At 37.1% G+C, this 72,089-nt stretch overlaps 4 protein-coding genes, 1 long non-coding RNA gene and 1 other non-coding gene across 6 annotated transcripts; 3 read left to right on the top strand and 3 right to left on the bottom strand.

Annotated features, from left to right (window-relative positions):
- The first annotated feature begins 9,447 nt into the window (after positions 1-9,447).
- Positions 9,448-9,554, top strand: LOC125581103. Its single transcript, XR_007318814.1, has one exon. It is a non-coding gene; the product is annotated as a small nucleolar RNA R71 (small nucleolar RNA).
- An 8,202-nt stretch (positions 9,555-17,756) lies between these two features.
- On the top strand, positions 17,757-22,394 carry LOC106418773 (small RNA degrading nuclease 1-like). The gene is made up of 13 exons (XM_048743777.1): positions 17,757-17,941; positions 17,986-18,085; positions 20,185-20,364; positions 20,459-20,536; positions 20,627-20,695; positions 20,794-20,937; positions 21,039-21,155; positions 21,237-21,306; positions 21,487-21,587; positions 21,709-21,840; positions 21,933-22,055; positions 22,127-22,228; positions 22,308-22,394. Exons 1-13 carry the CDS (start codon positions 17,757-17,759, stop codon positions 22,392-22,394), a joined length of 1,488 nt encoding a protein of 495 aa, XP_048599734.1.
- Positions 22,395-48,674: 26,280 nt separating this feature from the next.
- Positions 48,675-50,131, bottom strand: LOC106408793. Its single transcript, XM_013849494.1, has 4 exons — positions 49,706-50,131; positions 49,433-49,625; positions 48,894-49,351; positions 48,675-48,800 (listed from the first exon to the last, which is right to left on the bottom strand). The coding sequence occupies exons 1-4, from the start codon at positions 50,129-50,131 to the stop codon at positions 48,675-48,677; spliced, it is 1,203 nt and encodes a 400-aa protein (XP_013704948.1).
- LOC125580802 lies at positions 49,439-52,973 on the bottom strand. The gene is made up of 2 exons (XM_048745972.1): positions 49,706-52,973; positions 49,439-49,625 (listed from the first exon to the last, which is right to left on the bottom strand). Exon 1 carries the CDS (start codon positions 51,711-51,713, stop codon positions 50,661-50,663), a length of 1,053 nt encoding a protein of 350 aa, XP_048601929.1. The 5' UTR covers positions 51,714-52,973; the 3' UTR covers positions 49,439-49,625; positions 49,706-50,660.
- A 352-nt stretch (positions 52,974-53,325) lies between these two features.
- LOC106418748 lies at positions 53,326-55,527 on the top strand. Its single transcript, XR_001283732.3, has 3 exons — positions 53,326-54,831; positions 54,930-54,980; positions 55,090-55,527. It is a non-coding gene; the product is annotated as an uncharacterized LOC106418748 (long non-coding RNA).
- A 4,087-nt stretch (positions 55,528-59,614) lies between these two features.
- LOC111206171 lies at positions 59,615-65,529 on the bottom strand. The gene is made up of 2 exons (XM_048745971.1): positions 65,050-65,529; positions 59,615-64,562 (listed from the first exon to the last, which is right to left on the bottom strand). The coding sequence occupies exon 2, from the start codon at positions 64,555-64,557 to the stop codon at positions 63,553-63,555; it is 1,005 nt and encodes a 334-aa protein (XP_048601928.1). The 5' UTR covers positions 64,558-64,562; positions 65,050-65,529; the 3' UTR covers positions 59,615-63,552.
- Between the last annotated feature and the right edge of the window lie 6,560 nt (positions 65,530-72,089).

Raw genomic sequence — 72,089 nt, 5'->3', positions numbered from 1 at the left:
GAGAACAGATGCATTTGGTGTTATATCAGTAAATTCGAGGCGAAAGCTGCAATATTATGATCCTTTCATTCTTGCTTCCCAGGCCGATCAGGTAATTAAATGTTAATTATTCAGAATGATTCATCATCATGTGTATTAATTTATAATTTTTCTAAATGTTACAGGTTTGTTATATCAAGTACCCCCGGGTAAGGAACAGAGATGATCCATGGGTTACTGTTACAAGACTCAACCCGAGAGGCCGAGTTCAGGGAAGTTCTGAGCTGGAAGACCCACTACAACCAAGCACATCCGGCAACTGTAGTGCAGCAGAAGATTTAGCTGGAGTTGGCCTTGTAGTCGATTTAACCGACTTTGGAGAGGAAGCCGTCGTTCACGTAGAGGATGAACCAGTAATTGGAGAGTTTCACCAAGATCCAGATTCAGATTCATCTGGTGATGATGACTCGGAAACAGACTACCATTGAACTTATTTTTTTTTTTTTTTTAAGAAATACCGAGGAAATTCCGAGGAACACTTGATATAACCTCTTTCCTTGGATAATAGTTATTTGGTTTATCTAGCAAGGCAAAGCTGAATACGAATTAAAAGCTACACAAAACACAACCAAATAAAACAAAGAAACCATGTAAAAGAAATACGAACTCATAATTAAGAAACCTAAAAAAAAACTCAGTTCAAAATTAACAGAAAATAAGACCATAAAACGTTAGAATAGAAAAGAAAATAAAATAGCCGGTGATAGCTCCTACTCCTCGTCTCCTGCTCCAGATGTTCCTGCATCGTTGGGTCTCTTGGACCTATTTCTTACCCTGTGTGTACCACTCGAACCCGAACCAGAGCTGGATGGAGAGTTGTCCCGATGAACTACATCATCCTTTTGGCAACGACACGGCCTGATACGTGAAATGGCAGCCCAGATCTTGTGTAGCATGTCGTTGTTTGTCTTTATGCTCTGATCTCTCCAATGTTGTTGCTGGCGCGAAGTGGCGTTCGGTGGAAGCTCTTGCAGCTTGTACTGGCTGGAGTCTGATGGGAGTAGCTGATGGGGTTGTGAATCATCTGGAATGGCTTGTGCAGCCTCATCTTGTCCTTCTTCATCAACCACGCCCTTGCCTTTGGTCTGATATTTTGGCGTGAAGAAGGATGGCTTGTCTACTAGTGCGGTAGCAGGGGGTAGAAACTCAACTGCAGCCTCTGAAAGTAGAGCAGTCAGGCCGATCTGAGGCAGGTGGCAGTAGAGTGTTTTCTTCGCTCGGTCCTGGAATACGTAGACGTAAGGACCATCCCGATCGATCCTCGAGTGGGGACCAGCTATGAACTCCTTACTTACTAGAGAAATGACATCCAGGTAGTTCCAAGCAATGTTGTTCGATCTGTCCAGTGCTACCTGGTGGTTCTCACAGTCTACACCCACATGTCTAAGGATCCGAGTAATCACTGCACCAAATCCACATGCATTGCTCTTGGATTTGGTTACTTTCCCCTTGTATCCTGCTAAGTTTGCGGCCAGCACCGCTGATGTCTCGAGTTTTAACCCGATTATCTAACTGCAAGTGCACAGTAAAGTACGCAGTAGTAATACGGGATCGAATCCACAGGGACCGATGATCACACGTAGAGTTGCAGACAAGTTAATAGCTACAGCGAATCAAGATATATTTTTGATGGTTTTTATTTAATTTTCTCTAGTGTCACAAAGCATAAACAAGCATGTAAAAAGATGATTTAAACGATTTGAAAGCTATTTTAAAACAAACGTTGGGCATTGGGAATTCTCAGGGATTTCTTTTTAATCAAGATACAATTAATGGAAGACACAGGGATATATTAAGAACCGTCTAGAACTCAAACACGATATTAGAATTAACCTACTTCCGTAGCGCTAATTCTCTATGTTATAGAAATCTCCACACTAACTTCCGCTGAGTTTCAATTTCTAAACAAGCATTAAGAACAGGTTCAATATGTTCACAAAGCGCAATAACATCAACTTCCGAGGGTTAAGGACACTTTGCTCATCTAAAGTATTTTCGGAAGTTCAAACAATCACTTTCGGTGCATCAAACAATCTGAAATCATGAACTAAGTGATCAATTCAGTTCAAGCAGTAAGAAATCCATTAGATGAAGAACCAAAACGTAATCCCTTAGTCTACACACGTTTTATGGATCAAAACATCAAGAAATCCCCTATGAGAACCCCTAAACCCAACTAGATGACTACTCACACATAACTAAGCAAGAACAAAACGATTTTGATGAAGAAAACATGATAAGATTGTATTAAAACAGAGTAAAGGTTCAGAAGATCTTCTCCAAATGGTTTTGAGATGAACTCCTTTACAAATCTTCACAAATCACACCAAAACAAGTACAAAACACTCAAATCTTCTCTCTAGAACTTGTAAATCTCCTCCTTGGTCGCCCCTGGTCTTTTTAGAGTCTCAAAGGTCCAGTTCTTTCGTGAATTATTGAGGGGAGTGGGTAAAAAGGAGTGAAAAGCTCGTTTGTGCGTGTGGAGCCCGTAGCGCCTGAGATCGGTCGATCCACATGGCCCGGATCGGTCGATCTCGTGTATGAAAGCCTAGGATCGGTCGATCCACATATCCCGGATCGGTCGATCTAGTGCTCTGTGCGATCAATACTTCATTCGGTCCATTGTTCGGTCCATCTTGCTTCTGAATAAATCCCGAATGCGTTCTTTTCTTTCAAGCTATCTAGTAACCTGCATATTACACTTAAGAACACCAAAACGCATCAAATAGACCAAAACATTAATTAAAACCGACCATTTAATTGCTCCAAAACGAGTTTAAAACCGTTAAAAACACGGAATATCAACTCCCCCAGACTTGAATCTTTGCTTGTCCTCAAGTAAAGAGGATTAAAATTTGGGAGCTCACTAACCCTCAGTAGACCTTACCTTGTGATTTCGCTAACCACTTAAATCAGAGACTGTCAAGGCTTTCATTCCAAATCCCCACCAAGACCGCGCAAACCTTTCCATATTTCAGACCTGCAAGTCTCAGTTTCAAGTAATCAACTCTTTACATTCATTAAAAAGGGCGTGACCTTTCCACCAAAGATATCTCCATCAGGTATAACGGGCTTGGTGTTTGGGAGGCTGTTTTAGTGTTTAATTAGGTGAGGCTCAAGTGTTTGTGGGTATCAGCGATAACAAAAAAAATGCAAAACATTATGCAAAATCGCTGGAGAGACCGAGTATATTGATAACCATGTTTTCGAACTGCTCAAGTCTCAAATGATCAAAACCAACAAATCTCAAACTCTAACCCCAAATTTAAACAAAGCATCATCTCTAGTACATAAAATAAAAATAAAATGTCTAAATCAAATATACTGAATGAGATATAAACATGAATTTTTTTTTTTTTTTTTTTTTTTTTTTTTTGGACCGATTACTTGCAAATGTTTTGTGGTAATCGATCGAATCATATCTTTTTTTTTTTTTTTTTTTTTTTTTTTTTTTTTTTAGGAAAACTTATACAAACCGGAATCGAATATATACACTGCGATGCAATCACACACTTACAACACCCAATTTTTCTATTTACACCTCTAGACACACAGGTCCGTGTCTAACCACCTAAATGTTCCGATCCTACCTAAGCAGTCGGATGAACCATGTCTACCCTAATCTCTCCATTGTTTTTGCACATGTATGCACATATGATCAGTGTGTAAGAATGCATGGAGATGAAATAAAAGGGTAAGGTGTAGGTGAGGTACCAAACTATTGATGAGTCTGGCCATTCAGGATTATTAAAGAGTGGTAGAATGTGGTAAAGAAAATCCTGAATGTGTATATGGTGTACCGTTTCCTGATGTTGATTCCTGGTCAAAAGAAATTAAATTCATTAATGGTCAAAAATAGTTGAGTCGACTACAATTCACCGAGACTTGATAAAAGATTTAAGGAGAGGTTGTTTGGTCAAGTGGTTCCTCGGTTTGTCTGCGCTAACAGTCCTGAAAAATGGTCAATATGAAATGTAATGCACAACACACAAGGAAGTAGTCTAATAATCATCACAGGGTCTGAGAAAAATACGTAGAGAGTTTTTAAAACACAAAGAAAATAAAAGAAATAAAAGCAATATGGTACATAAGTAGCATCCTCCCCCAGACTTACTTCACACCGTCTCGGTGTGAAAATAATTCCAAGAGAGATTACCGATCAGGCGTTGCGGTCAGTACGCCTCTTGGAGCGCCTCTCCAAGGCTCCATCATCATCAGAGTCCTCCGCTGCCTCAGGTCCAGCAGCGGTGCCGTGGGCGCCTTAGATCGACCGATCCATAGGCGTTGGATCGACCGATCTCTGCCTGATCGTGATACATGCCTGAAAATCATCTAAAAAACACATCCAAAAATCAATTCACACAAAAAAAAACATAATCACAAAAGAGAAAGAAAATCAAACCATGTGGGTTGCCTCCCACTCAGCGCTTGTTTAAAGTCGCGAGCCTGACTATTTTGTTGTCCTTAGGCGAGATCAGGTTCCGATAAAGGAATGTTGGTTCCTTCTTCGGGTTTTGCATCTGTGAAGTAAGGTTTTAGCCTCTGCCCATTGACGGTGAATTTCCTCCCATTGTCTTCCAAGACAACAGCTCCATAAGGTCTAACCTCTGTGATGGTGAAAGGTCCGGACCAACGAGACTTAAGCTTTCCAGGAAATAGCTTGAGTCTAGAGTTGAACAGAAGGACTTTGTCTCCAGCAGCGAAGTCTCTCGGGATTATCTTTCTGTCATGCCATGCCTTAGTTCTTTCCTTGTAGATTTTGGTGTTCTCATAGGCGTTCAACCGAATCTCGTCCAGCTCGTTCAACTGAACCATCCTCCTTTCTGCTGCGGTTTTAATGTCGAAGTTCATCAACTTCGTTGCCCAAAAACCACTGTACTCCAATTCCACAGGTAGGTGACAAGACTTTCCATAGACCAGATTAAAAGGAGTGGTGCCCAAGGGAGTCTTGTAGGCGGTTCTATACGCCCATAAGGCGTCATCAAGCTTCACAGCCCAGTCTTTCCTTGTTTTGCCTACAGCCTTCTCCAAAATCCCCTTGATTTCTCGGTTCGATATTTCAACCTGCCCACTTGTCTGAGGATGATAAGGTGTAGCTACCTTATGCTTTACTCCATGTTTCTTCAGCAGTTTATCGAACGTCTTGTTGATGAAGTGAGAGCCTCCATCACTAATAACCACTCTCGGGATCCCGAATCTTGGAAAAATGACTGTCTTGAACATTTTCTTGACAACACTAGAGTCATTTGTCTTGCTGGCTACTGCTTCCACCCACTTGGAGACATAATCAACCGCAACCAAGATGTACTCATTTCCATAAGAAGATGGGAAAGGGCCCATAAAATCAATTCCCCATACATCAAAAACTTCAACTTCAAGGATGAAATTTTGGGGCATCTCATTTCTCTTACTGATGTTACCCTTCCGCTGACATGCATCACACTTTGAGACAAACTCATGGGCGTCTCTGAAAAGTGTAGGCCACCAGTAACCAGCCTGCAGGACCTTAGAAACCGTCTTGAATGTTGCAAAATGGCCTGCGTATTCTGAGCTGTGGCAGTGGAAAAGAATCCCTTGCATCTCATTCTCCAGAACACATCTCCTGAATAAACCATCTGAGCATCTCTTGTAGAGGAAGGGATCATCCCAGTAATAGTGGTTCACATCTCTCATGAACTTCTTCCTCTCATATCCCTTCAGGTTCGGTGGTTCAATTCCAGCACATAGGTAGTTTGCAAAGTCTGCAAACCATGGGAGATCATCCTGAATTTGTCTCATGGCACAGCAATCAGCCTGATCCAAATACTCATCCTCCAGCAAGGTGATCACATAGACATTCTCCTCGGGTAATGTATCATCCAGTGGTGTTTCAGCTTCCACTCTCATTCGGGAAAGATGATCTGCCACTCCATTTTCTGCTCCTCTCTTGTCTCTGATCTCAATATCAAACTCCTGTAGGAGTAAGATCCACCTTAAGAGTCTCGGTTTAGCATCTTTTTTCGTCATCAGGTACTTCAAGGCTGCATGATCTGTGTGCACAATTACTTTCGAGCCCACCAAATAGGACCTGAACTTCTCGAAAGCATAAACTACTGCCAGCAACTCCTTCTCAGTGGTAGCATACTTGATTTGAGCATCATCAAGCGTTCGGCTGGCATAATAGATCACATGGAGTTTCTTGTCTTTTCTCTGCCCCAAAACAGCTCCAATCGCGTAATCACTTGCGTCACACATTATTTCAAATGGCAAGTCCCAATCTGGTGGCTGCACAATGGGAGCACTGACTAGAGACTTCTTGAGAATCTGAAACGCAGCGAGGCAGTCAGCATCAAAAACAAACTTCGCTTCTTTGCACAGCAGACGGGTGAGTGGCCTCGCTATCATAGAGAAGTCTTTGATAAACCTCCTGTAGAAACCGGCATGTCCCAGAAAACTCCGAATATCCCTCACTGTCCTGGGAGGCTGTAGGCTGGTCATAACTTCAATCTTTGCTTTGTCAACCTCGATACCCTGCTCTGATATCCTGTGACCCAAAACAATGCCATCTTTCACCATGAAATGACACTTCTCCCAATTTAACACCAAGTTCTTCTCCTCACATCTTTCCAGCACCTTGCACAGATTAGCAAGGCAGTCGCTAAATGAAGAACCGTAGACTGAGAAATCGTCCATAAAAACCTCCATAATGTCCTCAATAAGATCAGTAAAGATCGACATCATGCATCTCTGGAAAGTTGCAGGAGCATTGCACAATCCGAAGGGCATTCTCCTGTAGGCAAAAGTACCGTATGGGCAGGTGAATGTTGTCTTCTCTTGGTCGTCTGGATGAATGGGTATCTGAAAGAACCCGGAGTAGCCATCGAGAAAACAGTAGTAGGGGTGGTTGGCTAGTCTTTCCAGCATCTGGTCAATGAAAGGAAGTGGGAAGTGGTCCTTCCTTGTGGCTGAGTTTAGCTTCCTGTAGTCAATGCACATCCTATGCCCTGTGACTGTTCTGGTAGGAATCAGCTCATCCTTCTCATTTGTGATGACAGTGATGCCACCCTTCTTAGGAACCACATGAACCGGGCTCACCCAAGTGCTGTCTGAAATTGGGTAGATCACCCCTGCACTCAACAGCTTTAGAATCTCCTTTTTCACAACTTCCATCAGTTTGGGATTCAGTCTTCGCTGGTGCTCTATGGACGTCTTTGACTCATCCTCCAAGTGAATCTTGTGCATGCAAAGATCTGGAGAAATACCTGTAATATCATCCAAAGAGTACCCCAATGCTTTTCTATACTTTCGCAATTTTGAAAGAAGCAAAGCGGTCTCCACATTATTCAGGTTAGCACAAATAATAACAGGATATGTGGAATTCGGTCCCAAGAATGCATACCTCAGCCCAGCTGGGAGGGCTTTAAGTTCCACCTTTGGAGCATTCTCCTCACTCCAATCTGGTTGGGAGGATGACGGTTTGACGGTTTTATCGGTGCCTGAGTCTTCAAGGCTGACATAGGCGACATGCTTCTCAATCGGTGAGGCTGAATCCAAAATCTCAGAAAATCCAACCACTTCTTGGTTCATGAACCCGAACTCACTCTCCTTTTGGGTCAATGCGACTTGTAGAGGATCATCAGTGTGCAACTCTTCATCCATTTCCTCCACCAGTTCAGTCAATGTATCAACCCAGAAAGTCTGTCCATCAATAGTCGGATTTTTCAGCACCTTCTCCACATTGTATCTCATCGCCATGTCTCCTAGACGTAAGTCTATATGCCCATTCTGTACATCAATCATGGCTCCAGCAGTAGCTAAAAACGGTCTGCCCAAAATGAGAGGATCTTTAGGTTCCTCTTCCAGCTCCAGAACTACAAAATCGGTAAGCACGTATCCCTTTCCAACACCAACAGGGATGTTCTCTAGTACACCGACTGGTCTTCGCACTGATCGGTCAGCAAGGACCAAGGAGATCCTTGTAGGTTTGTAGTTCGTCATGCCTAGCCTCTCAGAGACAGAGAAAGGCATTAGGCTCACTCCTGAACCCAGATCGCAGAGACTCTTCTCAAAAGTAAGTGATCCAATGCGGCATGGTAGAACAAATGCTCCGGGATCTTCACGCTTTTTAGGCATGACATTTTGTAGAACTGCGCTACACTCCTCATTGAGCATCAACACACCCCGCTCTAGGCTCATCTTATCGGTAAGAATCTCCTTCATGTACCTTTTAAGAGAAGGTACCATCTTCACCGCTTCAACAAATGGCAATCTCACATGTAACTCCCCAACAAGGTTCTTTAGCTTCTCGTACTCACGTTCTTTGATCTTCTGCCTTGGTCTGGATGGGTATGGAGCCTTAGGAACATAAGCAGGAGGCGCCACATACACCTCTTCAGGTTCAGAGGAATTTGGCTTCGTCGACACGGGATCGGTCGATCCAGATGGACCGGATCGGTCGATCTCCTTTCCCTTGGATCGGTCGATCTGTTCTTGAGATCGGTCGATCTCTTTCTCTTTCGATTCCTCAATCGTTTTTCCACTCCTAAGTGTTATAGCATTCACAAACTCCTTGGGATTCGTCTCTGACTTCCCTGGTAGAAATCCAGGTGCTGTTCTGCTGCTGGAGGCGGTTTGAGCAACTTGCTTTTCCAAAACTTTCAAATGGGTGTTCAAAGCTTCGAACTTCCCATTAAGCTCTCCATACATGTTATCCACCTTGGTGTTTATCTCTGCAGTGCTATTCTTCTGACCTTCTAGCACCATTTGCAGCATCTTCTTAATTTCGTTATCCTGAGAAGGCTGTGACGAAGAGGCATTTCCTTGATTCTGATAGTTGTTGTACTGCTGCCTTTGCTGAAATCCTGAGTTGCCCGAGTTGTTCCCCTGATATTGATTTCTGTTCTGAAATCCTTGGTTGAACACACTCTGGTTCTGATTCTGGTTCTGCCTGTTTCCTGCCTGAGGGTAGGACTGATGTTGTGGATTCTCCACATTGTTGCTTCGGTAAGACAGATTATTTTGCTGATTTTGATTCCATCCAAGGTTCTGATTGTAGCTCCTGTTGTAGTTTCCTTGACCACCAATGTAGTTCACATCAGCTTGCATATCATCTGAATCATCACCAACAGTTTCTTGTGAGGAACGATAGCCTTGCTCCTCCACAAATTTCACAGATTTCTGATCTCTCTTGAGAAGCATCTCAATCTTGGCATTCAGCTCATCTATCTTCTTGGATTCATACCAACACCCTTCTGGCTGGTGTCAAACCTTGACTTGCGGTTTGCTTTGCTGGATGACAGGTTGTTCAGCAAGGTGTAAGCTTCTTCAACAGTCTTGGTCATGAAATCACCATTACTTGCTGTGTCCATGGCATCTTGACTCTCTTCATGAACTCCATTATAGAAAATGTTCAGCAAACTCACATCAGTGTAGCCATGGTGAGGGCAGTCCTGTGTGTACTCCTTGAAACGCTCCCAAGCCTCATGAAAGCTTTCTGAATCAAGCTGCTGAAAGCTTCCAATTCTGCTTCTCAGATATGTGGACCTTGACTTGGTGAAGAAATGCTGTAGAAAAGCAGCTCTTGTCTCTTCCCATGTAGTAAGAGATCCTGGAGGGATGGACTTTAACCATCTGATAGCTTTATCAGCTAAGGAAAACGGGAACAACCTGCATTTCAAAGCGCCTTGAGGAACTCCATTATGTCTGCTGGTGTCACAGACTCGCTCAAAATGCTCCAAGTGATACATCGGGTCCTCAGACGGGTTTCCATGAAACGGATTTTTCTCCACCAAATTAATGAGACCAGTCTTGATCTCAAAGTCTCTTCTCTCAATGGGAGGTGGGCGAATCCCAGAACGATCGGCATAGAATGCATCTGGTGTATCATAATGTGCAAGCGTCATCCTAGGCATGCCATAGTCTCCAGCCTGTTGTCTTGCAGCTACACCAGCCTGCTGATTATCACCAGCATTGTTGCCTTCTCGTTCATTTACAGGAATTGGATTTTGCGGGTTGTCCTGAAATTGGTCTTCTTGGTGTTCAGCCATTTCAACCTCTTCAGCGGACTCAAGTCTTTTCTTTTTCACTTGTCTCTCTAGGCGGCCGAGCTCTAACTCCAAAGGTATTAAATTCGATGATCCTTTGCTTCTAGTATGAAATCCGCTCATTCACCTGAAAACACAAACAGAAAGAGAAAGACAGAAACATTAGACAAAATAAAGAAAATGCTATAGTCTTAAACTGATCATTAACTCTAGGGTGACCAAATGGTCCCCGGCAACGGCGCCAAAAACTTGATGTCTCGAGTTTTAACCCGATTATCTAACTGCAAGTGCACAGTAAAGTACGCAGTAGTAATACGGGATCGAATCCACAGGGACCGATGATCACACGTAGAGTTGCAGACAAGTTAATAGCTACAGCGAATCAAGATATATTTTTGATGGTTTTTATTTAATTTTCTCTAGTGTCACAAAGCATAAACAAGCATGTAAAAAGATGATTTAAACGATTTGAAAACTATTTTAAAACAAACGTTGGGCATTGGGAATTCTCAGGGATTTCTTTTTAATCAAGATACAATTAATGGAAGACACAGGGATATATTAAGAACCGTCTAGAACTCAAACACGATATTAGAATTAACCTACTTCCGTAGCGCTAATTCTCTATGTTATAGAAATCTCCACACTAACTTCCGCTGAGTTTCAATTTCTAAACAAGCATTAAGAACAGGTTCAATATGTTCACAAAGCGCAATAACATCAACTTCCGAGGGTTAAGGACACTTTGCTCATCTAAAGTATTTTCGGAAGTTCAAACAATCACTTTCGGTGCATCAAACAATCTGAAATCATGAACTAAGTGATCAATTCAGTTCAAGCAGTAAGAAATCCATTAGATGAAGAACCAAAACGTAATCCCTTAGTCTACACACGTTTTATGGATCAAAACATCAAGAAATCCCCTATGAGAACCCCTAAACCCAACTAGATGACTACTCACACATAACTAAGCAAGAACAAAACGATTTTGATGAAGAAAACATGATAAGATTGTATTAAAACAGAGTAAAGGTTCAGAAGATCTTCTCCAAATGGTTTTGAGATGAACTCCTTTACAAATCTTCACAAATCACACCAAAACAAGTACAAAACACTCAAATCTTCTCTCTAGAACTTGTAAATCTCCTCCTTGGTCGCCCCTGGTCTTTTCTGAGTCTCAAAGGTCCAGTTCTTTCGTGAATTATTGAGGGGAGTGGGTAAAAAGGAGTGAAAAGCTCGTGTGTGCGTGTGGAGCCCGTAGCGCCTGAGATCGGTCGATCCACATGGCCCGGATCGGTCGATCTCGTGTATGAAAGCCTAGGATCGGTCGATCCACATATCCCGGATCGGTCGATCTAGTGCTCTGTGCGATCAATACTTCATTCGGTCCATTGTTCGGTCCATCTTGCTTCTGAATAAATCTCGAATGCGTTCTTTTCTTTCAAGCTATCTAGTAACCTGCATATTACACTTAAGAACACCAAAACGCATCAAATAGACCAAAACATTAATTAAAACCGACCATTTAATTGCTCCAAAACGAGTTTAAAACCGTTAAAAACACGGAATATCAACCGCTCCCATGTTGAAGGCAGTAGCAGGTGGGAATGTAGAGTTTCCAAATGCCGGTAGCAAATGCCTCACACCTTGGTACAGGAGGCACAACTCCCATTGCGTGACTGATGCGGCTGTGGTTGTCCCGTATAGCAATGAGCCAATGAGGCGTGTCGCATATCTCAGTACTGGGCTCCGGATAAGTGACTCCTTTGCCTGAGAAGATCTATAAACCCATGTGCCAATCGTTTCCCAGAAGTTCAACAGCTCTGAAGTCCAATAAAGACCATATGTCCTCTCCCCCGCACTCAATCCAAATAGACCGCAGAGGTCTGTGAAAGATACCTCATAGTATACTTTCTGCACTACGAATGCCAGAAAACCTTCCTGATGGCTATCATCGGGACGGGTGACGTATGCGGATGCTATGAACTGGCGTACCAACTCCGGATAAGTGGGTTCCTTGAGGTTGCATAGTTGGCCTAGACCCATGTTCTGGAACAGTCCTTCAATGTCTGCTTTGATTCCCAATATTGTCATCGTCTCAGGACATGCTAGTTGTGTAGCCGGAACGGCTACCTTCTTCATGTTGTTGTAGTGGGTGGTATCAGACTTATCCCACTTCTTTGGCCTTTGCTTCTCCAGCTGTGACGAACCCGCTTCTTGTGTGTTTTTCTTTGCTGATGTTTTCGTGCGCTTCATTCTCTACAAAATAGAATCATTGCTCTCAACATGGTTATAATCAATTAAGAAGGCAAAGCTGAACATGAAAATGAAAAGCAAAATCGAGTTGTGATAAAAAAAAACGAAATTGAAAAAAATTCTCTATCCCTAAATCATCTCAAATCATGTTCCAAACTCGTTGATCACAGACAATTGTGTTCTATTCCATGTTTAAACATCTGTTTCATGCATATTTGATCAAGGAATCAACACGGAAATAAGAAATTCACAAAACCCAAAAAATTGCTCAAGAACACGATTTCAGAATGTGGAGATTCGCGGAGTATACCTGTCTTAGGGTGAAGACGAGTGTAGGAATCAGGTAGAGCTCGAAAAATCAAGTGGAATAGAGCCCAAAATTGTTCAAATCGGATGATTATAGAGAGAGAAAGGGGGGGGGCGAATTATAGGGGAAATCGGAGGGGATGAGAGTTCTAAGGTTTAGATCCAAAAAAGGTCGAGTTTTGCCTTATAATTCTGTTTTCCGAACACGCATCGATCGATGCGTTTTGTTTCTATAACGCATCGATCGATCACATTCTTACGGCCCGGGCCATCTTGGTAATCGATCGATGCGTTTTTGTTCTATAACGCATCGATCGATGCGTTTTTAAAAAAACATACAAGATTTTCCGAGGAAATTCCGAGGAACAATTCAGATTGTCGATCGATCGATGGGATACTCTCATCGATCGATCACAATCTTACGGCCCGGTCCATCCTTGTAATCGATCGATGCGTTTGTGTTCTATAACGCATCGATCGATGCATTTTTAAAAAACATACAAGATTTTCCGACGAAATGCCGAGGAACAATTCAGATTGTCGATAGATCGATGGGTTACTCTCATCGATCGATCACAATCTTACGGCCCCGTAAATCCTAGTAATCGATCGATGCGTTTTTGTTCTATAACGCATCGATCGATGCATTTTTAAAAAAACATACAAGATTTTCCGATGAAATTCCGAGGAACAATTCAGATTGTCGATAGATCGATGGGTTAATCTCATCGATCGATCACAATCTTACGGCCCGGTCCATCCTAGTAATCGATCGATGCGTTTTTGTTCTATAACGCATCGATCGATGCATTTTTAAAAAAACATACAAGATTTTCCGAGGAAATTCCGAGGAACAATTCAGATTGTCGATAGATCGATGGGATACTCTCATCGATCGATCACAATCTTACGGCCCGGGCCATCTTAGTAATCGATCGATTTGTTTTTGTTCAAAAACGCATCGATCGATGCGTTTTTTTTAAAAAAATTACGTTTTGAAACCCCAAACACTAGTTCGTCGGAATTTCCTCGAAATATTCCGAGGAAATTTCGAGGAAGAAGAGGGTTTCCTCGGAGTTCCCTCGGAATAATCCGAGGAAATTCCGAGGAAATAGGGTTTTTAAACCGAAAACAACGTTTTGCCGTTTGAATAACACCTATATAACCCTTATTAAGTGTCTTACGTTCATTATGAAGTCAAAAATTTGTTCCTTACCGTATAATTAACACTTTTCCGATTGTATGAACGAAATCTCGCAACATAAGAGAAACACTTATACCTTTTAACGAACGGTAAAGGGAATACTTTCAATTAGTTTTGAAATTTGTTATTTCATGGTTTATGCTCATGTATACAAAGAATCCTCAATGGTATGCATTACAATTGTATAAGAAATGAAATACGGCAAAAAAAATTGATGTTTTGAAACCCCAAACACTAGTTCCTCGGTATTTCCTCGGAATATTCCGAAGAAATTCCGAAGGATATTTTACTATCCGTCGGAATTTTCTCGGAATATTTTCATTTTACCGGGCAAATATTTCGCGAAAATTGAAATTAGAATTCCGACGGAATTCCGACGGATAATGTCCGTCGGACCCTAGGTTTTATAACCACGAGCCTCTTCTTCTTCCCCATTTCTCTCTTCTTCCTCTGTGCCTCCTCTCCCTCCTCTCCGGCGAAAACCCCCTTCTCTCCGACGATATCTCCGGCGATCTCCCTCTTCTCTTACACAAATCATGTAAGGACCCTATCCCACTCTCTTAGGTTCTATTTGTTAGGTTTTTGTGTAGTTTTGATAGATTTTTGTTAGGGTGATTGGTTAGGATTGTGATTTGGTTGTATAATAGGTTTAGAATTGTGATTTGGTTGAATAATTTGTTTTGTTGAATTGATTTAGAATTTTTTTATAATTTTTTTATTTTTTGTATTTATAAAATCGATTTTTGTATATAAAATCGATTTTTGTATTTTACAAAACGATTTTTCTATATAAATTCGATTTTTTGGATTTTACAAAAAAAAAATTCTATATAAATTCAATTTTTTGGATTTTACAAAACATTTTAAATATCTATAAAACTTTTTTGTGATTAAATACTATTATTTGGGATTTAAAAATATTTTTCATATATATATATATATTATTAAAACTATTTTTTGTAATTATTAAACAATTTTTATTTATTAAAACTATTTTTGTTTATTAGAACTATTTTTATATATTTATTAAAAAAATTTAATATATATAAATCTTTTTCTGTGGTTAAATTATTTGGGATTTTTTTTAATAAAAAAAAATAATTTATATATTTCTGTATTTATTAAATATATTTTTTTTAATTTACAGGTCTCATGATGATCAGACCCGGCCTCGACAGCGTCGTGGTCGTGGTGGTACGGGGAGCCAGTCTCGGGATTCCAGCCATTTTCAGGATTCCCCTTCGCCCCACAGCTCCAACCATACATCTCCCTCTGCTGCACCCGCTCATGCTCCTCTCGCTCCCGCTGCTGCATCCGCTCCTGTTCCTCCGGGTCCTCCGGGAGTGATGAGGGTTGCGGAGTTGGTTCAACAGCCCGGTCGTGACCATCTTCCGTATCTCACTCCGTATCCACATGGACGGGGTCAAACATGGTAATTAAACATTTTTTTTCTTTAAATTTGGATTCATTATTAACCGTTTGTTCTTTTAATAAGGTTCAACCGATCCGGGAACGGGATCAGCGCATGGATCAACCGTATGATGTACTCGACCCTCGACAGTGGACATCCGACTTTCACTCACTTCCCAACCGACAAGCAGGTTCTGTGGTTTCGTCAGTTTGCGGTAAGTATTCTAATTTTTTACTTATATTTTTAATCTTTAATATAAATTTTCTACTAATTGTGTTTTTTTTTCAGCAAGAGTTCAACTGGAATTCCGATGAGACGCTCTTTATCTATCACCACTTCGTCCATAAAGTAATGGACAACTATGGGAAGCAGATCCACGAGTGGAAGAAGAAGTGGGAAATCAATAAGGTTCGATTTAATTTATTAAACAATTTTTTAATTTATTAAACTATTTTTTAATTTATTAAACTTTTTCTTTTTTTTTAATTAAAAGGTCCCAAAGTCGATGAACGATACGGTCTGGAAGGAGTTGTGTGCGCATTGGGATAAGGAGGAGACGAAAGAAACTTCTTCCACCAACTCCACCAACCGCAGGAGCGACCGTAAAGGGAAGGGCATCTACAAGCATAACTTGGGTGCTCAATCTATTGCCACTCTCGGAGATCGCATGGTAAGTTCAACCGCTTTTTCTTCAATTATTTGAGTTTCAGAATTTAAATTTATTGTGCATTTCTTCTAATTTCTAATGTTTCTTTAATTTTATGTTTTTTTTCAAGGCGGAAGAAAATGATGGCGAGCCGGTCGATGATCTCGCCCTAATGAGGAGGGCGTATACCAACAAGAAGACCGGCCAGATTGATGACGGTCTTGTGAGGGACGTGGTCGACCTGGTCCAAACTCAGGTGGTAGACGAAGTGTCTCAGCTTCAAACCGAGGATGACGCTTCGACGGCTTCGACCAACTTGTCCCGGTTTCGAATCAACGAAATCGTTGAATCCGTAAGTTCTTTTTTTTTTAAGTTCAATTCATTTATTTCTTGGTTTAAATTTCTAAATTTGGCTTTTTTCTATTCAGTCGGTTCCAAAGAAGAAGGGACGTTTGTTCGGTTTGGGTCGTCGCACCCGGTCGGTTCCTCCTTCTTCTGCACCACCGCCCTTTGTTGATCCAGAAGTACTTACGGCTCAGTTGAAGGACAAAGATGATCGAATATCTTTGTTGGAGACCCAGATGGCGGCTCAACAGGCGGGCTATGAGGCACAGAGGAGGCTGAACCAGCAAATGATGGAGATGATGCAGAGGATGTACCCGAACGAGGTGTTCCCGGACGTGCCAGACCCGTAGTTTTTTTTTCCCCAATCTCGGAATGTTTTATTTTTATTTGTGAAACTTTGAATATTAATTAGTATGATTTCAATTTTACTTTTAATTTCATATTTTCGAATTTAAATTTCAGAAATTTTATTTTTTCAAAAAAATTAATATTTTTTACATTTCGAGGAAATTAATTATATTTTTCACTACATCGATCGATGCGTTTTTGAACAAAAACGCATCGATCGATCCGTTTTTTTTTTTAAATATAGCGAGGGACATTTCCCTCGGAATTTTCCGAGGGACAACTCCCTCGGAAAATTCCGAGGAACGGATCCCTCGGAATATACCGAGGGAACAGTTCCTCGGAATAAACCGAGGAAAAAGTCCGTCGGTATACTCCTATCGATCGATGTATATATGTCCAAACACGCATCGATCGATGAACTTCCGAGGAATTATCCCGACGAAGTTCTACCTCGGTATATTCCGAGGACTTTTCCGACAAACAAGGGATCCTCGGAATTTCCTCGGAATTCCGTCGGAAAATTTCGAGGGATTTCAGAGGAAAAAAGAAATTCCGAGGAATTATTTCCGACGACGTATTTCGTCGGAATTGCGTCGGAATAACGATATTCCGACGAAATTCCGACGATTTTTTCCCTCAGAATCCTTGATGTTTTCTTGTAGTGTTAGCATCCCATACCTTACTGGGTGACTCCCCTGTTGCTCATCCCTCTTTTTTCCCGTTGCAGGTGAGCTTGCCGAGTAGTTGGATATCTGGACGGTTTGGTGTCTTGGGATAATTGTATTTTATTTCGGTTTTAATTAAATTTTTGATTTAATGTATTTGTTTTTTTTTTAAATTATAAACTTGTTTTATTTGGAAATTATTTGATTAAAAGGTTTGACATTTTATTCGGTTTTATAACTCAGTTTAATTTGGTATTTTAGTGGAAGTAACACGCGGTTCTCAAGAGATGAGGAGACGGATGTTACAAAGATGTTATTTGTTTATGCATTTTTTGTGATTTGGAAATATCTATAAAACTTGTAAATCCAACGATCAATATATGAAATATATATATTTTCGGTATTATGTTCTTGTGTTGACGCGACACATACGAGCTTGTCTGCTATTGCTTCAAACTGCAAGAAGCTGGAACGGTTAGCTCTTTGTGGGAGTGGTGCGATTGGAGATGTAGAGATGGCTTGCATTGCGGAGAAGTGTGTGGCGTTGAGGAAGTTTTGCATCAAGGGGTGTCCGATTATGGATGTTGGGATCAAGGCGCTTGCTTTGGGCTGTCTTGATCTGGTGAAACTGAAGGTGAAGAAGTGTATAGCTGTTACAGGGGTTGTTAGGAGTGGCTGCGTGAACGGAGGACTTTGGTGGTGAGTATGGATGGAGATGAGACCTAAGGCCCGCTCATGGTAAGTGAGAATGGTGGGAGAGGTCTTGAGACAGTAGTTGAGGAGGTGCTGACGCCGGTTGCTGATCGTGATGGCCTGATGGGGATGCAGAGGTTGCAGGTGGTGGTAGGTTAGCTATGTTGAAGACAAAGTTACTTGCAAGTAAGAACTTTGTGGCTTTCATACTAAGGAGATGGTTGCAAAGCGAGGCTACTAGTCCTACTTGATGACTACGTCTTTTTCAAAAACAAAAAAAAAACAAGATCTCGATTCTCTATTATTTCTTGTTTATTTGTATGATCTTAACAATTCAATATCAGTGTTTCATGTGATCATGTATGTTATTATTATCCCTTAGCATTACTAATCATTTCTTTCTTATTCATTTTAATCTCTTAATCTGCAGAATGAAATATATGATCAAATGTGTATGATAAGTTTGGAAGACATGCACAATTGTGAAGGAAGAGAGTTTAGCCAACTGAACCTGTTAATCGATTCAGTGTGGCTACTATATACATTTTGAGGTGTTTTCATGTGTATTTTGCCGTTTGCTAAACAAGTTGTTACAAATGTTTTGGATAATCAGACAAGAAACCGAGTTAAATACAGAATCTGTTTATCTCGTTTGTATGTGAAAACAAAACCCCACATCTGTATCGGTTTCTTTGTTTGATGTGATCTTCACGATCCATTCATTATCTGTTTTTCATGCTTAAGCTAGTTAATACTAAATAACCATCGTTTTAAAATTTTATCTTTGTAACTAATTGAACCCTAGCCGTCAAGAGAAAAAAGAAAGTTTGTTTTATAGTTTTAAGCTGATGGTCGGAGGCTTTTATAGCTCGGACATCAGCTTGTTTGTTTCGTTTTGCTTCTCTTTATTTGATTTGTTAATAAGCCGGATTTAATGATCCAATTCCACTTTACTTCCGGTCATTTGGTTTGTTTTATTGATAATTTATTTTAAATTTGGCAAGTTTTTGATTGCTCTTCTGTTTGTTTTTTCCGATAGATTTGGACTGACGGTTCAATTGAACCGCTTAGAAAATGTAATTGACAGATATACTATCGTTGATGGCGATATGTCTTATCGGATTCAGTCATTGATGGTTCTTCATTGATGATGATGAAGTTTTTGTTGCATGAAATTCTATGGAACGCTAATATATTTGACTCTGTTATTTATCAATAGAGTAATATAAAGAGTTGTATTGTTTTGGTGGCTCCTACTAAAGTATTAAAAAGAGAGCGGTAATCGTTCTCAATTCAATCTGAAGTGTGATGTTTTTGAATTAATGCAAAGATTATCTTGCTCGAGATTCAACTATTTCAAAAGCAAATATGAAATTTTTTATATGAAAAAATCTTTAGTAATTCATACACAAAATAAATGAGTGTTTACTTTGAATCTCTATTGTTGTATCCATTTTTTACATTTGTTTTGTTAGTTTTTATTGTTTAAAACTCTTTGACTAAAGCGCTTAATAATATACAATACAACGTTTTTATGGATATTTACATATGCAGATTAAGTGATTTTTAAGGTTTTTGCACTTGGATTAGGAAAATACAAACTTCTATACAATTTATCTTGATTAAATAAAAGTATCAGTAAATGAAATTAATTAAACCAATAAAAAAAAATCAGTATTTTGCAATTGGTCACAAAGTTTAAAGGATATTAAATTATATCTAGAATAATGAAAACATCAATTATTTTGAAATAAACTTTTTTCTTCTAAACACCACTTAAAGTGATACGGAAGGAAGGAGCAGTAATTGAAAAAGAAAGTTCAATTCTCATATCATGCATGATTTCAAAAATTGTGAAGTTGGAACGTTTTGTCTAATTCCAAGAACCAAAGAACTCTCAGAATAACACCATTTACGAAACATGTTGGAATGTTTTCGAGATTATATAGTTGTTGGAAGTTGGTACGTTTTTTTGTATGTTTAAAAATAAACATACAAAATGGGTTCATTTTCCCAAAAACATTCGCTGACGTTCTTTAAAAACCCAACTCTTGTTTTCATTTTTCACAATATAACTTAGGCCAAAATCACTACCTTACTTCACATAGTCGACGGCACTAATGGATCATAACCTAGCTACCGCCGAGAAGGATGTCCGTATACCCTTTTATCTTTTCATTTTAATACTTTTTAGGCTGAGTTACATTCTATGTATTTTACGTTACATCACGTTAACATTTTCGGACTAGGTGTTGGAAGAGTTGATGAAGCTAGCGCAGATTCGAGGTCTAGGAGGAGAACACGGAGGATGGAAAGAATTTTTAGCAGTCAATGACCATAAAGATATAACACCATATGACCTTTCCATGGTTTCCCGTGACGCGTTGGTCGCTTTTCTCACTACCTTTAAGAATAAAGAAGATCTGCAGGTTTTGATTTTAAATTCTTATAACGACCAAATGCTTGCTTATTTTTACTATGGTTTAGGCTTTTAACCCCGCACTACAATTTTTTTTTCTTTAGGCTATGCAAATTCGTGCTAATAGTCTTCTAGTTAAAAAGTTGAAGCAGGAGTCTCCTGAAAATGACACTCATGAGCAGGTGAGTGTTGGATATCAAACAAAGAAAACATGTTTTAACTAAATAACTTTGCTAGTAATGTGTTTGAAAGTTATCTTTTGGGCGGTACAGATGCTTATTCGTTTGACCATGAAGCATCAGGAGTTTTCTATAGACTATTGTTTTCGGTCATACTCCAATGTTTGTATCCTCTCCTGTTTCATTATCTCTTTTTTTTTAATCTTTAACGTATTGAATATTATTGTTTATACTGTTTTTATCAAAATTACTTTAAGCAGGATTGGTTTTTATCCGATATTGGAATGAAGTCGTCGATGGTCAAGAATTCAACCAACATGATAGCTGTTGACTGTGAGATGGTTCTTTGTGAAGATGGGACTGAAGGTCTGGTTAGAGTCGGCGTTGTAGACCGTCATTTAAAGGTATAATCTTATAGTTAAATTATTTGTGAGTTTCTTGCTTTTTCTTTAAAAAAATATTAACCTGTTTCTTGACTCGTTAGTTTAAATGTTCATTGCTTTAGGTGATTCTTGACCAATTTGTGAAACCGGACAAACGTATTGTTGACTATAGGACAGTCATTACAGGAGTTAATGCTCAAGATATCGAAAAAGCTACTCTCTCTGTGGTAGATATTCAGGTATACCGTGTTGTTTTTAGTATATATATGTGAACTTTTTAGGGAAAATCTTACAGAATGTTAATTATGCTAATTGCACAGAGAGAGCTGCAGCCCTATCTTTCTAATGGTGCTATTCTGGTAGGTCACAGTTTGAACAAAGATATGAAAGGTAAATAAAAACACAGTAGACTGATTTTTTTGTTGTTAACTTTCATGTCCATTTTTGATGGGTTAGATCATATAGTTAATCATACACCTCAATTATATATATATATATATATATATATATATTTTTTTTGCCAAATGCCCTTAACTATATTGTCGTTCAAATTTGGTATGATGATCACAGTGCTGAAGATCGATCATCCTAAAGTAATCGATACAGCACTTGTGTTCAAATTTTCAAATGCAAGAAACTCGAGGAAACCTTCACTCAATGATCTTCACAAGGTAATTCTATAATTGTTTTTAACAAAAAAAAAAATTCTATAACTGTTGCATTCTATTCTTGAATTTGTTACATAGAAATATATTTTCTTACTTTTTTTCTTTCTGAAATTCATTTTTATAGGCAATTTTTGGTAAAGAAGTCCGAAAGGAAGGCGTTCCTCATAATTGTGTACACGACGCTGAAGCGGCAATGAATATTGCACTTGCTTTTATTGAGGACCCATTTGACACAACAATTTCACCATCAAAAGAGGTTTTTATCAAATGATTAATTTACAAACAAAATATATGTTTATTTTAAAATTCCTACAGTTACAGATGGAATTAATTTTATTATTTCTATAGATGCTGGAGGCTGAGAAGTCAAGACTCTTTATTCACAGAATCCCTTCCCGTGTGCCATCTGAAAAACTGAACTTTGCTCTCGCTGGAGAGTTTCTTACCAAAAAGTTTAAACTTGATGTTAAGGTAGAAACCAAAAACATGAATATATGTATATTTTGAAAGGTTCCTTAACATCTTTTTTTTTTCTTTGGCAGCCAGCAAAAACATTGGGAGGTTATTACTGTGCAGTTGCTGTTTTCGTTAGTGCCGAAGAAGCTGAGCAAGCTTTTGAAAACGTTAATGGATACGAAGAGACGGTACTGTTTTTGTTAAGGGTCTACAACGTTGTTTGAAAAGCCTTGAAATGAATATGATGGAATATGTTTTTTTTTTCAGGATTCATTTGGGTTGCCACAAAAAATGTTTGACGTAAAGCTGAGGTCGAAAAGAAATGCTAGTTGTTATGTCCGTAAAATGGTTTAAGATGAATGATGACTATGGAGTATTGTATTTTATTATAATAATTTAAGAAGAAATCTATCTTCAATCCTTTATGTTTGGGTTTCTGCTCGTATTTTATCTACTTAAGAAGATTATTATTATTTTCTTTCAGTTACACCCAAAAAAAGATTATGCTTCTTGGTTACCTTTTTTTAATTTATTGCTAAGCATCTCCAACCGGAGTATTTAAGTAGTTATCTCACTTTTATAGTAAAGAAACAATTAGAAAAAACCGGGCATCGTGGTCTGGTGGTAAAGGAACCTCGGCTGAGGTGCCCGCCATCACGACTTCGAGTCCCGGCCACAGCGGATTTAACATCCCTTCCGTTGGGGCGATGGACCCCCTACGGGGATAGTTGGGAATGTGGCTGTCCAGATACCAGAGTTATCAAAAAAAAAAAAAAACAATTAGAAAAAAAAAGAGAGTAGCAAAGTTCTCAAACTGTTATAGGAACTCATTAGAACTTTTAATACCGCGTGTTCACTTTTTTTGTCCAGTTAACTAGGTGATTCGCCCGCGCTAATGCGCGGGTTTAGTAGATTTATACAATAATGAATAAAATACATGTTTTATATAAATAATATAGTGATTTTTAAGTAATTATAATTGTATTTAGGGTTGAATCAGAAATTGTGGACACAAATATAGTGTTTATATGTTCATATAGATCACCACGGGACATCCTCCTTGCTCGTCTGCCTCACCACTAGTGCAATGGTCAGCTGTCGCTGTGGTTTACGTAAGGTCCTCTCAAATCATAGTTCTATACTGTTTTTTATTTTATTTTTGAGCCAAAGGTAGCTTTCTGCTTCAACAATATTTGTAAAACATTACCCTTTTCCATTTTTTGGTATATATATTCACATTTTATCAAAATAGAAAAAGCTTTTTCCTATGTTTAAAAAAAACAAAAGCTTTTTCATATTGTTTATTTTGTAGCTACGTAGCTGTAAGTTTGTAAGCAGCTAAATATGAAGGAGCTCAGTATAAAATTGAGTATTATGATTTATGAATTATGTCACAGAATTAATATAAATTTGGATAGTTTTTAGCTCTGATTTTACTGCTGCAGACTTTTAACACTGGGAGTATTTGGTTGTTTCATTCTGAATCTTTGTTAGATGTATTTTCTTGTTACTTGACATAATAAATTTTTTTGCTCATTCTTACTTTCTAAACCAAAATAATTTTCAAATCAGGACATGGTCCACAACAGTAGCCTAAAAAACAAAACAGAACATTAATATGAAGTCAAATCATCAATGGAATCAAACTCTCAGAGTCTAAAATACAACTTCGACCATATGTTTTGCAAAAAAAAAAAAAACTGAAACTTAGTCAATGTTTTGAAAGATTTCCTTGTATACCACGTTCATAGTTTTTCTCTGAGGTGTTCCATGTTTGTCGGTGATAAGAATTTTCAGTCCTGATCTTGACTTCACTCTTGAAACTGCAACATACAATTGTCCATGAGTAAAAACTGGTTTTGGAAGATACAAACCAACCTTTTCTAATGTTTGGCCTTGACTCTTATTTATGGTCATTGCGAAAGCGACTGCAACGGGGAATTGTCTACGGCGCATCCTGAAAGGGAATCTCGTTTCTGGTGGAGATACAAACATCCTTGGTATTAAGACCCTTTCACCACCTTCTTTGTCATTCCTATGACCCGTTATAATTCTAGCCTCAATAACATGATCAGCCAACTGAGTAATTTGCAGCCTTGTACCATTACATAAACCACCTTGAGGATCAATGTTCCTAAGTAGCATAATTATTGCACCAACCTTTAACTTCAAACAGTGGTTTGGCAATCCAGAGATCTTGATGCTATTTAGAAACTCTTGAGAATAAACCATGGGATCTTTTGGGCCTTTGTCTGATATATCAATACCATCAGAACTGAGATAGATTTTTTCTTCACCTGCTAGCAATATAAATCAGCGTACATAAGACTACTTGCCTTGATTCCAGCAAGGAAAATTAAAATTTAAATAATTAAGATGGTACCTGATAACTGTGATAGCATATACTCGTTGGTACTGTCAACATCTTGATTTCGTGGACTCAATATTGCTCTTTCCTGGAAAAAATTGGGATCTCGTTTCTCTGCAAATGATGTTCCGTAAACTTCCTTCACTATGGTTTCTATAGGATTTTCGCACTCAGTTATTAGCAAATCTTCAGGAATATCAATCTCAACCTCTCCATCGTTTGGTTGATTGATATTTCCATCACCAATATCTAGAATCCACTTAGAAAAAGCTTCAAGTTCTTTAGCTTCACTATTGGTAATTCCTGCCATAAGTCTCATGTTTTTTGTAAGTCTTAGAACCTTGCAGCTTTTCCAGAGATGTCATGAATTCAAAGAAGCCAAAACAGTCTCTACTCTGCCACCATCTGTTACTACCGGTAGAATCTGTCTAAAGTCTCCTCCAAAAACAACAACTTTACCTCCAAAAGGCTCATCGCATCCCATTATGTCACGCAAGCTTCTATCCACAGTTTCAAAACATTATTTGCTCATCATGGGAGCTTCATCCCAAATTATGAGCTTAGCTTGCTGTACCAACTCTGCATGATCTGAACCCTTTTTCATGCTACATGTTGTAAAATCGTGAACATTAATTGGTATTCCAAATCTTGAATGCGCTGTCCGGCCACCTGGTAAAAGCAATGAAGCAATTCCACTGGATGCTACGTTCAATATTATTTCTCCTAAAGATCGAATTGCAGCACCTAGGATGTTCCAAAGAAAAGTTTTTCCAGTCCCTCCAAAGCCATAAACGAAAAAAAGACCACCTTTATCTCCATGTACTGCATCTAGTATCTCTTGGTACACAGCTTTTTGCTCATCTGTTATCTTGGCTAATAGCTCTCTGTGTTTTTCTCTTTGCTCATCATGGTTGTAGTTTAGCTCGTCACTGATCAAAGTGTTAACATCAGTATCATATGCATAAGCATCTGGACGTGGCATCCCATTAAAAACTTCCAGTGAGCTTCCGTTGATAAGCAGGAGTGATTCAATCTCCGCCAAAGCTAAGCTCTTAATTTGATCCTCTGATAAATTCAAATCTGAAAGAAAAAAAAATGGAGTTCAAACTCTAATCATAAAATGATGCAAGTAAATATTAAAAATAATTTTGTATTAAATATGATCTTACTGGGATTCTTCTTTTTTCTTCTCTGGCTGTATAATATATCCTCAGATAGTATTTCCCAAGTAGCATTCCATACGTTTACTGGAGTTGTGACACTCTTGGAAAGCAATATTATAGAAAACAGCCTTCGTATACCCTTTCCAGAACTCCAAAGACTTGCCTCTTTAATAGCTTCAATATATTCTTTATCATCGTCCAGCAAACCCAATGCATAACATGCATCTTTGTATGTTTCGTGGATGCTGTTCTTATCTCTTCAAAGCTTGTTGGACCTCTGACTTTATTTAGCAAAACCCGTAAATAATAAACTTCACCTAAATCTGGTGGCACATAAGTGATCCTTCCAATAGCAAAACCCCTCTTCCTTGGTTTCCACATTCTTGTTTTTAGATGCCAAACAAAGTAGGATGGGAAGTCTGAATAAGTGAGATTTTTTGCTTCTGGATATATTGCATTGGCCTCCATCCAGGCTACAAACTTGGACTTTCCAACAAAAATGCGGTTTAGTACTTCTTCGACAGGGTCATCTTCATTGTAAATAACCTGCTGCTGACCTGGGAGATGGAACAACAGTTTTTCTACTGATGTAGTTCTATAGTGAGTAGGGAAAGCAAGAGTTCTCCAAGAAGCTTCACATGCAGATATGTATCTGAAAAAAATCAGGCAAACTAAAATTCAGCTAATGACCATGAAGCATATCTGATGAACCTGATTAGTTCTTTGATTTAATTTTCAAAAATTTGGAAAGGAATGATCATTTTCAGGGGTACATATTATTACGTACGTTAAAAGCAAACTTATTTACCTAGCAATATTTATATCAGAGAGTCAGTCTAACCATTATCAAAATACTATAGAAATAATAACAGTCTTTCCAAATCATAAATTAAAATACCTGCAGCTGAAGTGTTTCTTTATTTCATCAACAGGATCATCGCTGTCATCTTCTCTTCCTACTGATGCATTCACATAGTCAGGTCCCTTAGTAATATACTTGAAAAGGTACTTGATAGAGCGTGTTTGGTTGCACCATTCAACGTTAATATGAGCACGATAACGAAGTGATAGATCCTTATTATATGGAACGACATATCTATTGTCACAGTCAAAACCTTTCTTGTGAACCGATCTTCCATCTTCCCTCCGTTTGTAAATAGGAAATCCAGCATCATCTACTTTAGTGACTGCACTAAAAGGCTTCAGAAAGAATTTAGAACACTTGCCATCAATCATACATACATTGGCTTTATTAGCAGGTCCGCATGGCCCATGTATCATAGAATCTCCAACAAATTTATTTTATAAATAGGGAAAATATGATGAAGTTCAAAGTACAGTACTTAAAACCATATCAAATGACAACTCATAATTGATGCTGATAAATATAAAAGCCAACGACAAAATAATGAAATTTCAAGAAAACCAGTAGAAAACAAAGCCAGTTCATTTCTTCTTAAGATGTTCCACTTTCACGTTCACTTTCTTTAGCTTTTTGTTGACGAATTTTGATCTGCAATAGACAGTGGACTCGAACTTTCTCCCTTTCTTTTGGATGATGGTGTTGTTGAAAATGTCTCATATGCTTCCATATCGTGATCAGAATACATTACCATAGGTGACTGCACAAATCATCAATTTGGTTCATTGTAATATTGCTAATAAATAAGTAAACATTGAACTATAATATTATACTAGGATAAGACCCGCGCCTTGCGCGGAATTAAGTTATTATTTTTATTATATTTTGGAGAATGAAACAATAGTTTGGCTTCATTTGGATTAGGGGTGTTCAATCCAGATATCAGATTGGTTTCGGTTTGGTTCGGTTTTTTTTCGGTATTTTGGTTAGTAAAATATAACTACTATTCTAAATCCATATTTACTTTGACTTTAATCTTTCACATACTTTTGAAAGATTTCAACTGGACAACTAAATTGATCAGCCAATCTTGTTGCTTTAAATCATTAGTATTTATATATATATATATTATTTAGTTTGAATATTTATTAAATAAAAAATCATATGCATTATATTTTATGATCATTTGTAACTTATTATAACAAAAAAAATAATCTATTGATCACAAAATTTTCAGAGCGAGAATCTTCAAATTTCTAATAATATATAGACGTTTTAAAAAATTCAAAATATAACATATAAGAAAAAATATAAATGTTTTTATTATATATTTAATGTGATTTTTTAATATCTTTTAATAATATAAAATTTAAAAAAAAGAACTAAGATACCAAAATTGCTATCAAATATTTATTATTCATAATAATTAATTTTCATATATACGTTAATCATATTAGGTAATTTCGTAGCTTCTAATTAAGGAAAGTGCAAAAACAAAATTTGGTAGATTATTTATCAATTCGAATATTCGATAGTTAGTTTAATAAAAAATATAATGTAAGTTAAGATGGACCAACCTATTTTTTTAAGAATAGTATATTTTATATAGTCATTTATTAAATGTGAATTTATAATCATACAATTCTATGATCATTCATATCGTTTTATAACTGAATATTTAAATCAACGATAACAAAATTTTCAATGTGAAATCTTTAATAAGTTTATAATTTATAAATGTTTTTGAAAATTCATTGAAAGTTTTAATATTAAAATATTTATGTAATCTTATGGTATATAGTTTAATCTATATATATATATATGTTTTATTATTAAATGATATTTTTTACTCATATGGTTTTAAATCATGTGTATCTTCTTATAATATTAAATAAAAGTTCACATTAATACAATTTTATGATCATTTGTAACTTATTATGACAAAAAAAATAATCTATTGATCACAAAATTTTAAGAGTGGAGATCTTCAAATTTCTAATAATTTTTAGACGTTTTGAAAAATTCAAAATATAACATATAAAAAAATATAAATTTTTTTTATTATATATTTAATGTGATTTTTAATATCTTTTAATAATATAAAATTTTAAAAAAGAACTAAGATACAAAAATTGTTATCAAATATTTATTATTCATGATAATTAATTTTCACATATATGTTAATCATATTAGGTAATTTCGTAGCTTTTATTTAAGGAAAGTGCAAAACATTTTTTGGTACATTATTTATCAATTCGATAGTTAGTTTAATAAAAAGTGTAATATAAGTTAAGATGGACCAACCTATTTTTCTAAGAATAGTATATTTTATATAGTTATTTATTAAATAAGAATTTATAATCATACGGTTCTATGATCATTCATATCATTTTATAACAAAATATTTAAATCATCGATAACAAAATTTTCAATCTGAAATCTTTAATAAGTTTATAATTTATAAATGTTCTTGAAAATTCATTGAAAGTTTTAATATTAAAATATTTATGTAATCTTATGGTATATAGTGTTTAATCTCTATATATATATATATTTATTTTATTATTAAATGATATTTTTTACTCATATGGTTTTAAAATCATGTGTATCTTCTTATAATAAAAATGTTAAACCATTGATCATTAATTTATAACATAATAATTTTAATAGTTTTAGTCATTTATTGTCGTTTTTAAAAATTCAAAATATAACATATACGAAAAATCTAAATTTTACTTTTATAGCTAATTTGATTGTTTAATTTATTTTAATAATATAAAATTAAACAAAAAATGATGGAGGAGATATAAATTGTTATCAAATCTTTATTATTAAAATCATTAATTGTCATATATATATTAGTCATTTATGGTAATTCCGTAGGTTTTATTTAAGGAAAGAAAATAGCATATCATATCATTATATCATATAGTTTGACCAACTTATGAATCTAACAACATATAAAAATCGAATGTGGACCTACTTATTTTTTAATTGAATGTAATTGACTATCTAATTGAGTGCCACCTATGCATTGGGGCCTATTTTAATTAATACAAAAATTGAAGTTACATCTTTTCAAATGTTTCTCAATTAATATATAGGAGATTACCTGCGGTATAGGTTGAGCCTCAAATTCTTCAATCATAGCTGCATCATCAACCACTAAATCAACAACATATGCTGAGTTACTGCCTTGTTTATTATCCGGTCCAATACTGATCTTGAATAAAAGTTTCCTCCCAATTAAATCTGTTAGAGCTTGAGGCATAAAAGATGCATCTTCCTGAAAAATATATAAATATATTATACATATAGTGAAATTATTTATTTTCCATTATATATTATAAGTAAAGGGGATACCTGAGCAGCTTCATTTACTAACTCCCAAGCATATCTCCCAGTCAGTTTCTCGGCCGTTTTGTTGAACAACAAAAATTTGGTTTCTCCTGCCGATTCATCGGAGACACGGAGGACCAAGTAGAAACTATAATATAAAGAGAAACTATAATATAAAATATATTTTATTAATTTCATAACATTTAATAGTAAATAAGCTAAATGAAAGATTGATGAAAAAAAGAAGTTAATACCAGTGAATAATATCGTAAACATCATTGCACTTTTCGCAGTTGTATCGAGGGTGATGCTGATCCTCATCATCAGAATCTTAAAAATTTCATAAATTAAGAAATATTTTTGGAGTAAATATGATATACATGGCCGTGAACTTCTGAACTTCTTCTGTTTCTGGATTGAGAAAGATTTGTGTTGCGTTGAATGCATTTGATATGGAGATATTACCTAGATATACATTTAAAAATCAATAGGATCTTTAAGAAGGTACTTTATAATATTTATTATAAAAAAAGAATGAGAAAACATATACAAGTTCCATAATAGCGTAACTTACCTTTGTAATCCTTGATGCAAGCAAACTTAATAACACATATAACAATCGTAGCATTGTTCTTTTCAGTGTATTCCATAACTTTTTTGGCAAAGTTGCTCCATAAAGTACATGTCAAATGAACATTCCTACATAATAATTGTGTTAGTGTTTTTTCTCCGTAGAGTACAACGCACGTAAAATTTGGACATAAACTTACATAGCATCACGTAGAACGATATCAAGTTTTGTATTATTCTGCCCCTTTGTTTTAATGTGCTCCAATGGTCCAACATTGACAATTTGACCAATCACATATGTAATATACAAATATTAAATAATTATATTATATTATGGATTTAAATAAAATATTATTTTCGATAATAATTAAAGTGACAAAACTTACCAACCAAGACGTTTTTATCGAGCTGTCCCGATAATATCTGGTCAAAGTTTGCAAAATATTTCTGAGGAATAGTTTCTGGAAAACCATCAGCAGGTTTAACCTTAGTTGTTCGGAAGAATCCTATCTTGTAAGGATAAGGATTGGTCCTAAATTCCCCAAGATAATCTTTCAACTGGAAAGCATTGATGATCACAGCTTGACCTTCTTTCAGAAATTTTTGGTGTGGCTTGCTCAGGTCTTCTTCAACTTGAGCATGAATCCTTGTTCCCTACAAACACATACACTATTATAATAAGAACTCAATTTACGGCCTGAAATTATCATTTAGTCAAACTTTATATTATAATTAAGTAACATGTAAAAATTAACATAATACTATATATGTTTGAATGGATGAAGAGCTAACCTCTTCATCGACCAAAACCATTTCAAGGGAAATTCCAGCAGCGTTTTTGTTTGCCTTCCAAAGTACAAGAATCTGCACTTTGATTTTTTGTTTTTCATTAGCTGAATCAATGTTATTCACAAGAACAAAAGAAGAGTTTGTCTTAGTGATGATCGACATTACAAAACGCTTTTTGTTTCGTGAGGAAGTTTAGAATAGATGCATTGCACTAACATGTCGTATACCATATATATATTAGAGTTTGAGTCAATTAATGTGGTTCATTTAATTAATTCAATAATAATTTCATTCCTTTTATTCAATATATAATATATTCTCAATAATGATTTCCTTCCTTTATTGTTTTCATGTTTAATGAGATATATATAGTGACTTCTTCGTCAAGGTAAATTTTATGAGTATTAAATGTAGAAGATATATATAGTGACTTCTTCGTCAAGGTAAATGTTATGAGTATTAAATATAGAAGATACTTACGTGACACATATAATGAAAGAGTTATTGAAGAGGTGCATTTATTAAGATGAGTATTAATATTGTTAGATAATTATGTAAATGTTATAAGTATCAAATTTGATCATAATATATAATTATTATTTTTATTGTTAAAAACGTGAGCTTACTTGGATTATCCCACAGATCTCCTCGTAAGAATAATAGGATATTCTTAAGTTTTAATATATATTAGAATATTTAACGCATATTAGGTTTAATCACTTTTGATTTCTATTCCAATTAAATTTTTATATTCCTTCTTAATACTTTTCTCATTATTCTAATATATTTCAAGATTATAGACTTAGTTATTTAACAGATCATTGGGAAAACACCATTATTAAACTACTGAATATATGCACGATAATAGAAAGCTCGGTAACAATAGTATGAAAAAAAACCTTTATTATTGATTTATATCATGACAATAACCGAATTAATCAAAAATAAAACAAAAAATTCCCATTAATAAAAAATCTTTCAAAAGCCACCGCTCTACCAATAGAAGAGTACACTATTGATAACACGTTTCAAAACTTAAACAACGACAATGAGCTTCCGTTCATACGCATGATTGATTCAATCTCCTCCAAGCTTAAACTCTTAATTTGATCTTCTGATAAAGTCAAATCTGAAAAAACAAAAAGATTGAATTCAAATTCCAATTATAATATATAATAATTATTTTATTGTTAAAAACGTCAACTTACTTGGATTATCCCTACTTTTTCTTTGGTAGCATAATATATCTTGTGATAGTATTTCCCAAGTAGCATTCCATACGTTTTGTGGACTTGTGATACTATGTGTCAGCAATAGGACACAAAACAGCTTACGTAGATCATGGCATGATGACCAAAAACTTGCTTCTTTAACAGCTTCAATATTTTCTTCATCATCTTCCTTCCACAGCTTACGTAGATCCTTTGCCTCGTTTTTTGTAATAACCGACATGATATTAAACTTTTAAGAAAAAAAAAACTTTAAAATGTAGTAAGCAATAAAATGTAAAAGATATATATAACAGCGTTGATCTTGTATTTGCGTGATAATATATGATTATCAATTATTGCATTACCTTAATTGTTACCATATTGATGCGTCGCATTAATTCACGATTAATGATTCTTCATATTTATCATGAGAATTAAATGTGAAGAATATATGTTACGTGATGTTGTTAATTCATTATTAATTGGTAATCATTAATGCGATATGTATGGTGAATTAAATAGGATCCTATGTGAATTAAATATAAACACGTTCTTTCTATATGTTTTCTTTTTTTCTGGTGTGTTATATGGTTACAGCATATTTAGAATTGTGTGCCACGCCTCTTATTTAATTCACACACGAAAATACATTTACTACTCATAATTAATGTTTATATCAATCAATGATTTAACAATTAAAGGAAGGAAATCAATATTGAAAATATATGCATTTTCAATCAAACACGTTTGAATGGTAGCTCATTATTGATAAACAACTTGTAATATATTTTTTAATGTGGTGCAACGAAGAAACCACAAATGACGAAAATAATGTATATGTAATCTACATCATTTATAATGTATTATGAGGAGATCTGTGCGTTTTTGACGTCATTAATAATTAACCTTGAACATAATAATTATAAAAATGCCTTTATTATTGATTGAGAACTGAATATTTAAAAGATACAATAAAAATTAAAATATAACTGAAAAAACAATAAAAACAATGAAGAATAAATTGATCTGAAAATTAAAATTTTGGTTTCCACGTTTTAGATTTTGGATCTCATACAAAATTATGTATGGACCCATGTAACTTGTTATTCTCCATCCATTCCAAGAACTTGGATTTATCTTGATGATCAAGGAGATTGACATAATTTTCTTTTCTCATATGAATACTATTATATTCCTACCACTTGGATCCCTGGAACATATTTCAAACCATAATAATAAGATTTTGAAGAAATAGCAGTAATAGACTATAAAAATATAAATATGTAAAAGTCACTTACATCAACACACAAGAATTATGCTGGTTCCTTATGTTTTGAAGATGTCTCATTATGCCATGTGCCTAACTCCTTTACAACATAAAATGATCATTCGGTTAAAAGATATTGATGAAGTGATGAAACGTGATATTATCACGCAAAAATAAGATGACCTGATATTGATGTGCCTAACTCCTTTACAACATAAAATTATCATTCGGTTAAAAGATATTGATAAAGTGATGAAACGTTATATTATACAAAAATAAGATGAGCTGATATTGATGAAGTGTTGTAACGTGAACTTTTTGTATATTGTAGTCAAATCATAATAAAATTATAATACCTTTTCATGAGTTGGCCATGTGTATTAAGATGACTTCATAGATCAGGGTGCAAGAATCACTTTGGCAATGATTATTGAGTCTTTGTTGAATAGATTTTTTATGCGTGAGACATGCTATGTTTTTTTGTGGGTGAGGCTTTATTATATAGATGTGAGCCACGATTGAAATTAGGGTTGGAAGTTTTGATTTGCCTAATGACATGCCACGTGGAATTATAAAGATGTCATGTCATCTTATTTTTGTGAGACTCTTTGTAAAGAAGACGCATAAGCAAATTTTTAAAAATCACTTGGTAAATATAGACTAGGGGATGATTATTTAAATATTTAAATAAATAAATGTAGGGCAATTCTCCTAATTAGGTAAAATGATCAAAATGTTTCATTTAATAGGTAAAATGATCCTAATATCCTAGATGTACAAAAAAAAAATTATAGTTTTAGATTATATGTTTTCAAATTCGAACTTTTTTATAAATTTTTTTGCTTTTTCGAAATTGTTTTTTCGAAATTTTTTTTACTATTTTTTCAAATTTTCTTTTTGTAATTCAAAAATACTTTTTGAGCTATTTTTAAAAATTTTATTTTCAAATTTTTAATATTTATTTTTTATTTAATAAAATTTTAAACCCCAATCCCAAATCTCCACCCCTTAACTCTAAACCCTAAGGTTTGGATTAGTTAATCCTAGGCGTATAAATGTATACCTCTTTAATGAAACATTTTGGTCATTTTGATCCTTAGAGTCTATATTTGTGACCAAAACTTTTTTAGTGCTATCTTATGGTATTTCTCATAAATGTAATTAGTATAACAAACTAAATTAAAATAATAATATAACTTTGCTTAGATACTTATTTTGAGACATTAACCAATAACTAGAGCTTTTTCCGTGCTACATGCAGATTATATATTTTAATTCTTAAATTTATCTTTCTTGATTTGTATGTGAATTTTTATTTTTTATAATTTTTACTTAAATTTTTTTTCATTCTAAATTAGAATAGTCTTTTTCATTTTATTTCAAATTATTATTTTACCATTGTTATGCTTTATTTATTATATATATGAAGAAATTTCTTTAAACCATATCAAGTTCGTTTATTTTCTTGTATAATAGGTTGCTATTATTTGAAACCAATAATGTGTAAGACGATTAATATGATAAATATGAAGAATTGATATTGGAGTTATTTTTTCACAGTATAGTTGTGTATTTTTGAATCATTTACTTGAAAATGACTAAAATATCATTATAAATAAATGCATGACAAAAAAATCTCAAGTTACGCAGTTAATAATTTTGTTCTAGGTTTACATTAACATTTTCCAATTGAATATTATATACTTATCTTAGGAAACAGAATTGAGACCATTTTTAATATGTGTAATAATATAATACTGAATTTCAATAAATCAAATTTAGTAATTTCTACTATATCAGGATTTAAAAGTCTGTTTCTAATATATAATAGTGTGATATCTTAATTATAAAACAAATATTTTTTGCATATTTAAAAAAAAATATTTAGACATTGTTTTTTAGTTTTCTCTTAATATATTTTTGTTTGGGCATTTCCATGCTTTCTGATTTGATGCATAAACTAATTGGCCAGCAACATTTTTGGATGAGTGTTATTCTTCCATGATCACACGCCTAAAAAGACTGTCAATGTGCAAGGTGAATGTTATGTTTTTATAATACTTTTCAGTTTCATTTTAATTGTCGTTTTTGATTTATACATATAGATTAAGCAAACTTTTAATTTTGTATATTTCTAAAATAAAAGCATCATTAGTTATACACCTAATTACATTTCAACCAATAAAAAATATACGGAAAAATATAAAGAATCATATAACATAAAAAGTTAATAAATTTTGTATTTAAATTCTAAAACAACATTTATCGTGAAACAAAAATTTTACTCTACAACAACAACTAAAATAAAATAAAAAGAGTAGTAATTTTTGAAAGGTGTAAGAGATTATATTAAAATTGTTTGATATGTAATTTTATACTCAATTAAAATATAGTTGCTTAAAACTTCATTTACCATAAAAGTTAAATTTTCTTACATTCGCAATAATTAAATTTTCTTACGTTCGCAATAATTACATATATATTTTAAAAGAGAGTCAAGTGTGTATATTTTTTTCACACCAACTACTAATCTAAAACTCTAATATACTACACCCTCTGTTTCAAATAATATATGTTTTACAATTTTGACACATATTAATAAAATATACTAAATTTTAGTTATAAAAATATATTTTTGTGATTTTATATTTTTTATAATTCTAAACCAGTAAGAATTCAAAAAATGCAATTAATATTTTGAAATTTAGAATTTATCATTTCTAGTTGATAAAATGTATTGAAAATACAAAAATGTATCTTTCGAAACAACTTTTCCGCTAAAACATACAATTTTATGAGTATAATAATTTAAAGTCTCATAATCCCAACGAAAACTTGAACTTTTAAATTTTGAATATTACAAAAACACGTGGACCAGTGACGTTTTCAAATTTACAAATTTCCTTCTGTAATACAAAAAATATTCTCCTTCGAGTGGAGATTATTAAAAGTAATAGTAAAAACATTTGTTTTGAACGTTTTTTTGTCAAGGAGATTGATTATGTGTATTTTTTTTTTTTTGATTGTGTATTGTTCAAACCTTTTTTATCTTTCTCGGATTTCGTTCTTTTTATTATTATTCTGTCTTTGATTCCTTTCCTCGATCCAAACTGCTACTACAGTTTCTTACGATGCAAAATCGAATTACTTCTGGAGATTGGTTTAGCATATAAGGAGGACATTCACAACTCCTTTAGTATCGGGAAAACATGTTTACTAAAACGCAGTGGAGAAATTTGATTTTAAAGAAAAGATAAAATATAACAACATTCAATCGACTTCATCGATAACATATCAACTATCTTTCACTTTTATTAAGCTTCAAACTTTCAAAAGATGCAGCAACGTTAGTAACACAAACTCTGTTGACAAACAATATGCTGTGTGCAATTGAGATACTAAGGAAATAACTAAAAAATAAAGCACTGTTACTACTTGTCCTCTCATACTTGTTTGGGGAAGCTGACCGTCGTGGGCTACGTCCATCGTTTTGGTTGATCTGAATAGAGGAGAAGAGACATAGACAAATCCGCAAGGACATGGTAAGAAGCTTAGATCTGCTGCATCCATCGCTTCAGGGCATATAAGACATGCATTCATCTCATCATCACCTTATTTCTTCTGATCATAATTCCTTTTTTTTTACTTAAATTGTGATGAATTGCCTTTTCTGGTGAAGCTTCTTGGTCGCACTTGCACTCGTCTGCTCTTCTCAATATTGCTGCAGAGAAGCAATGAATATTGTGATCTTTTGACATTAGCACAAGCTGTGCAGGCACGATTCCAAAATCGCCACCTGGATTTACAAAAGCTTTTGGTATATCAACTTCTAACAACACCAGTTAAGGAATGTGAAGACTTTAAGCTCCACAGACATAATCAGATTGTACAATGTACAAACACCGAAACACATACAATTTTACAAAATTACCTTCCTGGCACTCCATATCCCTCAAACAATTAGCAGCCTAACAAATAAATTAAAAGAGATTCATCAATCTGTAAACATATGCATATTACACAATGGCCATGATTCAACAGCCATGAAGTAAACTTACCAAAAATAGCATGAGCGTAACATCTGATCGTCTTACTCATTTCTTGCGCTTTTGGTTATTTTTCACTTCGAATGTCAAACGAAATCTCCGTGAGACATTGAGAGGCAACACAGAATTATGTGAAAAGCATCATTCATTTTTGGCCTAAAAATAAAGAAGAATCCAATGAAGAAATATAGCAATACGAATGCCAAAACAGATAGCAATAAACAACCATTATCATTGTACGAAATCAAACATATATTCTCTGGTGGGATCGACTTCCTCGGCAAAAAATAATACAGAAGATGACATCCCCTAATAACAGAAGGGGAACTTATATTATTGATATTAAGAACAAACATACATAACATGGCAGATATAGCAAAGATGGGAATGCAAACGTCTGAGAAAGGAGAGGTTCTTAGTATTACCGACAACACGGAGTTGTGACTGAAGGAAATGGTGAACTGGTGGTCAGTGAACCTGTGGATGTCTTTATTTTTCGTGGAGAAATGGTGAGGCTCTCGGAAAAGACTTGCTTCAAATGACATTCGTAGTGCCATACACGGTTCAGACCAATGAAGCCTAAAATAACAGATTTATATGGACATGTTGAGTAGGTTAGATTACAGAGAACGATGGTTATCAATTTGAGGAGTTTTAGATTATGAGGCCGTACCTTTTGTCGATCAGTAGAAGCTCAAGGCGAATGAGAAAATTTGGCGGTGCAAATAGCCAGAGAAGAAGTGTCAAAAGTAAAATCGTAGCATATACTAAAACCTCTTGGAACAGAGCATTACCTCGTCTCCCTCACCGCGAATAGCACAGTTTAAGATTTGTTTCACACCTTTGCTAGCTCCATCGTGAGGAATATGAGTTCTGGATTACTGAGATATGAAAATGACAAACAAAAGGCTTGAGCTGGCTTTCCTAGCTCCCAGAAGGCCTCTTGAGTCACTGTAAGCACCTGATGACACACATAGAAAGGAAATAAAATTTTGTTATTTCCACACGAAATCTTTACAGATAACCGGCTAACTTATGAGTTTGCAAATCAAGAAAGGATAATGCTTAGCTCTTGGAAATATCATTCCTACATTTGGGTCATCTAGTAGATAAGGAGCTTGACAGAGCGCAACCACCTGCAAAAATTGTTTGTTAATTTTATTATCTAGAGGAACTGAAGATCACATGTATGTCTTCATTGTAAGTCTCTTTTTCTAGAGTAAAGCCAATATGTATATGTAGAGGCACAAGATGATCAAAAGTGTATACCTTTTTGCCTTTTCTAGAGCTCACCACTTACGGCATACTGACACTTCTTCATGTTTTCATTCAGAGGTCGTATTTGATAGCCATTTATCTTCACACGTTACAGCAATCACATACCGCACTTCAACCTTATCGAAACAAAAGAAAAAAAATTGTGAGAATCCGTAAGACTGGATCAAATGAATCGACATAAAAAAAAAAAGACGACGGCTTTTCAAATGGGTTATCAACACCATTGAAGAAGAAAAGAAATTGATCATCGCCATAACTTTAGATTCAAACTACAGAGACTTGCCGGTGGAGACATGGGACTTTCGGTTGGATTTTGTTGACAGAGCTTTCGATTTTTTGCTGGAGGCTTTCGGGTTTGCTTGCTTGCAAGTAAGTTCAGACGAAGCGGTTGAGCAATCTTTATATGAGGATAAAGAGAGGGAGGTGGAACGAAACTACAAAGGAATTAATGAGAACCATTGATTGATCAAGAAGAGCTCACCGTAACGGACATCAGGGAGAACCAAGATGGTGAAGACGAAGTGGAACACAATCGATGCGTCAGATAGTATGATTCTTGGTTGCTGGGTTCGACATAGGATCAAGTTAATTTTTTACGACACTCTAAGCCCATTTCTCTCTTCCCTCTGTAACTTATATTATGACGTGGTCAAATAACTGTTTCTCATTGGTCAATTTTTTAATCCTACGTGGATGGTCTCTCTTTTGAGTATCAAGGCCTTTATGTTGCTCTGAGGATTGACCACTAATTAAAGATGTACAATCAAATTTCAATAGCTTAATTTAAACGATTCTTGCCATCACACAATTTGAAAATTACAATTGATTTGGATTTGGTTATAATTTCCAACTAGCTTAAGATCCGCGCAATTATTATTTATAAAAATATTTTTTTATTATTATTTATTTGTATTTATTTACGTATTATGTATATAATTAAATTAGAGTAAAGACATAAATCAAACAATACATCTTGTTTATTTACGATACTTTTTTGGTAAATAAATCAAAATAATCATTTTATTTATTTTATATAGTATATTACTAAATTTCAATGACATTGTCATAGATATATAGTATATTTTAATATAAATATTTATTATTGAGAATTCATACTCATATGATAAAAACAAAATTTTTCTAATGTGTGATTTTTTTGAATGCAAATGTCAAAATTAAAATATTAAGGTCTCAATACTTTTTTAATACAAATTATTATATTTAAGTATTTTTCTATGTTATATAGTTTAATTTTGAATATATTAATATATAATATGAATGTCTAGTAAATGAGACTTCATATTTATACGATTTATGGTCATTTGTATCTTGTTATTACCAAAAAATTAAACCATTCATCACAAAATTTTAGTGTGAGACATTTAACGTTTTTAGTAATCCATAGTCGTTTAAAAATTTCAAAATATAACATATAATTTTTTTTTTATTATATGGTTAATGTGGTTGTTTAATATCTTTTAATAATATAAAATTAAAGAAAAAAGAGCTAAGATAGAAAAATTATTATCAAATATTTATTATTCATAATCATTAATTATCATATATACATTAATCATATTAGGAAATGCTGTAGCTTTTATTTAAGGAAAGTGCGAGAATATTCTTTTGTACACTATTTATCAATTTAATAGTTAGTTTAATAAAAAATATAATTTAAGTTAAGATGGACCAACTTATTTCTCTAAAAATTCTGAATTTCATTCTCATGGTGACACGTGACTACAGAACAATGTAATCAGTATAACAAACTAACGTTGACACAAAAAAACAAAAAAAAAAACAAATAATTAGTATAATAAATACATAAATTTAGAACGAGAAGACAAAAAAACAGATGAGAGCGACGAAAAATTAGCTGAACTGAAAGGGATCACAATAGTATATTACCAAAATATCATCACATGGTGACATGTTTTTTTTTGTTTTTTTTGTAAATTGAGAGGAGTTTGGCTCAAAGCCTTGATCTTTTCTTAAACTCGAAATCAGTAGGCGCTAATAGTATTGATACATGGCATAAAGCATATGTTCCAACAAAAAGTGAATTAAAGGTACAATGAAACTGATTTCAACTATTAAATCACTGATCCGGCGCATCGTTAGTAATATTAAGTGCTAACATTTATAAATAGTAACCAAGTCATACATCATACATAAATTTAGAAGAGAAATTTGGGCTCATGACTATAGCAGGCCGAGAAAATAACATTATACCCATATGAAGGCGTGGGCTATGATATTCCGTATATTTTTTGTATACGGATAGATGGAGAAGATTATAGATGGAGAAGTTTGATCTTAGGCCACAAGATCAAAAACAATCAATGGACAAATTGTAATCCTAGTTTTGATAGGTGACCAATCAGGAGGTAATAAGAGGATTAACTTTTTTTTTTTTTACAGCAAACATTCATAGACTCATGTAAACTCTGTAAACCAATGTGGTAACTCTGCATCCATGTGTACGACGAAAGACGATTGTTTCCTAACACTGCGTGTCAAGCGATCCGCCTTTATGTTTTCCGTCCTAGATACATGAACGATATCTGAGTTGGGGAAGCTTCTTCGTAGAAGCTTAATATCTTCGAGGCAGCTTTCGTATGTTGGCCATTCCTCTGGTTCTGAAACCATCTTCATCAGCTGAAAACAATCCGTTGCAAACGTTACTCGAAACTGTCTTAAATTCTTCATGCATTCCATTGCCCAAAGAAGATTAACTAAGATCTTTTTTTTTAATCAAAGAGGATTAACTAAGACTAACTTGTAATTTTTGAATTAAAAGCAATCAATGGTCAAAAATTAATCAATCCAATTTATTTTAATAATTGTTTTAGAGATTATAATTTATTGTTTAACTAACTTTAATAATTGTTTAATAAGTGTATTCTAATTATTGATTATATTTATTTTGTATTTAAAATTTAGAGTTTAAAAGTATGAGTTTAGAGTATATGTAATATGATTTAGGGTATAGGGTTAGAGTATTAGATTTGAGATTTGAAATTAAAATTAAAAATTTTCAACTAATAAAAAATTAGAATTTTAAAAATTTTAGTTAGAGTTTAGGGGATGTGATTAATTTGAGGTACGATATATATAAGTAAGTGTATAGTTTAGAGTTTGAGGTTTAGATTTAATATTTGAAATTAAATTTTTAAAAGGTTAAAACTCGAATATATTTAAACTTAAGATTTAAGATTAAAATAAGAAAATATCTGAGTTTTAGGGTTGATTTTTAAGTTTAGGGTATAAGATTTAGGTTTTAGGATTTTAAGGTTTAGGGTTTAGGGAATGAGAGGGAAGATGAAAAAACGAAAATAAGAGGAAAAATGAAAAAATTAGACACCTTGTTTTTTCACTAAGTATCTGGCGGGAAAAATGAATTATTTTTTTGCGTCAATGTATGATAGCGCTTAATTTTGGATCTGCAATGGTAAGGTGCCTATACTTAAGAAATTAACGCGGCTAAATTTTTTTATTTTCCCGCGATAACAATTATAGCGTTTTAAATTGACAAACACTATAAAAAAAATAAATGTTGGTATATAATAGCAGAATTGTGAAAAACGCTATAATTTGATGCTAATACCCACATTTCCTGTAGTGGTACAAATAGTATATACTATATTTATTATAAATGTAAACGATGTGAATATGATATTTGCATTTCCCATATGATCCTCGGGTTATTGATATAGTAGACCTTGTATTGTTTTCTTTCTTTGACAATATGGAAGAGTTTGGTTTGCCAGAGCGCTTGTTTCAGATAGGGTATGAACCAACTGGGCAGAAGAGAATAAACAACTACCTCAATTTGCGTTGGATAGAGGTGGTAAAAGCAGCACTGTCAGATGCGCAACAGGAGCAGTTGGCGGAATCACAGTTTAGACAGCTAATGCTAATGGGGGCGCATACATTTTCTGTAATGTTTGCCCACCAGATGTTGTCCCGTGAGTTGGTTACACGGAAGCTATATGAGTTGTGGTGGTTATTTGCAGGGAAGCCAATACGTTATGGTATCTGGGACTTCGCTTTAGTTACAGGTCTCAATTGTGGGACACCTCCAACGACGTCTCTTCACTGTCAGCGTCTCGGAAAGGGGGAAAAAAAGGGAAAGGGAAGGCAAAGCAAGTAGGGGGTGATGGGTCTGTGTGGTAGTCCTTGTTTGGCCGTGAGGAGACGATAACCCCGAAATGGATAATCTGCAGATTGGGCCAAAAAGACAAATACAGAGATGAGGACACGAGAATGCGTTTAGCTCTCCTCCTCATTGTAGAAGGTATTCTCTACCCAACAAGTGGTTCAACACAGCTAAGACCCGAAGTTGTAGAGATGGTTGGCGATATGGGTTCGTTTATGGAATACCCCTAGGGAAGGGAGTCATTTCTATTAACTGTTGCAAGCGGAAAGATTAGGGCCGCGGGACAATTGGCGCAAGACACACTTGCGAAACAAGGGTTTGCGCATGCTATGGTTCTCGTCACAGTGTGCAGTTGTCCCCAAATTATTGCAGATCCACGTTTAGGGAAAGATCTTGTGAATGCCGAAGTTCCCATAGAAGACGTTGTTGATGGTGTGTGTAGTCGGTCAGTGAAAATAAATATAGTAACTGTCCAGAATCTAGAGCTTATTGGACAGGTAACTTGCGCCATGTAATGAACTATTTCCAGTTTTACTTGATATGGTGCAACAATCTGAACAGTTTTCCTTTTTTGTGTTGTACTGCAGGCATCAGTGCGTTCCATACTCTGCAAAGGGTCAGAGATCCCGCCGTTTGTAGATGAGGTTGATGATCTGCAAGTAAATCACATGGTATCGTTGATTCGCGATGGTTTCCCGTTTGAAAGCAATACATGGCGTGGAGGTGTGAAGGCTGCAGATGCAAAGCACTCCAAGGGTTTAGGCGGTTTGGGAGGTGGTACCTTAGACGGCATTTTTTCGTCTCCTGGGACTGCAGATGGAGACGGTGGTCAACCCTGTAAGACAGCGTCGCATGCAGGGATGGGTGGTCATGGGGGACAGTTGGATGTTCCAACACTCGTTCGGTTGGTGGCAAAGGAAATACATGCACGCGTTGCGCCCATGTTAGGAAACTTAAATTCCGAATTTTGCGGGGAAATTCAGTCCCTCAAGGACGTAGTTTTAGTGTCTCATAGTTCTAGGGAACGAGAATCGGAATTCACAGGAGATAAGGATGCTACACGGGGGGTTGGTGGGCGTAGTGGTCCACATGCACCAGTTAGAACTTCCGAAGGTAGTGTGTTATTTTTATAATTGTTAACACTGCTTTATACACGTGCATAAACCCAATTTTGCCATCGTTGTAATAGCTGCTGGGGCCGCAACCACTGGAATGGAAACAAATACCGGACATGAGATCCAACAGAGTGGATCCGGCCCGTCAGCAGCGATCGTTGACAATAGTCCGTTCCATGGTGAGGATCTTGGAGAAAACAATGGTCCCTCTATCTCGCTTAGTGATGCCCTTGATACTTCTGTTCCAGAGCAAACTGTAAGTTTAGGGTGTACTATATTGTCAATATGGTATGGAATAGTTTTAGCTGACCCAAATGTCACGTTTCAGCAAGCCAAGTCTGGTAACGGAGAAACAGAGGATGTTGTCGGAGAACAGAACAAACGTCACGAACCTGGTGGACCAGTAGATGGTACACCGTCTGAACTTCTAACCCTAGCAACTGTCATTGATGAGGCAGTAACTGATGTTCGTACCGACGCCATAACTGTAAGTTTGAATGGTTTAGAATGTATGTTCCATTATTGTGGTGTCACGTCTGGTTGTTGTTCCATAACATCTGTAGTAAGGTGGGATATCAAATTGGGCCCTCATACGATTCTATAATTTGAATGGAATAGTTGTCTGCCTAACATTGCCACCCCAAAAAAGTGTGATTTTAAGCTTTGTTTTCCAACTAAATGTGGTATATATATTTTCAGTCTAGTTCGTCTCCCACCGGCGCAGAAGCGGATATTGGGGGCCATATTTCAGCTAAACTTTCATCAACTATCGCCCCACCTCCTACGGTTTCCGAGCAACCTACACAGGTGGTTGGTTCTACTGACGATAAGATGAGTCTTACACATGGTGGTACAAAGGCATCAGATGTAAGTTTGACGGAAATTTATACGCCGTTGTTCAATTTGACCACATGCTTCCCTTCCCAATACGGGACTGAGTAGAATTATTCCACCTACAGGCCATGACTAATGTTGTGTATTCTGCAGGTGGCAATAAAAAAATGTCATTCGTTGTATTATTGACACGGCGGGTGAGAAAGGTATTCCAAGTGCTGGAGCAATGGGCGTGGGAACAGGTGCTTCGGAATCCGAAGACGTAAGTGTATCCATACTATAACTTTAGCTCCTACGCATGGAATAGTATATATTCAGTTAACGGTTCACATTTTTGCAGCCTTCTCCTCTACTACGTCCCCCAGTAGAACCCATAATAGGAAGCGAACACCCCATTCCCAACACCTCTATCGAAGCGTCGACTGATATGGAAACAATAGTATCATGTGAGCGCCGTACAGACCCACCTATCTTAGTACCAGTTGAGACGCGTGCTAGCAAAAGGCGTAGAAACCCATACATCAAGTTTAAACCGCCAGAACCTGTTTTGAAGAAACAGAAGGAAAAAAAAACGTGGTCCTCGTGATGGCGGGGAGAAGTCAGACTTGGCAACAATTCCGGATGCCCCACCCGCACTTACCACATTACCAACCAAACCAACAGGTGCTTTTGAGATCACAAAAAAATGGGTCCATTTGTTGGTGGGTTTTCCCCTGTGTGCGCGTGAAAGCATTCCGTCTCCTAGGGTTTAGCACCATAATGCATACGCAAAGGTAAACTACATTTCTCGACCGCGTACAATGCTACCCATACAAATAGTGATACTCTTTAATTTGTAGGGAGTACAATTTAGGCGAAGGTGTTGTTGTTGACAATAAGGTTTTCCAGTCATTCTTTGAATCTGCTCAGCCGCAACCTACAAAGGTAAGAGAAGATCATAATTAATTTTAATTCATGGATATTCCATGCTGATGGTATATTTTCCGCAGGCTGCTGACATGGTGGTAACATTTATTCGAAGCCGCCTCCGGGGATAGGGTATTACAGCTTATGATTTTCTGCCTGCATCTTTCTTGGAAGCCCTCCGTGGGGGGTACCACCAATTCTGTCGGGTTCAAGACGTCGGTAAATTCAGCCTCTCAAGTGATTTCGCCAATCCCGGGATGCCAAATATGAGATGGGATGCAACAGTCGAAGCATTATATTTACCATTTCAAGTGGACGGAAGGAACTGGATTGGGGTTTTCATTGATATACCCCATTGGTGCATCCATGTTGTTGACTGCAACCCAGTGTGTCTGAACGATGAAAAGTTGGAATCCCTACTACAGCCGATTGTGGTCCTCCTCCCATTACTAATTCGACGCAACGGAGGCAAAGCGTTGAACGATGCAGCAATGGAAAACCCTATGCCCATAACGCGTCTTGACATCCCTTTTTTGTGTGAACAAACAGGTAACACTGTTCCATGCTATTATTTAATCTATATAGAAAAGTTTGTCGGTTATTTAACATTGTTTGTGTTTTCCGAACGCCTGTGTTGACTACCGCAGGATTACCATGTGTTGCAACACTTGTACTTATGGAACTGTATGCCTCCCAGAACCTTGCGGATGCGGATAATATAACGGAAGATGATCTAGCAATTGCTGCAATGACGTATGCAGTAGAAACTTTCTCCACATTCAATCCTGACCATCTACAGGAATTCCAGGACGCCTAATCTCCCTATCTTTTAACTGTCTACCAATTTCGCTCTTCTACGTACTTTTTTTTAAGACACTGTTAAGTTTGTATGGCCCGCATTATTATGTCCTTGTTATCAGCCCTTATCGAAACCCATGACGCTTGTTACTTCCTTTACTACATGATGACTTATGTTGCTTCGGTTTCTATATATTGTTCTCGCTTTTTATGCAACGTGGGTGGGTTAGATAAACATGTTTCAGGTTATATAAGTCAATGTTGCATATGTCGTCCAACTAATTAGATGTTAACCATTGTAATGTGTATTTTGCAAATTGTAGTATACAATAGGCTTCTTCACATTGCTGCTTTGTTTCCCAATATACGGCTAACTTAATCAATTAGGTCGGTTTTCAAGTTTTCCATTCCTTAGTTCATATGGTATAGTATTTTCATGTCCTTCCAATTTTCTTAACCTGATGGTTTGATTTAGATAAACTTACATATTAGGTGGAATAAATTGACGCAGCAGAGGAACTAAGCAGCAGGGATTTTCATTTATAGTACACAACAGAGAATTTTTACAATCAGTGCACCTATATAAAGACACATAACAAGCCAGCCAAGTAAACGAAATAGCTAAAATAATAGTCAATACTGCTAAGTGTGCAGAATACAACAATATTTTCGCATCTGGAAAATACCAATGTCGACTCCGTACCATCACACCATGTTACTACAAGCTCGGAGTTAATTGCGTTTATAAGGACTCATTCCCCTATTATATAGATAGAGAATCCGACCAAGCTCGGCTTTCTTATTACCATGCCATACTATAATAGGTGTAGTATAGTTTATGTAACTACTATAAGACAACGGAACCGTGTGGTTACGGTTCTCTTATTACACAAAAGAGAAGGTTTACATTCGGCGCACCTATGTACAGACACATAACAAGCCAGCCAAGTAAAGGAAATAGCTAAAATAATAATCAATATTGCTAAGTGTGCAGAATACAACAGTATTTTGGCGTCTAGAAAATACAAATGTCGATTCCGTACCAGCACACCATGTTCCTACAAGGTCGGCGTTAATTGCGTTTATAAGGACTCATTCCCCTATTATATAGATAGAGAATCCGACCAACCTAGGCTTTCTTATTACCATGTCATACTATAATAGTTGTAGTATAGTATATGTAACTACTATAAGACAACGGAACCGTATGGTTACGGTTTTTGAAACACTCTCTTTGACTTTCCTACACTCGGGTGTATGGTTTTAATTTCTACTTCGTTCAACACAAGAGGCAGAATATACTTGTGAAAATCTCCTCCCCTTAACCTGGTTTGTGCTCCCCCTACTCAATGGTTGAATAACTCTTCTCCCAGTGGACAACTAAATATAAGGTACGCATGTTTCAGGTTATATAAATCAATCGAGATGTTGTATATGTCGTCCCACTAATTACATGTTAACCATGTGATGTTTGTTTGGCAAATTACAGTATACAATAGTCTTCTTGACATTGTCGCTTTCTTTATGAATATACACCTGACTTAATCAATTAGGTCGGTTTCTAAAGTTTTCTATACCTTAGTTCATATGGTATAGTATTTTCCTTTCCTTCCAATTATGTTAACCTGATGGTTTCGTTTAGATAAACTTTCTTATTGGGTGGAATAAATTGACGAAGCAGAGGAACTAAGAAGCGGGGATTTTCATTTATATTACACAAAAGAGAAGGTTTACATTCGGTGCACCTATGTACAGACACATAACAAGCCAGCCAACTAAAGGAAATAGCTAAAATAATATTGTCTGCTGCTAAGTGTGCAGAATACAATAATATTTTGGCGTTTGGAAAATACCAATGTCGACTCCGTACCACCACACCATGTTACTACATGGTTGGAAACTTTATTCCACCGGGTCACAAAAACATGCTCATAACCCATCCTTCTTTAACCCCGCTTTCTTCCTTACATACTTATTTTGGACGACGACATGAGGCCTTGTTGTGGCCTTCTCCCCTACAGCGAGTACATTTCCGGCATGCTTCTGACTGTAACGCTGCAAAGACACCAAGTGTTACTCGTGTTTGGTATCAATATACTATGTGTTCCCGATAGTATAGTATAAATAGTTATTAATGAACTTCAGTACCTTATCTTCTCCAGTTGACAATATTTTCTGTTTGCGTGGTCTGCTTGGTGGACGTTTAACAGCTGGCGGCGTAAGAGCACCAGCAAATGTGCCTCCAATTTCAGTTTCCTTGCATGTGCATGTACCGTCATGGACGTTTACCATGTTAAACTGTCCAGACTGTGCCTGAATTTGGAATTTGACTTCACTTATTCCGGTTACAGCAAACCCAGTCGAACTGTCGAAGTTGTCTTCCTCTATCCGCCTAACATTTGGCGTTAGAGTCCCCTTATGTTCCATAGATTTAGCGCGTCGTACGGCAAACCAACACATAAGTGTTGTTCGTATGTACTCACACATCGAGATTAGGGGGAACTCCCTCGCTTCAGTCAAGACAGCATTCCAAGATTCCGCTATGTTTGAATCCATTATATTGAACCTATCGCCTTGGAAATGTGCCCTTGTCCAATGCTCGAAGCCTGTTGGGGAATTTATATTATACTTCGTACTATACTAAAAACTGAATCGTATAGCTTAGTATAATATTCTAGAATTGTTACCTATGTCAACTAAATAGCCTGCACATCCAGGGCTTACACGTTGTATATCCAGGAACTTCTTATTGAACTCTGAAACAATGTACGCTCGTGATGCTGCACCCATTAATGAAGCCAGCCGTTTGGATTTGAATCTGGACTTTATGTTCCTCCATAGGTGGATAGTGCATGCGGCGTGCTGAGCATGTGGATAAACCTGCAGTTAACATACAGTTGAAATGGAATGTTAGACTATATTTCAGTAAAATAGTCTGGATTCAGAAAACATTCACCAACCTTTCCAATGGGATTGTAAATGCTTCCATGTCTGTCGGAGACAAAGACAAGATGATGAGCATCCTCGACAAATGTTTTCAGCTGAGATAGGAACCACTCCCAAGCGTCTTCGTTCTCACTGTCAACTATACCGAAGGCTAGCGGAAATATTTGGAAATTGCCATCTTGGCAACACGCGGAGAGCAAGCATCCTCCATACCTTCCTTTCAACCTGGTCCCATCTATGACTACAACTTTCCGCATGTACCGGTAACCTTTGATCGATGCCCCAAATGCAATGAAAGCATACTTAGACATCATGCTCCCATCACTATTTTCTTCCTTGTGTAGACAGCAGATTGATCCAGGATTAGTTGTTTGAAGGAGGCCTGAATAGGCAGGCATTAGTGCGTAACTTCCAGCCATTGACCCTAACGCCAATTCCATTCTGACTTCTCGGCCCCTCCAAGATTTCCAATAAGAGACATTGACATGGAAGTCGTCGAGTAGGATCTTTTGAATTGTTGACGGCATGGGTCCGCGCTTGATAGCAATGAAGCGATTGTATTAGCTCCCCTATCACTTGGGTGGTTGCCAATTTGTGGTAGTTCCTTCGTGCATCAAGGGTACAACAGTGAGTAAGCGTCGCTTGGCGTATCTGGAAATTGCATGTCCCATCAACCAGTGCCGCCTAGACTCTCCATGGACAGTTCGTTGCAACACAAACTAGAACCATGAAGTTTGGTGTTAACCTCTTAGTCTTGAAATGAAACTTTCAATTTATTGCATGAATTGCAATTTTTATCTTGCAATCGCTTTTAGACTTGAACACCTGCCCCACAAACAGATTGTCTCCTTGATATGAAACAGCCTCCAAGGCGGACTCTAGTCCTGCAATACAGCCAGTTGTGCGGCATGTTAATTATGTAATGTAACTATGACTATACTATAATATATAGTAGTATAGTTTATGCGATTAAGCACCATCATTCTCTACGCTCTCTATAACCGGAGGTGCATCGCGTCCAAATAGAACATTCTGGGACGTTTCGTCATCTAGAATCTGATGGAGTGCATCTTGGAACCTTGTCCAGTGGGTTAATCCACTCGAACCTTCACCTCCAACTGCTTGTGTTGCGGGTTCCGGTTGGTGGAAGGTTTCATCTGGTCCTTGTGTTGGCACCAATTCCATTTCCGCTTCCGAAGCCGTTCTGCTTGTTGGAAACAATCGACGTTTCACTGGTCTATTAGGTTCCCCTTCTCCTGTGGTATGTTCTATCCTTCTTAAGCTGTTACGGACACCAAAGTCATATGGCTCATATGCCGGCGCTACCTCTAGTGCCAATTCCTTTCCCTTTCCACGAGTTTCAGAGCTATTTTCTGGACTTCGAAGCCGAATGATAGGTTGGTTCTCTTGGATTTCTATACCATTGCGCCTGTATGGTATGGTATCCTGCTCTGTCACCCGAAAGCTTCCTCCGGCTGTATTCTTTTGTGGGGGACATGTCAAGGGGGTCTCCGAAAGCGCAAACTCTAGCCACTCCTCCTCAGTTGTCGCGTCTGTAGTTTCGGTATCACCATCATCTTTATCCAGTAAGGTTTGATCGGTCACATTTGAAAAATGTGGTTTGCCTTGTGCAGTAGTAACCCCATCGATACACTGGGAGATGGTTACAAAGAGGTTCACCTCTTCAATTTTTCGCCTCTTCTGAACAAAGACCTCCAGCTCATGGTCGTCTGAAATGAACTGTGGTGTTGATCCATCCCCATCGTCAATAAGCATCCATGTTGGATATTGATAGGAGAGTTTAAGTGTGACGTTGGCTGAGTCAATGGCTAGGCAATCCTTGACGAGGTGAACAAGTTCTTCATACCCGAGGCCTGATTTAACGGTTATGAATTTTGTTCCCTCTTCGGTTTGCGTATCGAACAGCCAGGGACCTTCACCCTCCCTAACCCAAGTGCCAGTCATTATCATCACTGTGTCCTGTTCAACCATCTGTACACATATGACGGAAAAGGTTCCCATTAGTCTTATAAATGTTTGGTTATGGTACACTCTGCAATATATGTCGTTCCTCAGAACACGTTTATGTTAGCCCTCCTATGTTACAAAATTTTAATTCTTCTTTTTTCGTACCATCTAGTTAGTATGTGCAACTCATGACTTTTATATTATTTTAGATCCACTAACTTCATCCTCTTACGCACGATCTTTAGGTATAACAAAGAGAAGAAAATACTTTCTTAGTTTTCAATTTTCCATATCTGTTCTACAATATAATATAGAAAAATACTTGTTGCAGACTAAACCGTGGCCATATTAGGGTCGGTCCTGGGTCAAGCCCAATGAAACATTTGCCTTAGGCCTCTAAAATTTTTATATGTAAATAGATCCCCAGTTTATGAAAAAAAAATTTTTAGGTCCCCAAATTTTTGAAGTCTTTACTAAATGGTTTTGGGCCTCAAAACTCTCGGGGCCGGCCCTGACCATATATAGACTAAATGGTTCCCAACTTTCAGTCCGTATGAATATTCTATTGCGATGTTGCCATAAAGAAGCTTTAATGCGGAGAAAGATACCTCGGAGTCTCCAGGTTGTGCTTTTACTTCGCTTCTGTCGTCTTCTTCAGACATTCTTCTGATTTGTCATTTCTATGTTAAGCTAAAACACAATAGATAGTATGTTTTTAATAGGATGCCATTAAATGAAAGAAACGTAATCACTGGGCGGGAATCTGAGTTTTTGAAATTATAATTGGTTTGTGTTACGTTAAAGATATGACAGCCTTAGTCTATGCTATAGGTTTAGTATAAAAGGAATATGGCACATGTCTTTATCTTTGTTCACGTTTTCTAACGCTTCACGCGCGTCCAGGGAGCGAAAGGGAAAAATGGTGGCGTAATTGTCCCATCTGTTGGCCTTTACTGTGTGATGGCTATATCCTTAATAAAAAAGCTTCATATGAATATTAAGCAAAATGCCTCAATTTAGAACAAGAAGACAAAGAAAACGTTAGTCAAAAAAAAAAAAAAGACAAAGAAAACAGATCATAACGACGGAATATACTAATTGAATGAAAGCGATCACAATAATATTCTACGAGGAACCTATAGGTGAATATAAGTGAACCTATAGGTTCATCAACTAATAGGATTTCATTATTTCAAATTCGATATCATTTAAAAAAAGAAATAAAATATTGTCAAATTATATTATATTTTTAAAATTAAAAGGTAAAAAGAAATAAAAAAATAGTAGTAATTAAAAGATATATATTTTTAATGTCGTCAGCAAAACACTAAACCCTAAAGCCTAAACCCTAAACCCGAAATCCTTGGATAAACTCTAAACTCTTGGATAAATCCTAAACTCTAAATCAAAATCACTAAACACTAAAACACTCAAAGGTTTAGGGTTTAAGATCTAGGGTTTAGAGTTTAGAGTTTAGTGTTTTTTATTTAGAGTTTATGATTTATCCAAGGGTTTAGGGTTTATCCAAGGGTTTAGGGTTGAGGATTTAGAATTTAGGGATTAGGATTTAGAGGTTTAGTGTTTTGCTGGCGATGTTAAAAATATATTTTTTTAATTCTTTTTTTTGTAACTACTATTTTTTTTTACTTTTTTTTAAAAACATATATAATCTAACTTGACAATATTTTGTTTCATTTTTTAAAAGATATCGAATTTGAAATAATGAAATCCTATTGATTGGTGAACCCAGAAGGTTCAAGAGTAACTATTCTACGAGATCATATCAACGGATGGTGAGCTGTTAACTTTACAAAATATATTATAGCAAAACAATAACTGACAAAAAAGCAAAACAATAATTAGTATAATGTCGTTTCAAATATTGCAATAATATGTTTGTCTACTATTGGACGTGAATAACGTGTTTCCCAAATTATCCAGCTGCTCCCAGCCTCCCACCCTATGCATCACTATGAATAAATTCGACCGTCTGAAAATAGTAATTATTAAAATAATTGTTTTAACTATTTATATTATTAATACGAATTTATGGTGGATGACTACCAAAACTTATTTGATTAGGTGTATACCCATTGTCACTGTGTATTTTTTATAAGACTAGGAGCAATGAGGTTGTTGAATGAAATATTCAACTGTTTAATCCTCACAATGAGGCTGTTGAATTCTAATAAAATCCAACGTGGATTAATACATGTTGAAAAGTTTCAACTAGTTGAATACCAAATGAGTGGGTCCTGTAGAGACAGGTGTTGAAATGTGAAAGGAGAAATTGATGAGGAAGTGAATTCATACGCTAAATGCATAGTGAGTGGGCCCCCAAAAAACAATTTGATTGGTTGTCAAAAACTTTAGAAATTTTATTTCTTTCAAATTATTGAAACTCAATTATTTTAAAGTAAACATTTTTAAAAAAAATTAAAATTTATATCAGTATTTACGATTTTTTATGATCTATAAATAGATATTAGTCTCATTTCATTTGGATACAAAAAAGTTTTTTTTATCAATTTTCATTATGATTTCTTTTATTTTTTTAAAAAATAGTTAAATATAACTAAAAATTATTAAAAATATTTCATTTTAACTATTTAAGTTAATTACAATATAAACTATAATTAATATATAGTTATTAATTTATAAAAGATAAAAATATGAATTAAAATAGTGGGGTAGGATGTTGACTTTTATTAAACAAAACTATTGTAGATGTAAAAAATGAGGTGGATGTTGAATGATTAGGTAGATGAAAAATAAGATGAAGTGTAGTGTTAAAAAAAGAAAATTAGGGTGTTGAATTTAGTAACCATTGTAGATAGTCTAATGGCCAGATTGTCCTTATTGTATTTTACAGACAATAACCGACAAAACCCCTTACCTCTTTAACCATCTCTTTCTCCTTTTCTTTTCTCGTTCAGTTTCTCTTTTTATTATTTTTTTTTTTTTTGTTGAAACTTTTTTTTCTCTTCTTTCTGATAAACTGTAACTTTCTAAAAAAAAAAAACCTTCCTCATATCTGTTTCCAGATTCTACTCTTTTTTTTTCTCTGTTCTGTTTCCAGAGCAACACGAGAAAAACAAAATTTGATCTTTTGGTGGTTTGATTTTTTTCAGAAGAATCAGAACAATGATTTTGTTGTGAGCTATCTCTATAGGTAATGGGGTTTTACTCTCATTTCCTTTTAAAAGGATAATTATGTTGTGATTTCTTTGTTTCTCTCTCTCTGTTTTGAACTGATTTTGTTTGTTTTAGGATTGGAGGAGGCAAGGCGTACTTCCATGGAGATGGAAGATATATGTAATGGTCATCTCTCTCTCTCTCTCTCTCTCTCTCTCTCTCTCTCTCTCTCTCTCTCTCTCTCTCTCTCTCTCTCTCTTTTCTTTTTAATCTGATTTTTTGTTCTTGGTAACAGCGGTTGTCGTGTGCAAGAGGAGATGTCTCGAGCTCGCATCCGTCTCGACCCGTCATCACCGGTCTCGAGCTTGCCCCAGTCACCACCGGTCTCGAGCTTTGCCCCCGTCACCGTCGGTCTCAAGCTTGCCCCTGTCACCACCGGTCTCGAACTCGTCCGGTGCTGGGGATGGAGACAGAACAGAGAAAGACATCGAGAAGAGAGGCAAAGGAGGAAGGAGGAGGCGGCAGCAAATAGATTAGGTTTAGGGTTAATTAGGTTTAGGTTAATTATGTTTTGGTTAATTAGATTTGGGTTTAATGTTTTTAATTAGGTTTCTTCGTTATTTGAAGTACTCCAAAATTACCGAGTTTGTTTACAGATATCCAACATTTCTGATCTCGCATAACAAAATGATGTTCTTGGCTATTACAAATTTTAGCCGGATTATTTTTGTAATATCTGGATAAAAGCTAGCACATATTGCTTCGTCTTTATAATAACTTAATTCAAACCTATGATGTATTATCTGGTTGTAATGTACATTCATATTATAGATACAAAAAAATATTTTCTCGTTATAATCATTATAATCAGGATTATCTATGTGTTATTTGTTTACAATGCGCATTCATATAAATTTATTGCAATACCAAAAGACCAATCCAAAATGTATATATGACTTATTCAAATAGTAATAGCCAACGATTTAGGGTTAGGATTAAGAGTTTAGTGTTTTTAAAATTTAGTGTTTAGTGTTTTGATTTAAGGTTTAGTATTTATCCAAAGATTTATGGTTTACCCAAGGGTTTAGCGTTTAACCTAGGACTTAGGATTTATGGTTTAGGGTTTAATGTTTTTCTAACGGCGTTAAAATATTAAAAAAAAATTTGCAACTAGTAATTTTTTTTTAAAAAAAATATGATATAAATTGACAATATTTTGTTTGTTTTTTTAGAGAGGAATTCCCAAAAATAGCACTTTTAAGATACCATTTTTCACTTCTAACTTAATCAACTTTGCCATTAAAATTTTAATTGACAAAATACCTTTATACCCCTAACTGATTACAACTACCTCTTCTATCCTACATCTCATGATAATTTTAAATCTCATCATATCAGATTCAAATCGAGGTCCTCAAATCGGCGTTGACGAATTCCGGCGGCGACGAGTTCTCCGGCGAGATCGGACGACGGTGCAGAGTTGTCCGGCGAGATCTGACGAAACTATAACGAGATCTGACGAAGTTACGGCGAGATCCAACGACAACGAGGAGTTAAAACGTACAAGTTGACGAAAGCTTAAAAGGTACCGGATAATTGATGGTGATCGTCGTCTTTTTGTTTAGTTTTAGCATGATTTCTCAAAAATCAGTTTTTGCGAAGAGAGACGAAGATTTTGACATGAATTTTTTAAATCTCAAGTTTAGAAAACCTTATAGTAGTACTTGCAAAAAATAATAATTTAAAAGAATGTTTTTAAAATAATTTTTAATGTCGTCAGAAATATTCTAAACCTTAAATTCTAAACCTTAAATCCTAAACACTAAACTATAAACCCATGGATAAACCATAGATTAAGGGTTTAATTTTTTCAAGATTTAGTGTTTATGATTTAGGGTTTAAGATTTATCCAAGGGTTTATGGTTTACCCAAGGGTTTATGGTTTACCCAAGAATTTAGGGTTTAGTATTCAGGGTTTAGGGTTTAGTGTTTTTCTGACGGCGTTATTGTACCCAAATTTATTAAAAAAATTAAACACTTTTCCAATTGCCCGATTTAGACTTGTTTTCTCAAGTACGTCGTCATGATATAATATTCAGAAATTAAATATCATATCCATCTCAACATATTTTTATATGAAAAATCTATTTATTGCTGGTTTCATTGAGTTTTTCTTGCGTTCACCCCTAAGCTAAACCGGTAGGTTTACCAACCAATAGTATTTTGTTATTTTATATTTAATATCTTTTTAAAAACGAAACAAAATAATAAAATTTGCCAAGTTAAATTATGTTTTTTAATAAAAAGTAAAAATAAACCCTATAGCGTCTAGGTTTAGGGTTTTGGTTAGGGTTTATGGTTTGGGTTTAGGGTCTAGGATTTGGGTTTAGGGTATATGGTTTGAGTTTAGAGTTTACGGTTTGGGTTTTTGGTTTAGGATTTGGATTTAAGGTATACGATTTGGATTTAGGGTTCAGGATTTGGGTTTAGGATCTAGAGTTTGGGTTTAGGATTTAGGGTCTAGTGTTTAAGATTTAAGATTTAAGATTTACTCATACATATTCAGATTTATTCTTTATCTGAAATATTATTTTCGACCGGATTTAGTTTGTAAAAGCTGGTTTATAGTTTACCCAAAGGTTTAGGGTTTAGTGTTTTGCCTACGGCGTTATTGTATGCATATTACTTTTTAATATCCGGTTAAGATTTACACATACATATTACCTTTTATATTAACTCAACCTGAATCTATAATACACTGTCCAATTATGTTATGCATTTAAAGTACATATACAATAACCATTTTCTAGCTATCAACACGAAAATTTAGATTATCTATGTATTATTTGATTATAATGGGTATTAATAAATATTATTTTAGCTAGTGTATTTTTACAAGGTCAACTCAAGACTTATTCCATGATTTATTGAAGTATAATTTCTTATTTTTGAATCATTATATTCACGAACGACAAAATAAACAAATATATCTAAAAAAATTGTAGAATCGAACAACCCAATTGCTATATATGAAAACAAGTTTTCTATACGTGGTTACAATGAAGTGCCTTTGAAAGTTGATCTCTAGTAGCTTTGGATTTTCACCCATGTTCGGAATCACGCTAGATGTTAGTCGAACGGTCGGTATAGGCCAAGCGAGTTGTAGAAAAATCCTAGATTAATCGCTGCTTATTCAGGATTTAATTTTAATGATTTAGAGTTTACTGTTTAGGATTTAGGGTTTAATGTTTTATTGACGGCGTTAAAAAATATTAAAAGAATATCATCCCCTTTTTTGTATATTGAGCTCATTAGGCCTTAAGGGTTTAGGATTTATCAAAGAATTTAGGGTTTAGGATTAAAGGTTTAGTGTTTTTAAGATTTAGTGTTTATTGTTAACCCTAGGGTTTTAGATTTAGTATTTAGGGTTTAGCTTACAGCGTTAACAAGGTCAAATTTTTTTGTCAATTAATATCATTTTTGATTATATTATTGAATATCGAGATATTTGTATTAAATTGTTGAATATCCAAATATTTGTTTCTTTATTCAATTGTTTGTTCCATGAAGATGGCTGAAAAATGTAACTTCTTTCTTCCTCTTCCTAGCATATGAAGCTAGATCTAAGACAAGTTGAATAAAAGACTATGTAAGCAATACAAAAACATCATCAAACAAACCGAAAAATGAATTAGACTCCACCACGAGCGATGATATATGCCTTTGCAAAATGATCTTTAGTAGCTTTGAGTTTTCACTCATGTTCGAAATCGCGCTAGATGTAGTTGGACGGTTGGTATGGGCCTCGCGAGTTGTAGAAAAATCTCAGATTAATTGCCGCTTATTCGGGATTTAATTTTTAATGGTTATTCAATTTTCTGATAAAGTATAGATATGAATACATGACTTCCGTAGAATGAAAAAATATTTGTTACGGGAGGGTGGTTTCTGAACAGTAGCTTAAAGAAACAGTTCGTGAGTTCGACCTATGGGAATGCGTTTTTTGCCTTTTTTTTTGTTTTTTCATTAATGGCATAGTTGTAATTTTTATCACCTTCTTCCCCAATATATTTTAGGGTTTTGCAAGAAAATCTCAGAGCCCCCATAACTTCCTCCATGAAAATGGTCGTGCGCCGCCAAATCCTACGCCGTACTCGAGATCCCTTTCGTTGTAGGCCCTCTATTCTTCCTCTTCATCAGTTCTCTCGATTAGAAGTGGACGATCGTTCTCGGATCGTGACATATCTTCCACAGCGTCCTTCATCCACCGAATCACCACCAGCCAACTCTCCCGAACTCGAGCCCAACTCAGTGAGTCGACTCGGCACGACCGAGTTTACTCAAACGGATTATTTTCCCGATCGCTTCCACCGGTCTTTCTTCCTCTTCTTCATCTCCAAGCTGTCTTCGAAGGCGCCAATGATCTCGTGGAGTTTGCTAATCCTACCTAACCCATAACTCTTGTAGCAGCTGAAGCAATCACAGAGATAGAGAGGAGATAACCCAACTATATGGCTAAACGAAGAAGAATCACATAACAATCATTATACCCATTTGAATCCTTAAAGGACTTTCATAAAGCTGCCCATTAAGAACCGCTGTTCAGAATGGATCTGATATATATAAACAGTAGGAACAATATATAAGGACATTTTGTACTTGCACTTTTTTTTTAAAAAAAATTGTCATTTGTTATAAATAAAGTAAGAAAAGAGTTACAAGATTTAATTGTTCCACGTCCTTTTGTTTGGTAACGTAAAGAGAGAGAAGAGTTGCGATAATTTTATTTCTTCTTCTTACTTCAGCCGTACAAACATAAGAGGAGAGAGTACATATTTATAGCAATCAGAAAATATTAAACAATGACATCAGTTGGTGACTTAGAGGAGAAATAATAATATAATACGTAAATGGATAATCATCTAAAATCTTATCTCATAACACTCCCCCTTGATTATCCAAACTTGTATTACGTAGTGCCTCGTTAAAAACCTAGTCATAGAAAAACCCATTGGGACAAAAACCATGACAAGGGAAAAAGAGTACACTGTCCGTAATCTCCCCCTGAGAATAGTGGACCTAGCTTTTTCTTCAAAGGTCACGCAAATGCCGCATTCTGATACCGTAGACGTGTTTTCGGAATGTTGTAGTTGGAAGAGCTTTGGTGAACAAGTCAGCCGGATTTTCACATGAACGTACATACTCAATGTCCACTTCTTTATTTTTCTCGAGTTCCCTTATGTACGAGAAAAATCTTGGAGGGATGTGCTTTGTTCTGTCGCTCTTAATGTAGCCTTCCTTGAGTTGAGCAACACAGGCCGAATTGTCTTCAAATATTTTCGTCGGCTCTTTCTCATTGACTATTCCGCTTGCTTCTTGTATGTGTTGACTCATTGATCGAAGCCACACACATTCTCGACATGCTTCGTGAAGCGCAATAGTTTCAGCATGATTTGAAGAAGTCGCAACCAGAGTTTGTTTCTGGGACCGCCAAGAGATCGCGGTTCCACCAATTGTAAAAACGTAGCCGGTTTGCGATCGAGCCTTATGAGGATCTGATAAGTATCCTGCATCTGCAAAACCAACCATACCAAACTCGGGTTTTCTAAAATACATTAACCCTAAATCAATTGTACCTTGGAGGTAACGGAATACATGCTTTATTCCGTCCCAGTGCCTGCGAGTAGGAGCAGAACTATATCTCGCCAATAGATTAGTAGCAAAAGCTATATCTGGTCTGGTACAGTTTGCAAGATATAACAGCCCACCGATAGCACTCATATAAGGTACTTCTGGACCTAATATCTTCTCGCTATCTTCGCAGGGCCTAAAAGGATCACTCTCAACATTGAGAGATCTACCTATCATTGGAGTACTCAAAGGAGTCGCTTTGTCCATACGAAAGCGTTTCAATATCCTTTTCGTATAGTTTGATTGATGCACAAATATCCCTTCTCGGAGATGCTCTATCTGGAGCCCAAGACAAAACTTTGTCTTGCCGAGATCTTTCATTTCGAACTCCTCTTTCATATGAGTTCGAGCATCATCAACCTCCTTTTGAGTTCCAATTATGTTCAGGTCGTCTACATATACAGCAATGATCACAAAGCCAGATGACGATTTTTTTATAAAAACGCATGGACATATCGCATTATTCACATATCCTTTACTCAAAAGATATTCACTTAAGCGATTGTACCACATGCGTCCGGATTGCTTTAATCCGTAAAGTGATCGCTGTAACTTGACCGAACAAATCTCCCTGGATTTTTCTTTCAATGCTTCAGGCATTTTCAATCCCTCAGGGAGTCTCATATATATATCGTTATCCAACAATCCATATAAATATGCAGTCACAACGTCCATGAGATGCATCTCAAGATTTTTAGACGCCGTTAGGCTCATCAAAAATCTAAACGTAATTGCATCCATTACCGGGGAATACGTTTCCTCAAAATCAATTCCCGGTCTCTGAGAAAAACCTTGGGCAACTAATCGGGCTTTATATCGTGTTACTTCATTTTTTTCATTTACTTTTCTCACGAATACCCACTTATACCCAACAGGATTTACGTTCTCAGGCGTTATGACTATAGGTCCAAAGACATTTCTTTTATTTAGGGAGAGTAATTCAATTTGAATGGCCTTCTTCCACTCCTCCCAATCATGTCTTTTTTGACATTCCAAAATGGACCTTGGATCGGGATCATCATTTTCATGATCGATCTCTTTGGACACAGAAAAGGAGAACATTCCATCAACATCTTTTATCTTATTTCTGATCCATAACTTTTCATCTCGGGCGTAGTTGATGGAAATCTCATACTTTTCTGTTCCCTTCTCGTCATCTGGATCATCTTTATCTATGCCTTCTTTCAGACATTTTTCAGTATCAGGTTCTTCTGGAACCTTTCTATTTATGTCTTCTTTCAGACATCTTTAAATATCAGGTTCTTCTAGAACCTTACTTTGTTCATCCAATTTCTTTTTCTTTCGGGGATTTTTATCTTTAGAACCCGCTGGCCTCCCCCTCTTTAACTGAACCCTAGGTTCATTCATTTTATTTCCATCAGTTTGTTCTTTAGGAACATCAACTCTTGATGGAACATTTTCAGCGGGTATACATGACTTCGTCACCCTTCTTGTATCTGTGAACGCATCTGGTAACTGGTTTGCCAAATTATGCAAATGCACAATTTTCTGAACTTCCAGTTCTCTTTGATTCGTAGGGGGATCAAGGTGTAACAACGACGGTGTACACCATGTAATCTCTTGAGGAATTTTACCAATTCCTCCCCCTAACACTGGAAATTCATCTTCATTAAAATGGCAATCGGCAAACCTTGCCGTAAACATATCACCAGTTACTGGTTCCAGATATCTTATTATACTTGGTGACGTATAACCCACATATATTCCCAATCTCCTTTGTGGGCCCATTTTTGTTCTTTGTGGCGGAGCTATCGGAACATAGACCGCACACCCAAAGACACGGAGATGGGATACATCTGGCTCTTGCCCAGATGCCAATTGTAATGGGGAGTACTTATGATATGCACTCGGTCTTAACCGAACCAGTGCAGCCGCATGCAATATAGCATGTCCCCATACAGAAATTGGGAGCTTTGTTCTCAAGACTAACGGTCTTGCAATCAACTGCAACCGTTTTATCAATGACTCGGCCATGCCATTTTGTGTATGCACATGGGGAACTGGATGCTCCACATCGATCCCCATTGACATACAATAATCATCAAAGGCTTGTGATGTAAATTCACCAGCATTATCAAGCCTTACTTTCTTAATGGCATACTCTGAGAACTGCGTTCTCAGCTTTATTATCTGGGCAATGAACTTTGCGAAAGCCGTATTTCGTGTCGTCAAAAGAGACACCCTTGACCATCTACTAGATGCGTCAATCAATACCATGAAATACTTAAATGGCCCGCACGGTGGGTGGATCGGCCCACATATATCACCATGTATTCTTTCTAAAAACATTGGTGATTCATTGCCTACTTTTGCTGGTGATGGCCGAGTTATAAGTTTTCCTTGAGAACATGCATTGCATGTAAATTCGCCCGTTTGCAAAAAATTTCCGTTTTTCAACGGATGGCCATTCGAATTTTGCACTATCTTTCTCATCATGACTGAACCAGGATGTCCTAGCCTCTCATGCCAAATCTTAAATGTATCAGTAAACTTCATGTTTACCACGGCATAGGACTCAGTCATGGTTATTTTCGTACAATATAGTCCAGAGGATAACATTCTTAACTCTTCCAATATATGTTTCCTCTCGGACTTAATGCAAAGAAATTCAATGCCATCTTTACTCATAGTCTCAATATGATATCCATTTCTTCGGATATCCTTAAAACTTAACAAGTTTCTATGAGACTCGGGGGAATACAATGCATCACTTATTTCAAATATTGTTCCCCCTGGCATTGAAAATTTCGCTCTTCCAGAGCCCATAATAATCTTTGCATTACCAGATATTGTACTTACGCTTCCAGCGTAATCTTTTATTTTGAGACTGGAGAAATATTTCTTATCTTTAATTATCGTGTGCGTTGACGCACTATCTGCCAAACACAGATCTCCATCCATAGTCTCAAAGTTTGGCCTTTTTCTGAGTATAAAATATTCATAAAACATATATTATTAAACATCAAACATGACAAACATAACATATATCTTACAACAAAAGATATAGATACTATAATACAGTTTATTTATATCACATCGATCTACATCACTCATCGATACTCTCTGGCTCAACCAGAAAGTCTGATACGTCGAGATGAGTATCATCGTTTAAACCATGAAAGGATGGCCCAGGTTCATCAGAGATGAAGTTTGTTTCACCTCTTCCTTTCTCTTTTCCCTTTTGGGATTCTCTATATAGATCGGCTAAATGTTTTGGCGTACGACAGTTACGTACCCAATGACCTTTCATGCCGCATCTATAGCAAACCTTTCCTGTTTGCCTTTTATCATCCTGGCCCTTTTCATTCCTTTCATTTTCGTGGAAGTTTTTATTATTTCTTTCATCATAGGGACGGAATCTTCTTCCTCGTCCTCTTCCACGACCATGATAACGGTTTCCACCACGTCCACGACCTCGTCCTCTTCTATTATCATAACTGGATGATGCAACATTCGCTTCAGGGAATGGAGCAGATCCGGTGGGACGAGCTTGATGGTTTAAAGTCACAAGTTGATTATTCTGCTCCGCTACAAGGAGGACTTGCATCAACTCCGAGTAACGGGTATATCCATTCACCCGGTACTGTTGCTGCAGGATTACATTTTCAGGATGGAACGTGGAGAGAGTTTTCTCGATCATATCATAATCACTTATTTTCTCTCCACATAACATCATCCTCGAAGTAATTCCGAACATCGCGGAATTAAACTCACTAACACTTTTGTAATCCTGGAACCGGAGATGGATCCACTCGTGTTTAGCTTTCGGTAAGATCACATATTTCTGGTGATCGAACCTCTCTTTTAAAGATTTCCAGAGGTCACAAGGATCCTCTTTCGTAATATATTCATCCTTTAAACCATCATGGATGTGGTGTCGTAAGAATATCATGGCTTTAGCCTTTTTTTCATCCGACACCGTTTTTGAACTATCGATGGTTTCCAAAAGCCCGTTTCCTCTCAGGTGCATCTTTGCACCCACTGCCCAGGTCATATAATTATTTCCCGTAATATCCAGGGCATTAATTTCGAGCTTTGTCAAATTCGACATGATAACTGTATTCATAGAATAATATTATAAATATAGTAAAAATGGGAATTTAAATGCATAATTTAAATGCAAAAATTAAAGACATAAAATAAAAGCATAAACTTAAATTGCATAAATTTAAATTGCAGAAATTTAAATAGCATAAATAAAATCGGGAGGCTCAGCCTACCACATGATCCGAGGAGTCATAGACTACCATATTGATCATTTTTCAAAGTCCGAGGAGACATGGTCTACCATTTTGACTTTTACTTATTTCAAGGTCCGAGGAGACTTAGTCTACCATTTTTGACCTTTTCTTTTTATTCACGGAGGCAAAGCCTACCACGTGTTTCTCTGATCGTGAAGGCATAGCCTACCATAACGATCAGTCGGGAAAGGCAGCGCCTATCATCCCGAAAAATAAACGGAGAAGGTCTAGCCTCTCACTCCGAAATAATAATAAAATTTAAATAAATTAAATATATTGAAATACATAAATTTAAACATTACCTCGGTTGGTTTAAGAACTTTTGGATTGATAAGCCTCAGTTGGTCAGGGCCTCGTGCTGATAACGTGTTATAAATAAAGTAAGAAAAGAGTTACAAGAGTTAATTGTTCTACGTCCTTTTGTTTGGTAACGTAAAGAGAGAGAGGAGTTGCGATAATTTTATTTCTTCTTCTTACTTCAGCCGTACAAACATAAGAGGAGAGAATACATATTTATAGCAATCAGAAAATATTAAACAATGACATCAGTTGGTGACTTAGAGGAGAAGTAATAATATAATACGTAAATGGATAATCATCTAAAATCTTATCTCATAACATCATTGTCGAAATGCATCCATTTTGTGAGATGAAGACAAAATGACCGGCTACTTGAACATGTGATTTGATTGTAAGCGCTACGAAAAATTAATGGAGTCATTTTACCCTCTAGGCCTCTACCATATCCTGGTTCGTAAATTAATTGATAATATGCACGCTTTGCTAATTTACATCCATAATTTGTATATTCACCTAATTAACCCTACATTTTATTTATGACAAAAAATGACAAAAGATAATAATACATTTTTATTTTCGCTGAAGTTTAAATAAAGTATATAACTAGATTATATTTAAATAATAATATTAGTTTTGTTTGAAATTTTTTCTTAAAGTTTGAGGTGCTCCCATCATGTATCTATATATAATCTACACAACAATGACAAATGCATATCACCTTTTGTATACCATTCTCTTACTGTTTTTCATATATAAAAAGAAAAGTATAACAAAAAATGGCTCCGATAGGGCTCACCGATGTGGCTATTACAGATTTCGTAGTAAACCAACGTCACGGAGTAAAAGGTCTCGTCGACATTATATCTCCAAAGACATTGCCTTCATGTTACTTCCAACTCCCAGAAAAACGAGTCACCACTGAAAGACTCATCATGGAGTCTCCAACAACCGGCAAAGGTGCGTTGTCAGCACTTGGCCTTGAAAATTTGGGACTTAATTTAGTAAAGATTTCAAAAATTTAGGGGCTTAAATTTTTTTTTTAACAAATTTGGGGTCTTATTTACATATAAATGTTTTCAAAAAATTTGGAGACCTGAGGCGAATGTTTCATTAAGCTTGGCCCAGGACCGGCCCTGCCTGTGATTCCGGTCATCGACGTTTCTGATTGGAAAAACCCCAGTGTTGAGGAGGAGATCTGCGAGGCCGCTGCGACTGTGCGACATTAGTGTAGGAGATGGATTGCATCCCTCCACAAGGCCCATCAAATAACAGGCCGTAGCCCGACAATTTCGGTTGAGTTTAGTCGGCTTAGCGGCTAAAGACGTCGGCTCGACCCTAGAGTACTTTAAGCCAATCGGCTAAGATGATCAGTCGTACTCGGCTTAGACGAAATAATACCAAGGCCCGCATACTCGGCCTTTGGTAACAGGGCCCATAGGATAAGTGCGATTAGGGCATCACGAACAGAGGCGCTATAAGAGTGGAGGAGGAGGCAACGAGCAGTGGACTTTTTGGACAACCTACACACTAAGCGGCTAGATCTAGGGTTTCTAAACGATCATTCTGATCTTGTTGCTTAGACCTTACATCTTGTCTCCTTATTTCCCATCAATCTTGTAACCCTTTGTCGGATTCTAATAAAAACGTCTTTAGTCACCCATCTTGAAGTTCATCATTCCGATCAACTGAATCTCGTACAAACAATTGGCGCCCACAGAGCTGTATTTGTGATGGCAAGCTCGGGCTTCTCGGTGTTGGCGAGGTAAGGACGTTGCTAACATCCTTTTTGACGTGTTTTTATCTTGGAAACATTGAGGCGACGAGCCCTGTGCATGCGGTGACAACGTTGCAGCCGAGCCGAGGAATAGCACCAGAGCTGTGATGTTCCTGACCAGTGATAACATCTCCAGTGGTGCTATTGTCTTGGTTGGTCTTGACCTTGGAGCAGAACCGTTGAGAGGTTCCTGCAATGTTGCAGCACGTTCATCACCATTTTTGGCTGAACTCAAGATCTTCATCTTGGAGCAATGGACGAAGGAATCAGGAAAAGGTCCGGAGAAACGGTTACTGGTGAGATCAAGAATGCAGAGACCTTGAAACCCAGCAAAGTTGAGATGGACAGAACTTTCCACACTCGTCAAGGTTGCCGATTATGCTGCTGCAACTTGGAAAACTCTGAAGTCAACTCGTCTTTGAGGTGGTTATGAGATCAGGTAGTCTCAGCTTGCTCAGCTTGCCTAAAGAACATGTTCCTCAACGCTCCTGCAAACTCCCGAAGCGCAGATAATCGAATGACATGTGAGCGTTGGTTGGCTCAGAGATGGACCAAGGGACAAGAGCAACAATACTGATCGATCACCATGACTAACCGCAGAGACAAGAGTCTTCTCTAGAGCTTATGTCACTTCCCCAGAGTTTCTGCTATTTAATCTCAGATAAAGACAAGGGCTTTTGAAGAAGAAGAAAGCTCACGGAGTTGTATGCTCGTGTCACCAAAGCTCCTTCATTCCTTTAACCGCAGGTTAAGAGCTACAGGCCGACGAGTTTGACCCATCAAGATTTGAACTGGTGAGTTCAATACCAAGACAAGATCAGAGCTTCATTTGTGAGCTAGAGAGACACCCATGAATCTCTGGAACTCGACCAACTTCTTACAACCGTTTAGGAGGTCAGCTTGGCTGAAGCATCTTGTTCTCGATGTCAAACTGAAGAAGGTGAAGTTACAGCAGAGACAGAGACAGAAGAAGTGCCGGAGAAGTTGTTGAAAGATAGCTCAAGATCTGATTTGACGGAGGTTTGTTTAAACGTCGTTAAATAGAATAGCTTTGCTGTGGTCATTGCTGAGTAGACGTTTGTGTCGATCTTCCACCGTAAGAAACAAGACGAGCTTCTACCGTAAGAAACAAGATGAGCATACAGAGGATTACCAACAAGAACAGCCATTGTTGCTTCATTTATTATCAGCCAACCAAGTGTTCGATCAAATTCCCACCAGAAGAAAGCAAAGCTTTCATGAGAAAGCTTCATCCTTTATCTTGAAACCACCGTAGACTGACTACATCTCCTTGTTGCCGGACTGAGCTTGAGGTGAAGTTAGATGAGAAGCTTCGAGTCAGTGCAGGGGTCGTGATTGTGGATCTTAAGCGAGAAAGTTCTTGACTTTGTTGCAGAGATCTTTGCGAGAGGAGGAACGGAGAGGAGAAAGCTTCATCTTTTTTTTTTTTGCAGATCTTCCTTGGAGGATTGGGCTTGTTGGTGGGTAAATCGAAAGCAAAACTTTCATCTTGGTGGACTAAAGTAACGTTCTAGATCTACATGGCTCAAGACGACGCCGCCTTCGGCGCTCCGGGCGAGGAACCGACGCCTACTCCTGCAGCCGCACCACCCATTACCTCAGATTTCATGAGCTCCGTCATGGCTCGACTCGCTCGCCAAGACGAAGTCCAAAAGACAACCAACGACCAACTCGCTGCGTTGGTCGCGGCGCTCACAGCTCCTGACGGACAGACGAGCCGTTCCCAGCAGATACGACGCCGCCTCTTCAACACAAACCCTACGGCCACCGGAGCCGACCATGTCTCCGACGACTCGGAGCCCAACGAAGCCCTTCTCGCAGATGCTCTCCCAGCAGGTCCAGATCTCACTACAATACGCGAGCTCGCTGAGCTCAAACTCAGCCTTCAACAAATGGGCGAAAAGATCCACCAAGTAACCAGCGCAGCTCCGCAAATAGAGAGTGTACTCGCCGCAACCTCACGTACTCCTTTTACTCGCGCGCTGACTAGCGTGCAACTCGGGAAGATAGAGAAGCTGCGCCTACCCGAGTATAAGCCCGGCGGAGACCCGGTGGAACATATGACAGCTTTTAACATCGCGATGGCGCGAGCTCGACTCCCTAACGACGAAAGGGACGCAGGTTACTGCCAGATGTTCGTTGAGACTCTTCACGAGCAAGCCCTGACTTGGTTCTCCCAGTTGGAGGAGAACTCGATCGGATGTTTCCGCGACTTATCAGCAGCTTTTCTCAAGACTTACATTATGTTCACCAAGCGCAGCGCCACTGCCTCTAGCTTGTGGAACCTCAACCAAACTAAAGACCAGAGTCTTCGCGACTACATGGAGAAGTTCAAAGCCGTAGTCTCCAGGATTGACATTCCAGACGGTATTGCCATTGACGCCTTGCGAAACACTTTGTGGGTTCGTTCTAAATTCCGGGAGGATTTATACCAAAATCCAACTACGTCGCTTCAGGACGCTATCGCGCGATCCGACAACTTCATCCGAATGGAAGAAGATACCAACGCCATTCTCAGCAAGATGAACGCACCCAAAGCGCCAGCGGCTAAAAACGCCAACACGCGACAAGAGCCGCGCCAGCACGCTCCAAACGACAAAAACGGCCGCAAAGACGGATACATGTATGTCGTCAACGAGAATAACGAACCGATCTCTACTCTCGTGGTTCGCGGAGAGGGGTGGAACAAGTGGGTAAGAGAACTCGAAACATCCGACAAACAAGTCGACACTGTTTGCACCACCCAACCTACGGCGGGAGCCGGATCAGCAGCGGGGCCTTCCAGGACCATCGATCTCACCAAGCACTGCAAATATCACGACGTCAAGGGACACGATACAACGGAATGCAAATCTCTCTACGCACATTATCTCTCTTCTCTCGCGAGCGGCGGGTTTAAGTTCGAGCCCTTGAAAACTAAACCAAAGAACGGTAAAAGCTGGAGCAAGAATAAGGAAAGAAGAGCCCAACGCAAAGCCACAGGAAAAGGACAGCAAAACGATGCTTCGCGACGAGATGACGAGGAACAAGCCCCGAAGGATAACGGCGAGGGAGACTCCTCAGCCGACGAAGAGCACCCGGCTAACCGCAGACGCATCGAGGTGATACTCTCTCAGCAATCCTTGTCGTCCGATGAAGAGAACGACGATGCTCTTGTATTCGGAGATCTGAGAGACGTCCTTAAACGGAAGTTCGAATCAGAAAACGAAAGCACTTCCAAGCACAGAGATCTCCGAACAATGCTGGATGCACGGAAGTCTCGACGCATCTCGGCAAGCGACGCTAACGACAACGAAAGACCAGTTAGCGATCTCCGAGATAAACTCAATTCCGGCGCATGCGATCTTCGCGTAAAGCTCAACCGTTCAAAACCAACAGACTTACGACGACAGTTGGAGCGAGTTAAAGGTCAGTCTCAATCTTCACCACCCGAGACCAGCATATCCAAAGACCTCCGCGCCCTACTGGACTCTAAGCGAGTACAAGCGGGGCAGTCTTTGAACGTTATCATGGGAGGCTCCCCCCCTAACGGGGACTCAGTCCGTTCCGTGAAAGATTATCGTCGACAAGTCGCGACGTCCCAGAAATGGCCGACTAAACCGACAAGTCATCCTCCGATAACCTTCTCACCAGATGACGCTGTGGGTGTCCACACGCCCCATAATGATCCACTCCTCGTCGTCCTTGGAATTGGAGAGTACGATGTCACCAAAATCCTTATCGACACCGGAAGTTCCGTCGATCTCATCTTCCGAGAAACCCTGCAGAAGATGGGAGTCGACCTCGATGACATAAAAGCGTCCTCCAGAACGTTAACCGGATTCAACGGGTCTTCAGAAACTATCTTGGGAACGATCCGCCTCCCGGTGCGTGCATGCGGCGTTACTCGAACAGTCAAGTTTGCCGTCGTAAGCACGAAAGCTCCGTATCACGCTATACTCGGTACCCCTTGGTTACACTCAATGCAAGCCATTCCTTCCACTTACCACCAGTGCGTCAAGTTCCCTGGCACGGACGGGAAGATTAAAACGTTGCGCGGGGACCAGAGAGCCGCCAGAGATCTCCTAGTCGCCACAGTCAAACTTCAGCGGTCGTCATTATCCGTAAACTCAGTATCTACTCCAACCTCAAAAGTCTGCTCTCAAGAAAGCGAAGTCCTAGAGTTACCTATTGACGACGTCGACCAGAGTCGAATTGTGAGGGTTGGCGCGTACCTTTCTGAGGAAATGCAGCAGTCAATTCTGGATTTTCTCAGAAAGAACATTTCCACGTTCGCTTGGTCTATGGCAGACATGAAAGGCATTGATCCGACTATAACGACTCATGAACTAAATGTCGATCCAACTTTCAAGCCCATCCGCCAGAAGAGACGCAAACTCGGTCCCGATAGGTCTAAGGCTGTAAATGAAGAAGTCGACCGGTTACTCGGTGCAGGTTCGATTGCCGAAGTCCGCTACCCCGAATGGTTGGCGAACCCAGTAGTCGTCAAAAAGAAAAATGGCAAGTGGCGCGTCTGCGTCGACTTTACCGACTTAAATAAAGCCTGCCCAAAGGACAGCTACCCTCTTCCCAACATCGACCGTTTAGTCGAGTCTACGGCTGGAAACGAGATGCTAACCTTTATGGACGCTTTCTCTGGATACAACCAAATAATGATGCACCCGGACGATCGCGAGAAGACAGCCTTCATCACAGATAGGGGAACCTACTGCTATAAGGTCATGCCGTTCGGCTTAAAGAACGCTGGAGCAACCTACCAACGGCTCGTAAACAAGATGTTCGCAGATAAATTGGGTATCACCATGGAAGTATACATCGACGACATGCTGGTTAAGTCTCTCCACGCCACTGATCACCTCAGTCACCTGCAAGAATGCTTCGAAACTCTCAACAAGTACGGCATGAAGCTGAACCCGGCAAAGTGCACGTTCGGAGTCTCCTCTGGCGAGTTCCTCGGCTACATTGTCACGCAGCGAGGAATTGAGGCGAACCCGAAACAGATATCCGCGGTCCTGAACCTCCCGAGTCCAAAAAACAGTAGAGAAGTACAACGACTCACGGGGAGAATAGCCGCTCTAAACCGGTTCATTGCCAGATCCACTGACAAGTGCTTGCCTTTCTACGATCTCCTGAGAGGAAACAAGAAGTTCATTTGGGACGAGAAGTGCGAGGAGGCATTTACTCAACTCAAGCAATACCTGACAACACCTCCTGTACTCGCTAAGCCGGACGTCGGTGACGTCCTGT

This window comes from Brassica napus, chromosome C1, assembly GCF_020379485.1.
Source record: "Brassica napus cultivar Da-Ae chromosome C1, Da-Ae, whole genome shotgun sequence".
NCBI classification, from domain to species: domain Eukaryota; kingdom Viridiplantae; phylum Streptophyta; class Magnoliopsida; order Brassicales; family Brassicaceae; genus Brassica; species Brassica napus.
This window is presented reverse-complemented; position numbering and strand designations above follow the sequence as displayed.

Bases quoted from the DNA above. Each gene is read 5' to 3' on its own strand.
- LOC111206171 (XM_048745971.1), bottom strand. From the start codon at position 64,557: ATGTCGAATTTGACAAAGCTCGAAATTAATGCCCTGGATATTACGGGA.
- LOC106418773 (XM_048743777.1), top strand. From the start codon at position 17,757: ATGGCTTGCATTGCGGAGAAGTGTGTGGCGTTGAGGAAGTTTTGCATC. The intron at 17,942-17,985 runs GTGAGTATGGAT...GCTCATGGTAAG, and splicing joins GTGAACGGAGGACTTTGGTG to TGAGAATGGTGGGAGAGGTC. The intron at 18,086-20,184 runs GTAGGTTAGCTA...TTTTCGGACTAG, and splicing joins TGCAGAGGTTGCAGGTGGTG to GTGTTGGAAGAGTTGATGAA.
- LOC106408793 (XM_013849494.1), bottom strand. From the start codon at position 50,131: ATGGAATTGGCGTTAGGGTCAATGGCTGGAAGTTACGCACTAATGCCT. The intron at 49,626-49,705 runs GTTGGTGAATGT...TGTTAACTGCAG, and splicing joins TTTACAATCCCATTGGAAAG to GTTTATCCACATGCTCAGCA. The intron at 49,352-49,432 runs GTAACAATTCTA...ATTCCCCAACAG, and splicing joins AGGCTATTTAGTTGACATAG to GCTTCGAGCATTGGACAAGG.
- LOC125580802 (XM_048745972.1), bottom strand. From the start codon at position 51,713: ATGGGAACCTTTTCCGTCATATGTGTACAGATGGTTGAACAGGACACA.